At 39.6% G+C, this 50,706-nt stretch overlaps 1 protein-coding gene across 2 annotated transcripts; it reads left to right on the top strand.

Moving 5' to 3' along the window:
• Positions 1-472: 472 nt before the first annotated feature.
• SMAP2 (small ArfGAP2) lies at positions 473-28,712 on the top strand. Of its 2 annotated transcripts, none has more exons than XM_063456394.1 (10): positions 473-632; positions 4,777-4,910; positions 6,646-6,731; positions 7,679-7,757; positions 15,191-15,274; positions 22,477-22,558; positions 24,152-24,261; positions 24,398-24,560; positions 25,016-25,332; positions 26,178-28,712. In XM_063456394.1, the coding sequence occupies exons 1-10, from the start codon at positions 530-532 to the stop codon at positions 26,292-26,294; spliced, it is 1,275 nt and encodes a 424-aa protein (XP_063312464.1). In that variant the 5' UTR covers positions 473-529; the 3' UTR covers positions 26,295-28,712. The 2 variants fall into 2 exon arrangements, with proteins under 2 accessions (XP_063312464.1, XP_063312463.1); XM_063456393.1 differs by having other exon boundaries at positions 15,188-15,274.
• The last annotated feature ends 21,994 nt before the right edge of the window (positions 28,713-50,706 follow it).

The following is a 50,706-nucleotide window of genomic DNA, read 5'->3' as shown; positions in this document are numbered from 1 at the left end:
GATATTTCTCAAAGTGATTCACACATAGGGGAAGCTTTATCAAAGTGTCACAGAAAGATTTTCAGCTAACCTTCAATAAACGTTTGGTGCACTAAATTAAATGGATCCTGTGCTTTTTTTGCACCTTAACATTTTTAATATGCACCCACTGGCGGATGGGGGGTAGGTAACGGGGCAATTGCCCCTCATACACACATACATTATACATGTGTATGTGTCAGCCTCGGCCAATGACGTCAGCCCTCCTGTCCCGTTTCCCGGCTCCCATTGATCCAGTTACTGTCATCGCCCATTCATGTTTTCCTTTTTTTTTCTTGTGGGAAAGAAGGTTGTTTTTTTTTTCCCCTATCCTCAACGCTGATTGGTCGACTGCGTAAAAAAAAAATTAAAAAAAAATGCGAAGTGGGCGTGGCAGCTGAGGTGTTACGTAGTGCTGAGTGGGCGGGCTTACAAAGAGACCCGGAAACAGGAACTGAGAGAGAGAAGCCGCACCTGGGCAGCCATCTTACTCTCTCTATCTCCCGGGAACATGACCGGGAAATCGGTTCGGGATGTGGAGCGCTACCAGGCTGTGCTGTCCGAGCTGCTGCTGCGGGAGGAGAACAAGTTCTGTGCGGATTGCCAGGCCAAAGGTAACGGATATGGGAGAGCTGTCTGCCCCCAGCTAACCTGCAGCCGGTACAGGGCTTCACCTCCTCCATGTCACTCTGACAACAGAGCGATACCCACATACCCACATGGCACAGGATAGCCCCTAACACTGCAGCTACCAGCCTCTCCATGCTGCTCTATGGGGAGTTAATGGGACCCCTCCTCACAGAGCCAGGCACACTGCCACCTACTTACCCTCCCCATGGAGCCAGCACTGTGCCCTGACACTAAGGGCAGAGGGCACTGCTGCCCACACTGCTATCTGATCACTCCTTCTATATAGCAGCATTATTACCTCCCACTGCCCCCATTGCCATGTCCTCCTGCCCAGTGTACTACAGTGAATTATTACTGTATTATACCCTCTTTATCTGACAGTATGTAACCTTACTGTGGGCAAACTCACGTGAGCAGGGCACTCAACATCCTCTGTTCCCTGTGCGCCCAGCTCTTCTTGTTGCAATGACATGTCTGCTAGTCAACCCATTGTGCAGCGCTACAGAATTTGTTGGTGCTTTATAAAAAAAATCCTCAATCCTAGTCATTCCGACAGCACCTTCCATTGCAATCTCTTTCTAACCGTATTACGGTGGCCATATAATCATAAAGTGGTTCATGGGCCGAGGCTGAAGTTTTGATTTTATTTTATTTGGTCAGTTTCTTATTCGTGGAAGGTAGTTTTTGTTTTGTTTTTTGGTGCCGTTATTTAAATGTAAAATTCTACTTTTCGTTGCAGTACAACCCAAATTTAAATAATAAAAAAAAAAAGTAAACACCGGGTAGGGTGACATCTATTAAACACAACCTATTTTTTAGACTGGTCCAATGTTAACTAGGGCATAAAAACAGTGCCAACTCTGCCAAGGGTGATGTTATCTCATTTTGAATCGGTAAATGATGTTTTCATGGGGTTAATTGCCATTGGGCCACTGATTTTCACATGCATTTATACACCGTAGGGTTGCCAATATTAACCACTCTTGTCTTGAGCCTTGTCCAGTTAGATCCCAGACATGAATTTCATGGAAAACCTGTGGAAGGAACTAAAGAGAGCTGTACACCGCCAATCCTCCTCTCACTTTGAGGGAGTGTATGTGTTTGATGTTTTTATTGTGAACGTGTTTGTATATTGAAGTATGAGTCAGGCTGTTGTATGCTTGATTGTGTGTAGTTGTGCATGCATCATGGTATTTAAAGCTGCGCTGTCACCTTCTGCGGACTTTGCAGAATTTGCAAAGACTCCCGATGGTGGCATCAGCATTGGTGGTCAGGGGGATGGCAGGTAAAGGTGAGATTTGCTTACCTGAACCTGTCCCTCGTGAGTGTGTTGATCTTACTTCAGGTGATCCTTTACATCGCCACAAGCTGACGTCATTGCTGTACTCTTGCGCATGCATGAGAATACAGAATTGAGATATTTGGAGGATCCCAAGAGCCAATTTCCTGCAGCCATTACTTGTGACGGGGTGGATTTGCCAGGTGTCTAGTTGTAGGAAAAATACAGAGACCCCCATTTGTCTCCATATATCTCTTGACTGGTTTAGAATTTCAGATTCTATCTTTATGAAATACTTTTTAAGGGGAGGGGGGTGATAGCGCCGGTTTAATTGTGACATTCTGTGTATCTATGTGTGCTTGACCAATCTGTGATTGGGATGCTCCTTGGATCAGGGTGTATATATATAATTCTTGTATCTTACTAGTGTATGACATTGCTATGTCTCCAGCCAGTTAGTCCCTCTTTTTGACTACAGTTTACTGGCCAAAATAAAATGATGATATTGCATAATTGTATGCCTGGCGGTTCCCTCTAAATGTTTCAATTGGAGCTGTATTGCCATATAACATTTAATTTAAATTATTACCGGTGCAACTACGAATAAGAAAACAACTTCCATGTATAAGAAACAAACGTAAGTCGTGTATATTGTGCATCGGATAACTTAAGGGGGAAAAAAATGACATGCATAAAAGCATCCTCAAATATGTCCTTTTTTATTTATGTATAGAAACCTTTAGTTCATTTGACACTTACTTTTACACTGATCACACTGGTTCAAAGTGGAATCTTAACTTTATCTACATATTCAACCATTATTGGAACTTCAAATGCAAGTAATATGGATGCAACCAGCAGAAGACCTTGCAGGGAGCAGACATTGTAGAAATGATGCATTGAGAGTGACTCACTTGGTTTTAACTAGCGGAACACACACATATATATATATATATATATATATATATATATATATATATATATATATATATATATATATATATATATATATATATATATATATATATATATATATATATATATATATATATATATATATATATATATATATATATACATACACACACACACACACACACACACACACACACACACATTGTGTTTATTAAGCTATGACCGTTTACCCTCCTGGGTTATGCAAGTGCGTGACCAGATGGGGAACTGTCAATATTGCAGGGTGATGCAGTGAACAGATAGCTATGCTGGTCAATGAGTCAGGTGCTTTATGTTGACAGTGTTTGCAACCAGAGTTGTTCTGCTGCAGGCTTTATGCTTTCTTGTTTTGTGATTGAGTTAATCCTATGCATAGAGGTATTGTACAGTGTAACATTATGGCAATGACCTTGTCTCTACCTTAACGTTAATTTTATGCCATATGAGAAAGCCGTTATCATTTGCCTTTTTCATGTCCATGTTATTGTTCTGTTACAAAGATTTTCTATGAATTTATTACCCCTTTCTGACCATTGAAAGTAAAAGTATTCTAGAGGGATCTAGCTCTGCTTTAGAAATACAGATCTGCTGTGAATATTCACTTACGGTATTTACAGGAAATAACTGGTCTGTCAATGGGCTGTATAAAAAAATATTGAGAAACGTTATGTATCCAGAGTTTCCTGTCACTTGTATAGCTTCATCAGAGGAAGTGTTGTAATATAATCTCATTTTGCTGTTTGTTGCAGCTGCTTATTTTATATAATCTACACACTATAATTTAGTTGTGACCCACTCCTCAATGCAGACAACGACCTATTTACTGCACACTTTTGTTTTCTTTACAGATGTTTTAGAAAGTATAGCTGATGGAATCTTCAACATTTATGAAGGGGAAAAATAAATAATATATCATTAATGCTGTGTGTGGGTGGTTCGCATTTATGTATCCCGCATTAATGACCTAGTCCTAGATTATGTAATTGTCTGCATTGAGGGGGGTTACAACTAAATTATGGTGTGTGTGTGTGTGTGTGTGTGTGTGTGTGTGTGTGTGTGTATATATATATATATGTATATATGTATATATGTATGTATATATATATGTATATATATATGTGTATATATATGTGTGTATATATATGTGTGTATATATATGTATATATATATGTATATATATGTGTGTATAATATGTATATGAACTAATCCAGTTTAAGGTGACTTTTTAGCAAATTATGTTATTAAAGTCTTCATTTTAAGTTGTGCTTGGTCTAAATATTCCTCTCCACTTAAAGCCTGACGGATCCGCGGTACATTAGCCAGCGGTGAATGACGATGGGTAGTGGGCAAGTGGAAATTTTGTGTTGTAGTGCATGTGACACTGTCGGTTGTACACACTTCTGTGTAGCATCACAAATAAAATGTAGTACTACTTTGATTTCCAGTGTAACAGTAGGAACAAAATCTGTGTATATGTATGTAAACCTGTATATGGATTAAAATCCACTTCACTTATCGAAGACCGCAGTGTGTGTGTGTATGTGTGTATGTATGTATGTATGTATGTATGTGTATATATATATATATATATATATATATATATATATATATATTACATGTATTAGTTTACGCTAAAAGGCTAAGATTCCAGATCATGTTCTGCTATTTAATGCTCAAATAGTTTGTATCTCTTTCACTTGTTGCACTGTCAATAACTGTGGTTACTTGCTTCCTGTAAAAAAAATATGTATGTACTAGAGAGAGTGTGCAATAAGATTACATTATACAATCAAACGAATTTTGAATGCATTAAAATACTTGTTGGAAAAACACAAACTAAATGTTGAGGTTCCAGCTCACTCTATAAGTGTCTGTGATTGTGTCCTTCTGCCTAGGTCCACGATGGGCCTCCTGGAATATCGGAGTATTTGTATGCATCCGCTGTGCAGGAGTTCATCGGAATCTGGGGGTTCACATCTCCAGGGTGAAATCTGTCAATCTGGACCAGTGGACACAGGAACAAATACAGGTCAGTGGAAAATGTCTAAACCACCCCCACATCTTCTGGTTACACCTGTTACACTTTGAGCAAGATAAGCCATCTACTTTTTGCTGCATACTTCCTGAAGGAATCGAATAGTAAACCAGTGAATAACCTAAACCTACATTTTTTTTTTTTTGGTCACACCTCAAGTTCTTGGAACCCTATGGATTCTTCCTGGGAGTTTGTTTTTGGACAAATTTGATAATGCTTTCCATCGCCCCTCCCTTTTGTTGTGTATTATTTTATGTCCTGATTCAGTATGTTATGGTTTTAAACAGATCTCAACAAATTTGCTTGGACTCTATTAGTCAGTTAAAGTTAGGAGCCAGGTTTTTTTTTTTTAACTAAGCTTATTTTCAACAACAAAAATACAATTCTTAAAGGGATGCTAGTCTTCAGAACCACTACAACTTAATGTAGTGGGTCTGGTGTTTATAGACTGTCCCTGTAACCCTGTAAGCTTTTCAATGTAAGCGCTGCCTTTTCAAAGAAAAGGCAGTGTTTACATTGCTGCCTAGTAACACCTCTAGAGACAGTCACTCAGGCAGCCAATAGAGGTGCTTTTTAGTCCAGTGCAGCACAGTGTGTAGTGCCTACGTTCAGAGTTTCCACTTTCTGCATGGAGGTACTGAATGTTTCCCATAGATGTACAGTTTTACTGCGCATGGGCAGTAACCATCGAAATGCTTTCCTATGGGAATGCTTTGGGTTGACTGAGATCGCCAAGAGTGATCTCAGCCATGGAGGTCAACTAGCCACTGAGAGACTGGCAGTGCGTGGGAATAAAGGTGAGTAAAAACACCTTTCCCATGCCCTCTGGTGGGGAGAGGGGGTCATGTCACCTTGGCAGACACTCTCTCTCACAGACATGCTCACTGACACACACACATTTTCTTAACAACTTTTTATTTCAGTCCACCCAGCCCTCTTACCTTTTGGAAGAGATGAAGTGGATCTTTTCCCTGAGATCTAGTGTGTGGCTGCTGAAATCTTTAAGCTCTTGTTCTGCTCCCTCGCTCGCCGTTAAGTGATGCTGAGGCTGGAGTGGCGTCCTATTCTGTCTCCCAGCATCGTAGCAGGGAGCGTGAGGGAGCAGAGCAAAAGATTGCAGGGTGCTAATTCGGCAGCTATTAAACAAGCTGATAAATACCCAGGCGCAAGGACAATTCCTAGTCGCCATGGATTGCAGTAAAGCAACCACTTTCCAGTTGTCAGATTAATTTACTGCAGCTCATTAGTCTTGAACTAGTACTTTTTTTTTTTATTCTAGTCATAGTTGGTGACCTGGCTAATTTTCTATTCTTCCTCCTGTTTTATTTTTTCATAAGCCAAGTGCCAGGGAATATACTGTATGTGGTTATTCTCTTTTTCAGAATACATTTCATGTGGTCATAAATTGTAAATTTTGAGAGAGAAAATTATTTATCTATAACTCCAAATGCTGCATTAATTCATCATCTGGTCTGCTTGAAAGTTCTTTAGTTACAGAATTGCTGACATCTGAGGAAGTGAGGTGTGTACTAAAGTAACAATTCAATTGGAGTAACACTGACCACAATCTCAGGGAAATAAATCAATACCTACTCTTCTATTGTATGAAAACTTACTGAGCAGTCTACCATTTTGGTGATCAAGAACGTGTGTATCTGATTACTCTGTAATGTATTTTTATTTTAATATTCTTTTTTTAATTCATATTTTTTCTCTCCTGTCTCTGCAGTGCATGGAAGAAATGGGAAATGGAAAAGCAAAACGATTATATGAAGCATTCCTTCCTGAAAGCTTTACCAGGCCACAGACCGACCAGTATCTTTTGTATTGTAACCTAAATTATTTCCTATTCATATGTATCTTTAATGCAGGACCCTCAAAATGTTTTGGACTAATTCTCCCATAATGCTCTTCCAGCCATAATGTTAACAAAGCATCAAGGGAGATGTAGTCCACAACATCTGGAGGGCCATAGGTTCCCCACCTCTGCTTTAAGGAACACTCCAGACCCCTAAAGCACATTAGCTTGCTGAAAAGCTTTGTGTGAAGCGTGTGGCCTTTTTTTGTAATATGGAAAAAAGGGTAGATTTCAAAATAAAGTGATGCTTTTCTAAATTAATCTGGTTACAACACTTGGCTTTCAAGCAGACAACGGGTCCCACCTGTTACTTCCTGGTTTGGTTAGCTTAGTGGAGCTAAACTTTAGAGGTAGTAATTGCTCTGAGCACCCGCATTGCAAAGACCTCTCATTGAGCTGTATTGGAGTCTGGCCTCAGGAAGGAGAGAGACTTTCAAAGGATGCATACACGAGATCTGCAGGTTTTGAAAGCTGTTTTTAGATATTCACCCAATGAAAAAATGCATTAGTGAATCCATGCACGTTTTCATTTGGGGTATATCTAAATGTTTTGTATTTAATCAGTGGAGTATCTCTATACTGATATAGCTTCCACTGAAAAGAGAATATCATGTACATCTTTTTACTGTAGTGTTATTGTGGGGGTCAGTGGGGCAAACATGGAAAAGACGAGTCACCAATGTAGTGTGCCTACTGGTTTCCATGGTGATCACTACCCCATTTTAGTGCTATAGTCAATTTTTCACAACATTTGCACATAATCCTCTTGAGGGCAACACCTTTTAAAACTATTGGACTATCACAAGGTAAATCTAAGATTGTCAATTCTCCACAATTCTGAGGTTTTAATGAATTATCCATTTTTTATGTTAGACAACTGTTTTCCTTAATGAAATTGCATCAGAGCTGTAGAAAGTTTTATTAGAGAAAAATATGAAAAAAAGAAATATATCGATCGCAGTGTCGACATCAATGCATTCAGAGTGAGTTTTATGTCTCCTCCATTTATACGGTCTCCATAAATATCTTTATAGTTTAATACAGTTTATGGATTAGTTTTGTCAAGAGTCAAATTACTTCTGAAATTTGAAGGGTAAGTATTTTTATGGATGGTTGAGTAGAAAACATTTTATAGCTTGAGATTTTCCTCTTCTTTTGGCCTACATTTCTAGCAAATAACCACATCTGACTTTAAAATTTCAAAAAACAAGTGAAAAAAGGCGCTGATAACAATAGTCCTCTATAATACCCTTTGAAAGGTGGCACAATAAATATATCTTTAAAAAGCAGCACCTAAACCAGTGTAGTGGCTCTAAAACACACAATAAATACAAACAATTCCATTATGGGATCAAAACTTTTTTTAAAGTGCAGCAAAATGTGAACAAGTGCAAAATACATAAAAATTCATATCCCTTCTAATCGTGCAAAATATAATAATTAACATATGTTGGTCAGAGTACAAAAAAGAACAGAGTTCAAAGAGTGTAAATCTGTGAAACAATAAAACCAATTAAAATGGTTATAATTTACACTCACAAAAGTAGAGCAGATAAGCCTGCTCTAACTGTGGTGGCTTCCAAAGATATTCTCTGCTCAGGCAAAAAGTGATAGAAGCGGTTAATCCACTTCTCAAATTTATTGCACAGGTACCATACAGCAGCTTCGTCCCCAAAAGCCTTTCCATTAAACAGCAGTATAAAAGTTCAGATTACAACGTAGATCCGACTTTTCCTCGGAGTAACCTGGTATACCGCAACATAGACATCTGGGAGGCGGGGTTACGATGCGTACGTGCGTGGTCGAGCTTGTTGACTCGTTTAGCAGTGTTCACAGCTTCTTCAGATCTGCCCACTGTTGCCCGTCAACTTCTTTTTATCCACGCCTAAATGGGCGTGTTTTACTAATCAATTTAGCAGTCTCATCCTTATACTTCTAAGAAGGAAGTCCTTGTGCAATTAATTTGATACTTATCAATAAAAGCGACTCAATAGGTTGCAATATCATTAAACATACATATCATACATCCTATTTAAATATTAAAAATCTTGCACAGCAACTTTATTAATAGCTTTAATACAAACAAACTTTATTTGGAGAAAAAAAAATTATTTGAAAATACAAGACTTAAGAGAGGGGAAAATCTAACCCCACAGTCTTGTGGGACAAAATGGGTAATATGGGCATAACCCAAAAAGAGCAAATTTTAGAAAGAGTACTACTTTTGAGAAAGGAGTGCCGGTAGGATGTTTTAGTTTTTACTTAGGATCTCCTTCATATGCCTGCTAGAAATTTCGGAGGTATCTAGCCTTCACTAGAGCTGACTGAAAGAAATTAGCTAGCTAGATACTAGTTTAATCGGGGGGGGGGGGGGGGAACTCACTCCCTCATACCTTTTATCTGGCTGCAGTATTTGTGATGGCAAGCAGCAGTAGAACGACTTTAAACAGCTAGTGAGACGGATGATACAGTGAATACACTATCAGAGCTGCCTTGAAGCAGCTTGCCAGTTATCAGGACGAATTCAAGGGTATTTGCTGTAACTGGCTGGGGAGCAGTTACTAGGTTGATATTAAGGTATATGAATGGAGGATTGCTTGGGTCTGGATAAATTATACTTTTCTATGACCCACTAGCTACCTATATAGTCCCAAACCCTCTCTCGAACTATCATCCCACTTTATTCCTATACCTGTTGTATATTACTATGCTCCAAGCCGATAAGCAGTATATTGCAAGATAGTGGGGGGAGGAGGGGTGGAATTCTGTTAGGAGTTTCAACCTTCCTATTCCTTTCGTCTACACTACTAGCTTACCCCACTCTTCTATGCAAATGCTACTCTAAGAAATGTCATCTAATTTATTGACAATTAGACCACTATTTGTATCTCTGCTTCTCATGCTTTTTTTATCCTAAAAGTGTCTAGATGTGGCTACTTTGTAGCACAACATGACTACCGTCTAAACAACTGTTTAGATAAATCAAGTTAATTCCCACTCCTCTATTAGAATGCATTTACAGACTTCAATTTATAGGAGTTATACAAGTAGTACTACACTTGGTTCTATCTATCCATTTGAAAGGAAGCTGGCAGGCATCTTGGGAGATTTCCCCCCTTTTTATATTCACTTCACATAGTCACTGAGTGTTTCACTTATTTATGTTGTATATTAGTTTTGTTTCTAATAAATATTTATTTTGTTTTACTTTTAAGCATTTTTTTGATGATGTATATCGTCTGTAGGGAACCAATATGGGGGTAATCTGTTTTGAGGCTTGATTCTAGGTCTTTTGTCCTGGGATCCTTTTTCAAAAGTAGTACTCTTACTTTTTCTTTTATTTGAAAAAAATGTAATGTATGTATTAAAAAATTACCTAGTAAATGAGAGAGCACTGTAAATACACTATATTTTTTTTATAACGTTACACCCATATTAATACTTAAAAGAATATATCTATTACAAAAAGTCTAAAATATATATTTCTAAACATCACAGGAAATAAACTAAATCAAATTCAATATTTAATCCTTTTGGTTCCAGAGTTTTTAACCTGTGAAGCAATTTCATTTTTCTTTACAATATCCATAATATAGTTACCCCCATGCCATGATTTTTTTTTTTTTTACGATTTCAATTCCTAAGAAAGGGTCTTTATTATGGTGTTTTTTTTGTTTAAATGTGGTGAGACACTATGTTGTTTGTATCCTTTAATATTATTTTCATGTTCATATATTCTCTTATGTAGGGGACGAATTGTCCACCCTACATATTGATGTTCACATGGACATATTAAGAGACATTACATTTTTACTAAAACATGTATTAAAATCTTGTATAAAACAAATTCCTTATCATTGTGCTCTTTAAGGTTCTATTTTTACTACATTTGCACCCTGCACATTTATTGCAAGAATAAAAAACCTTTTTTTGTCATCTAATAATGTCCTTTTTTAGGGTGGTTGAAAGTTAAAATGCGCTTAAAATTTGGTGCTACTCTGAAAGTAATAAAAGGGGTTTTGCAGGAATAATTATAGAGAACAATTGTTTGTTTTATAAAAAAAAAGTGTTTATTTACTATTGTTTTAATTTTCTTAAAATCAAAAACTAAAGGTAATGATTTTTCTTTATGTTCATTGCAGTTAAAGATTTTAATTCTTCTAATAATTCTGTTGCATCTAAATTTTAAAACCTCATTGTAAGCTTTTTATAAAAGATGTTGATACTTTTTCTGTTTAATTTTATCCATTAACGCATTGGCTTGTTCCTCAAATTTTTTTGTCGGTGCAATTCCTCCTAATTCTTTTGGAATTGCACTTTTGAGATATTGTCCAGGTGTGTAATGGCCACTATTGTACAGAACATAATTGTTTGCTTCCACTTTTTTTTATCATATTTTCTATATAAATTTCCAAATCTAAAAATGTAATAGACTTACTAAAATCACTACTTAGGGTAATACCCCAGTTGTTTGTATTTAATCTTTCTAAAAAAAAATTCAAGATCCCTAACTTTTCCATATTAAAATATCATCATCCATAAACCTGTGAGATGTGACCAGGTTTGCCCCCCATTCTTTACTGTCCTATACAAAAGTGTTTTCCCAACCTGACAACCTGGTCACATATCAGATTTATTGATATAATTTTTATATGGAAAGGTTCTGAAGATGTAACCGCGGCTGGTTCCCTTATTTAACACTATAACGTCTTAAAGAATAGAACTTAGCAGGGCTAACCATACAGATATCTTAGCCAAATTTTATATAGTTAGTACGAGATCCTCGATTTTAAAATTTTATAAATAATTGACATATAAAATCCATTACAATAATTTATAGCAGAGTTTATAAGAGTAAACTAAATGCTTGCAAATATCATTAATAGGTTAACATGTCATCATGTCGGCCTCTCTGTCATTTTAAGATGGAGCAGCGTCTGTCTCCATCTCTCCCCTGTTCCTTAACATTTAAAAGTACACCTGTTTATACCTTTGGTGTCTCCATTTTAGGGTTATGGTCGTTCAGATATGAAAAAGTAACACTTCTTTTACGTTATTTTAGGACCTCCCTTAACTTCGCAAAAATACAAGGCCATAACTAAAGGGTGTACACGTCATGGAAATTTTCCTGGCTTGGGTCAAGATGGCATCTTAAAGGCTGAACATCTTTATCTACTTAGGGTTACCACAGTATATTATGTACTGAAAGAGTCGTGGCGTAGCCTTGAAGCTTTTTCATGCAATTTTGTTATTGTAATTCTTCTGGGACAAAATGGCGTAAACCTATTATGCACTGACGGTAGGTAAGAGGTTGTTGCTTAACCCCTTAAGGACACATGACATGTGTGACATGTCATGATTCCCTTTTATTCCAGAAGTTTGGTCCTTAAGGGGTTAAAGAAACCGTTAAAAAACAATGTTCCATTTCTAACACCTTGTCAGTTTGCAATATCTCTTAAAGAGAAAGTACACAGTTTGAGAAATACAATATTTGCATTTGCCCATAACAAAGAGGATCTTCAATCTTTCTAAAAAAAAAAAAAAAGTTTAATACAAACAACTGGAGTATTACCCAAACTCGGTGATGTTATTAAGTCTACTATTACATTTTTAGATTTGGAAATTCATGTAGAAAATAATATAATAATTAAAATAAACTTTAAAAAAGTAGGTAGACGCAAACAATTATTTTCTGTACAATAGTGGCTATTACACACCTTGGCTGAACAATATCCCAAAAGTGCAATTCCAAAGATTTAGGAAGAAATGCACCGACAAAGAGAAAATTTGAGGAACAAGCCAAGGTGTTAATGGATAAATTTAAACAGAAAAAGTATCCACAGCAAAAAAAAAACACCATAATAAAGACCCAAGAGGGCTTACTTTCTTAGGAATTGAAATAGTATAAAAGTCATGGCGTGGGGGTAGCCATATTATGGATATTGGAAAGAAAGAACTCAAATGGGTTCACAGGTTAAAAACTATGGAACCAAAATGATTAAATATTTAATTTCCTATGATTTTTAGAAATATATATTTTGTAGAGTTTTTTTCTAATAGATATATTCTTTTAACCACTTAAGGACGCATGACATTTGGTGATTCACTTTTATTCCAGAAGTTTGGTCCTTAAGGGGTTAGAGGAACACTATAGTCATCAGAACAACTACAGCTTATTGAATTTGTTCTGGTGAGTAGAATCCATTACCTTCAGGCTTTTTGCTGTAAACACTGTATTTTCATTGTGTTTACGTTACAGCCTAGTGATCACTTCACTTGCCACTCCTCAGATAGCTGTTGGAGATCCTTCCTAAAATGCATCCAAACATTCTCCCTCTGCAGACACTGAACTTTCCTCATAGAGATTCACTGATTTCAATTCATCTCTATGAGGAGATGCTGATTGGCCAGGGCTGTGTTTGAATTGTGCTGGCTCTGCCTCTGATCTGCCTCCTTGTCAGTCTCAGCCAATCCTATGGGGAAGCATTGTGATTGGATCAGGCCACCACTTCTGATGTCGGCACACTGCCTTTTTTTTTTTTTTTGCAAACTGCATGCAGAACTACAGCTTCTGGCTTGAATACAGTAAGATTTTGCTGTATTTATGAAGGCATGAGGGGGCCAGGGGGGCTATATGGTGTTTTTAACACCATAGGGTCATGGATACATGTTTGTGTTCCTGACCCTAAAGTGATCCTTTAAGTATTAATATTGTTTTTTTTTTTTTACTTTTTCATAAATATTGTGTATTTAGTTCTTTCTCTCCTTTAGTAGGTATTTTTTATATATTTTTTTTCCAATAAAGTTTGTGTTATAAAGTTATTGTGCAAGATTTTTAATATTTAAATAGGTTGTATATGTATGTTTTTATGATATTGTAACCTATTGATTCGCTTTTATTGATAAGTATCAAATTAATTGCACAAGAACTTCCTTCTTAGAAGTATAAGGATGAGACTGCTAAATTGATTAGTAAAACACACCCATATAGGCGTGCATAAAAACAAGTTGACGGGCAACAGTGGGCAGATCTGAAGAAGCTGTGAACACTGCTAAACGAGTCAACAAGCTCGACCACGCACGTACCCTTTGTAACCCCACCTCCCGGGTGTCTATGATGTGGTATACCAGGTTACTCTGAGGAAAAGCCAGATCTACGTTGTAATCTGAACTTTTAGACTGCTGTTTAAGGGAAAGGCCTTTGGGGATGAAGCTGCTGTATGGTACCTGTGCAATAAATTTGAGAAGTGGATTGATCGCTTCTATCACTTTTTGCCTGAGCAGAGAATATCTTTGGAAGCCTCCACAGTTAGAGCAGGCTTATCTGCTCTACTTTTGTGAGTGTAAATTACAACTATTTAAATTTTTGTTTCGTAGATTTACACTCTTTGCACTTTTATTTTTTGTATGGAGACATATGACCAACATATGAAATTTAGCACCTGGTTATATGGTTGCAGAGTTCAACTGCTGATTGGAGGACTACTTACATAACTTTTGACCACACACAGACCTGAACACCTGAAATCTGACAATTCGTAAGGCTTCCACATCAGAAATATATTTTATCCAACCATGCTATAACGTGATCTGCTTTTCACTGCATTATAACTGTACCTATGCAAACTACACGCATGTTCGCTTTAGATTAGAACATTTATTCTAAGACGCATTGACACCTGGTTATATGGTTGCACAGAGTTCAACTGCTGATTAGATGACTACTTACATAATTTTTGACCACACATGCATTATAACTGTACTTATGCAAACTACGCGCATGTTCGCTTTATATTATATAATTTATCATGTATGTGCCTTATATATGCCGTATGCCTGATATTACTCTGCTCTCAAAAAACAATAAAAAAAACATTTAACAAAAACATATGAAATTTAGTGGGTGTACAGGTTTACCACATTTTGCACTTTATGCACGATTAGAAGTTATATGAATTTTAATGCATATTGCACTTAACATTTTGATGCACCTTTAAAAAAGTTTTGGTCTTACAGACACAGCGCACCTATATTGGAATTGTTCACATCTGATTTTAGCTGATCAGTCAGTACCCCTGACTTGTGAAAACTACTCTATAGGTAAACTGAGCACAGTATGAGAAACTCTGACATGGGGAGAAAATGTGACATACAATGTGCTGAAGCCAGATTAGTGTTTTTTTTTTTTTAACTGTAGAAAAGGCAGCTTGTTGGAATCAAGTCTGTTTTGTGGTTTTTAAGTTCTTTTAGAAATGGAGATGTTTCATACTCTCCTCTCCTTTATACTTGTTTTCATTCTTGGGAGTGACAGTACTTTACAATGTTCCAGTCAAATGTTTAGATGTAATGTATTGCTGGAGCTAATATTAAAGGGTTGCATTATGCTCAATTATGTCCATTATTTTTTTTTAAGCAGAAGGAGAGAGAAAGCAAGTGGAAGAAATCTGAATCTGCCCCAGATATAAAGTCTGAACAGGTCATATTTGAGAAGGTCAAGCTGGTATGTTCTAATTTCTCAGGAAAATCTCTAAAGGAGAATGTTATTAAAACTATATCCAGTGTTTTCATTCTAAATGAGTTGACCAATTGCAAATAAGATGACATAAGCAACCACGGAGCTACTTGCTGCAAACAAAATGTTTCCTATTTTGATATTTAACTAGAACCCCACTCACTACACTCTTATCAATACTCAACACAGTGACCATAGATGTGGGCTCTGTGCTGTAGAACAGTATCAGTGGGGGTTGATAGACAAGCATTAATATTTTTCTTAGAAGTAAAAATATTTACTCTGCAATATTGCAATGCTTGCAATACAAATTCCCATACACTTGAGAAAAATGTTTTAAGTCTATATATTGCTTTTATGCACACCTTTTTGTATACACAAGGGTGGCATTATCTAGAGATGGAGATGGAAAATATATAGAAAGGGCAAGTGCTAAGTCAGTGTTTGGGTTAGGTTGACAGAATTCTGCCCAGTATATATTTTGAATATTTTGCCTGGCAACAAAAAGGGAATGGCTGCACACATCAAGAATACTGCACTCTTAATGCTCCATGGATGGGAGCAGCACACTCCCAGTAATCTGATTTATCAAAGAGAAATTTGGGGACACAAATCCCAGAAAGAACAGGTTTCATGGAAACCAGCTACAGGGCAACTCTTCTACTGTATTTTGGATTATTTTCTAAGTCGAAGTAAAAATGTTGCCCACTGGCTTGTCTCCACTAAAGCTGATCTTTCTGCAACTTGTGTTCTAGGATTTCTTTGATACTACTGGCATTCAAAATGAGACCTAAAAGGACACTATCAGGAGAATATTATGTGATACTAAACACCTTGGAATGCTCTTTGATAACACATTTGTGAGTTCTTTTACGGGTGGGAAGGGTTGGTGAAGCTGAAGTTTTCATTCTTATTTCATTTAGGCCTTGATCCCTGGATGTTAATGTCTTTCCTGCTATTGTCCAACTAAGTGGTACTCATTTGATCAACTTTAGATGGATGAAGAGCAGTGGTGACCCTGTCAGGAATCTTTAATCTGATCCTAAAATTTCAAAATGTACTAGAGTTGCTAAAGTGCTTACACTGAGCTGTCTCACTTGGCTGCGTTTACAGAACTGTCTCCCAACCTGTATATTGATATGTGATCTGTACTGGTTGTATTAACTGTTTACAGGTTATTCATAGTTGGTGCTGATATGTATTGGCTAACTTGCATGGTGGTAAACCTAATGCTTTTTTATCAAGCAATGGTTTGTATGTACAGCAATATTATAAAAAAATTGATACCTTGAGAACTTTACCCATAAATTATAGGAAGCATCTCTGTGATATCCTCGTACATATTTAAATGCTAGCCTAGATGTCAGTTATCCTTTGTACATTTGGTTTATTTGGAACATACAATTTTTAAGACCGGCATTCACAGCAAGTCTGTGTTACAGAGAAAATGGCTTATGCCAATATCTTTAACTTACCTGTTTTTTCCCTTCGTATAGTGGCAGTACTTACAAGTGGGATGTTCCTTAGGGTTCTGGACAAGAAGCTCCCAGTTCTTTAGAATTTAAATGCTGTGCTCCGCCTGCTGCCTCCATATAAGCTGTAACCCAGAGACACACACCAGTTCTTCTTGTCCCGGCAACGGGACGGACAGGTTCCCCCACAGTGCAGGTGGAGATTTGGTGCGTTCAGCACAGGTTGCTGACCGGGAGGTGAGTGCCCAATAGTTTCCCGGGCAGGAACTGAGCGGCAATAGTACTTCCGGGTTCGCGTTACGGAACGCGACCGGGTACTGGCTTTTGTGGGTTTTTTTCTGATCATTGCTCGTTACGCATGCGCACAGCGGTGGAACGCACGCCCGGGAGGTTTTGCGTTCCACCGAACACAGAATCGCGCTACTGAGCATGCGCGAAACGGTGTTTGGCACCAAATTAAAAATTTGGACCTATATGGCTGTGCAGGACCTTCCTGACCCCAAGGGTGGGTGTACAGTCCTGGTTCTCCGTGTCACCAGCCTCCTATCTTAGGTGATTTGAGGTGAGATTTATCTATTTAAACTCTCCTTTTTTCACCTTTCTTTATGCATGCTCCTGGAATTAATTTATTCTGGTGTTTTTTTCCCACAGTCCTGTGTTTCCAGATAAGACAAGATGTCAACTTCTGTTCCGAAAAAAGCCACAAGCAAATCTAAGCACTTATGTTGTCTGGAAGTGCAGTACCTCTACCTGACGGATGTCGCAAAAAAACATGCAATCAGTGCACAACGGAACTGCTAGAAAAAGCCAAGCAGACTGATATGGCATCCTTCCTGGGCTGGTTTCAGGAACATTTGTCCCAGACATTTTGAATCTTTTAAAGATGCTGTGAAAAAGAATCCGGCTATTCGGTAGAAACTGCCCACAAAGCGTAGGAGGAATAGATCTCCTTCTGTGTCTGACGTCTCTTCAGGTGAATGCTCTTTTTCTTCACCTTCAGAATATTTCCAGCCTGGCTTCAAGTGTGGAGGAGGGGTTTCCACCAGAAGAGCTGAAGAAAGTTATTAAAGAAGTGACGACGGCAGTACAAGAAACTGAACCTACCAAGGGTAAGGTTAAAGGTTTCCCAATGTCTCCTAAAATATTGGATCTCCTTCATAGAGAATGGAAGATTCCTGAAAGACGTGCGTTTATTTCAAAGCATTTTAAACTGCTGTTCAAGCTACAGTCTGAAGAAAAATGGGAAGAGCTTCCTAAGGTGGATGTTCAGATTGCCCAGCTATCAAAGAAAACCACTATACCCATTGGCGAAGTCTCAGGGCTTAAAGACCCAATGGACAAACGGGCCGAAACTTTGTGTAGAAGAATATTCCAGGCCGCAGGATATCAGTGCAGAGATGAAATTGCAGGTTCAGCGGTTCTCAGAGCTCAGAGCGTTTGGCTACAAGCCCTGGAAGATTCCCTTATGGGAAAATCAGATACAGATCCTTCCCATCTCTTGTTCCTACTGAAACTCTCCAATGAATTTCTTTCGGATGCCTCTAATGAGTTTCTGCGTTTATCAGCGAGAATTATGGGTTTGTCGTCCGTAGCCAGAAGAGCGCTTTGGCTACGAACATGGACAGCTGATTCTGCGTCTAAGGCATCCTTATGTGACTTACCCTTTGAGAGGAACAATCTTTTTGGCACTCCTTTGGAAGACATTATTGGACAGATGTCAAATACAAAGAAAGCGCTACCTCTGGAATCAAGAACCAGGGATATAAAAGATTTCAGTACAAGGGTCAGAGGTTTTTTCGTTACCAAGGGCGGTTTCGCAGGTTTCAAAAACATGGTGGAAACAGCCAGTGGTCTAGACAGGAATCCAACAGGCAAGACAAAAAGCGGAAGTTTTGACGCCATAAGAGTGGGAGGTCGCCTTCGGTTCTTCGCCCATGTATGGGAAAAGAGTACATCAAATGGGTGGATTACAAGAACCATTTCAGAAGGTTACAGAATAAAATTTTCATCAAAACCACGTCCATCCTTCCTACTGTCAAGCTATCCTTTAAGAGTAAAAACCGAGGCTCTCCTAACAGAAGCTCTTCTTCTTTTAAAAAAAGATGTGGTAGAGAAGGTACCCAAACGTTGGGAATTTCAGGGAGTTTACTCACGCCTTTTTCTGGTTCAAAAACCAGATGGATCCTTTCGGCCGATCCTAGACCTGAAACAAGTAAACACCTGCATACCGTACCAGAAGTTCCGTATGGAAAGTATTCTGTCTGTGACACACATTTTCGAAAAGGGAGATGACATGGCAAAGTTAGATTTAAAAGATGCTTATCTCCATGTACCGGTTTTAGAATCTTCCCGGAAGTTTCTCCGGTTTGCGGTTTTAACAAGTAAGCGAAGGATTCTCCATTTACAATTCAGGGCTCTTCCCTTTGGCCTATCCTCAGCTCCTCGAAAATCCTGTCACCCATAGCAGCAGTTTTACATCTGAAAGGTATCTCGATTGTTCCATACCTGGACGATTGGTTCCTGAAAGCCCAATCAAGACAACTGCTAAATCTTCATCTCAAGATTGCAATGAAGGTTTTTTTTAAAGATCACGGTTGGATCCTGAACCTGGAAAAATCCAAGCTGACTGCGTCACGAAGTCTAGAATTCTTGGGTCTTCGAGTAAATTCAGTCCCTCTCTTTTTTTTCTACCAATAGTGAAACAAATGAGGATTTTAAAAGCCGTATCAAAGCTACAAAAAACCTATGCTCTATCAGGGATGCTATGAGGTTACTGGGCCTCCTCACTTCTGCAATCCCGGCGGTAGCCTGGGCAAAGGCAGAATCAAAACCATTGCAAAGGGACATCCTTTCCCAATGGACACGAAAACAGGAAGATCTAGACTCGCCCTTCCACCTATCCGAAGGGGTGAAAAGACAAACTGGTGGAAACACAGAAGCAACATCTCAAAGGGCCTATCGTTTGCACAGAGAGTGGATTACGATAACCACAGATACCTTCCAGACGGGTTGGGGCGCCCATCTAGGTTCTCTGTTCCATCAAGGTCGTTGGAACAGTGTGGAGGCAGGCGCTTCCTCAAAATTTCAGGAAATTAAAAGCGGTTTGGAAGGCACTGGTTTCCTTCAGTTCAGCCATCACCAATCAGTCAGTGAGGATTCAGTCGGACAACGCCACTACAGTGGCTTATTTGAATCACCAGGGAGGCACGAAGGTGAAAGCTCTACAAGATCTCTGCTACCGCATAATGTCTTGGGCTCAAGCGAATCTTCTCGCTATATCAGCTACCCATATCAGAGGGTCTCTTAACATTATTGCAGACGACCTCAGCAGAAGCCATTGGTCTCAGGCAGACTGGGCACTGTCAAGCCAAGTTTTCTGGGAGCTGGTTTCAAGCTTCGGCAGGCCAGAGATTGCCCTGTTGTCCACAAGGTGAAACAGAAAAGTAGAAAGTTTTGCTTCTTTCCATTCAGGAGATTACCCAGATGTCCTAGACGGTCTATCAATCCCTTGGAGCTTCGACATGGCTTATGTTTTCCCTCCTGTCATTCTTATACCACGGATTGTTCGGAAGTAAGATGGAGAAGGCAAGAATTTTGGCAGTCCTGCCCTCCTGGCCGAACAGAAGTTGGTTTTCAGAAGTGGAAAACATGACAATCTCACGTTGGCATCTCCCAGTCTCTTCTATTGGAGAATATGACTCTCCCCGTGGAAACTCTGGAGATTTTTCACCTGACGGCATGGTTGCTGCAATGGTGATCCTTCAAGGCCATGGTCTTTCTGACCTTTTATGTGATGTGCTGCTGTCTTCTGTCCGCTTGTCCATTTCGAAAATCTATTTCAGAGTTTGGATTAAGTTCAGAACCTGGTGTTCACTTCGAGGTTTGGATCCGGCCAAAGCCTCTATCCCGGAAATTCTTTCTTTTCTGCAAGATGGGTTTGAAGCCGGCATGGGAGTATCTACGCTCAAAGGCCAGATTTCAGCTCTAAGTCACTTCCTGGTTCGTGTCTTTGCCTCAAACCTTCTTATTCGAAGATTTCTTAAATCCATAAGGCTTAAGAGGCCTCCTAAGTTAGTACCTTTCCCTACTTGGGATCTGTCTCTGGTGGTTCAAGCCCTTTGTGAACCACCGTTTGAACCTTAATGGAGGTTCCTAACAAGTTACTTACCTTCAAGACGGTTTTCCTGGTGGCTATCACCTCTGCTAGATGAGTAGGTGTGATCCGAGCTCTCTCTTCCTCTCCGGAATTCTACATTTTTTTTTTCATCAAGACAAGGTCCTGCACACCAAGCCTTCTTTTTTGCCTAAGGTTATTTCTAGTGCTGCTATTAACCAACCTATTGTCCTGCCGGCTTTTTGTCATCTCCTACATCGGATCTGGAAAGAAAGTGACATCTCCTAGATGTTAGAAGATCCCTGAAAATCTATCTTCAGAAGACTCAGGGATTTAGATCCTTAGATCATCTATTTGTATACTTTCATGGCACTAACAGGGGTTGTGCTGTCTCAGGACCCTCTTTGGCCAGATGGCTGACGTATACAATCAGGTTGGCTTATCAATCCAAAGGGATTCCCCTTAGTTTCCCTTTAAAGGCTCGTTCCACTAGAGCTATGGCGACCTCCTGGGCTGAAAAAGCAGCCGCCTCACCTGAAGACATCTGCAAAGCTGCTACTTGGTCTTCCTTACATAATTTTATCAAGCATTGTAGGCTGGACGTATTCTCATCATCTGAAGCTGCTTTGGGCGTAAGGTGCTACAAGCTGTGGCCTGCTGAGTTCCCACCCTTTGTTTTATGCAGGGGTCTTGCTATATCCTACTTGTAAGTACTGCCACTATACGAAGGGAAAAACAGTAATTTTACTTACCGTAAATTCCTTTTTTCTTAGTATAGTGGCAGTACTGGCTTTCCCTCCGCTTTCAAATAGATTAAATTCTATGCATCATTCGGTCTCCGTTTGGTTCTTTTGTATTACTGGTGTGTGTCTCTGGGTTACAGCTTATATGGAGGCAGCAGGCGGAGCACAGCATTTAAATTCTAAAGAAGGGGGAGCTTCTTGTCCAGAACCCTAAGGAACATCCCACTTGTAAGTACTGCCACTATAATAAGAAAAAAGGAATTTACGGTAAGTAAAATTACTGTTTTTAATATTTTTAGTACTTTTGGATGCAGTTTTAAAATATTTAAATATATTTTTGATATATTGATGTATTTGATATATATTTATATATGAAATTACATAAATGCCATTGTCTGATCTAGTATATACCATACATATGCGCACTGAGTATAACCTATACATATAGAAACACTGTTCTTGGTGGTCATCTTTCCCCATGTTTCTTGTCCTCTTCCCTTATCAGGAATTTCATTCCTTTTGTATTCTTACATATGTGTGAAAATGCAAAATGGGCTTCTATGGAATTTCCCACAAGATGGCTAAAAATAGACTCTTCCTTCACGTGTTCATTTACATTGCACAGTGTGCTAAACAAAACCAATCGAGGTACATATGATGACCTGCAGCCCACAAAGAATTCTAGGGCTTTCCAGAGGATTGAAAAAAAGTACGCTTCTAATTAGTCGTAGTCCAGACGTATGTATTTAGACAAATGAAAGGCAGTGATTTTAATTAAAAATGTATTGATAAATATCTTGCAGATTTCAATCTCTACATATGTATCTTAGAGTTTAAATGTCTTCAACTTTCTTTCTCTAGCCACATAAAAAGGAGGATCCTCTGCCTACTAAGACACCTCTGCCAAAGACTTCAGAACCAGTTATGGACCTTTTAGGCCTGGGTAAGATTGGGTATAAATGCTGCATGCCTGCAAAATCAATACTTTAAAATTATGAATATTTATTGAAAAGGAAAAAAATACTTGTTTACCCACATTTAACTGAAGACTACTTCAGATTTTTATAAAACCGATTTTATTCTTGATTTCATTTTTTTTCTAAAAAATATGTAGGCAGCCATGATTGGTTGATATTTCAGTTATTTTAAATACAAGACTGGTGTAATGATTGCAATATGTCATCTGATGCTTTGCTTTTTTTTTTTTGTAGTTCTGTCTTTTGTAACTTGTGGTGTCTTCATGCTCAGGAAGGTGCACATTCATATCTAGCACTTTGAGCAATTTTTCATATCTAGGCTCAGATGAGATTTAAATTAAAGGGACACTGTAGTCACCCAAACTATTTTAGCGTAATGAAGCAGTTTTTGTGTGTAGATCATGCCTATGAAATCTCACTTCTCAATTTCCTGCCATTTAGGAGTTTAATCACTTTTGTTTCTGTTTATGCAGCCCAAGTCTCACCCCCTATTGCTGTAACTAACACAGCCTGCATGAAAAAACTGTTTAATTTTCATATACCGTATTTATTCGAGTATAACGCGCACCCCTAATTTTAGATTAAAAATCGGTACAAAATTTTGCGCGTTATACTCTAATAAATACGGTAGATGTTGCTTAGTTAAAATGTGTTTTTTTTTTTTGTGTTTTTTTATAATTTTTTTTTGTCTCCTGCTCTGTAAATTGAATTTAATCACATACAGGAGGCTGCATCAAGGTCTAGCAAGCTAACAGTGCAGGAGATAAGAAATTCTAATTTAAACAGAATTTGCAATAAAGGAAGGATAAACATTAGGTGACTCTTTACAGGAAGTGTTTAGGAAGGCTGTGTAAATCACATGCGATGAGGTGTGGCTAAGGCTGAGTAAATATTGTGACTTGACCCCTAAATGGCAGAGAATTGAGCAGTGAGACTGCAGGGGCATAATCTATACACCAAAACTGCTTCATTAAGCTAAATTTGTTATGGTGACTATAGTGTTCCTTTTTAACTTTTTCTTTATTTTATTTTTTATTTAGTGTAAAAATCTTCTGTAGATTCTACCTTAGAAGAATTAGAGACTGAATTAGAGACTGACTTGATTATAGCATCTGTTGCATTTAGTAAATCTGAGCTATGGACTTTTTCACCACCAGGCAGTTGGTTCTGTGCCCGTACCTGGAAGTTCTGGATCGTAGATTTGGGGACTCTAGTGCTCCTTTAAAGTATAAAGTATTAGAAAAACAAACCTGCAATATTTCATATTGCAGGGTTAAAATGACAAGACCACTGCCACCATACTACTTCATTGAGATGAAGGGGCTTGGATGACTTTAGTGGTTCCGTGTGTGTGTGTGTGTGTGGGGTGGTGGTGTTTTTTGGGGGGCTTTTTTTTTATCACACATCTGAGAAAGTAAACTTCCTATAAAGACAGAATGCATCTTGTTTCTGGCTGTTTTTTGGATGTATTGGACCTTCCATGACTACAGCCTAATCAAGTTTTCAGTGTCTCCTTATTTTGAGAGATTACCCATTAATATGTGTTTCCTTTGATTTAGATGCTCCTGTTGCAGCTGCTGTTCCTAATGGAAAGTCCAGCACCAGTTTGGAAAAAGAACTGGACCTGTTTGGACCTGTCCAGACTATGTCTGGGTCAAAGTCTAGCCAGGTAACGAGACAAAGACAAACGTTAACAAATTAAGGAACATTTCACACACACAAAAGGTCTCAAATTTCACTATATGACTTGATTATAGCATCTGTTGCATTTAGTAAATATGAGATGTGAACTTTTTCACCCTCAGGCAGTTGGTTCTGTGCCTGTACCTGGTTCTGGATCTGTTCCTGAAAATCTCAACCTGTTCCCAGAAAGTGGAGGAAGATCTGAGGAGAGTGGGAAGAAGCAGCTATCCAAGGACACCATTTTGTCTCTTTATGGGACTCAACCTCCTCAGATTCCAGCACAAGGTATAAACTGAGCATATTTCTACTGGAGCAATTGCATTATCTAGACTTCAAAGCAACGGTCACTTTTGAGCTTTCCAAAAAGATAGAATCTGTAAAGAGAATGAAAAGCTATTTCTGGTGTTTTTTGGAATCTAGTTGAAATTCCAAGTAATCAAAATGTACGTGAGAAAAGGTAATAGTCTGTTTAACCCCTTAAGGACCAAACTTCTGGAATAAAAGGGAATCATGACATGTCACACATGTCATGTGTCCTTAAGGGGTTCATATAATTGCCAAGAGAGAGTTTCCACTGCCATTTCCCAAATGTGCAAAGAACCCACAAATAACAATGCTGCTTTATTGATCTGGAATTCTGATGAATTTGACAAACCATAGCTTAATTTTTTTGCAAATGTTTTTCCCTAACACTTGTAAACTTTGTTCTTGTGTTTTTTTCCTTCTTTACTCTTCTGCAGGAGCCCTCTTCATGGCACCTGCACAGATGGCATATCCAACTGCTTACCCTGGTTTTCCAGCAGTTCCTCCTCCAGGCAGTGTCATGAGTGGTATGATGGCATCGCCAGTGGGCATCATGGCACAGCCGACTCACCCAAATATGGTTGCTCCCATGACTATGCCTCCTGGTTATGTTGGAGGTGTACAGGCTGCTGTCATGGGGGTTCCCAATGGAATGATGACACAACATTCGGGTTATGTAACCAACATGGGTGCTATGGCACAGCCAGTATATGGCGTGCAACCAGGACAACAACTGCAGTGGAATGTTGCTCAGGTAAGGGCCTGTTGTTTTCATACTTTCATTGCATATTGGTCATTAAAACAGCTCTGTCAACCCCCCCCCCCTCCCCCCCCCCAATAAAAAGTAAGCATTTCATAAAGCTAACCTACTGAAATTCCAATCCAGTCAAAAGATCCCTAAAGACAAGGTAGGGTCTGCTTTGTCTTACATAATTTTCGTGCACTTGTCAAAAGGGCGGAGCTACCGCTGTCAAGCCCCACAGCTAAGGTGGGGGGAGGGATACTGTTAATGGAGGCTCCCACTGTCTTGTGAGATCCTCCATTGGCATTAGTGTCGTACTCTCATGCACCGACGTCTGCTCCATGCATGTGGAGCAGTCACAATGTGGGAGTCTTTGAATATACAAATACCACATAAGGTGACAGAACCACTTTAAAGAACAATTGTTACTTCTCTGCAAATTACAACATTTGAAGCCTTTTACTTTTTTTTATCAATGTGATGGTCTGTTTTTTGTTTTTTTCCACATGTGTGACAAGTCATGATTCCCTTTTATTTCAGAAGTTTGGTCCTTAAGGGGTTAAGGGTTCTTTACAACTGCTGACTTTTAAATTCTAATAGAAGTCAAATTTTATGCTAGTCATTTTGTTTCACTTTGGGTTGTGGCCAACCTGTGACTTATGGCAAACTTGAGTTCCCTGACGTTTTAACCAATGAACCACTTCTGTGTGTGTACATTTCCTACATCAGTGCCATACATGTATGTGAATATGTGCATATTGTACTGAAACATGTAATTAATGTATATGCTTGTACTGGCTTTATAGTAGTGTTGTCTTGTTTTCCTCCTCTTATTGTTTGTTTTTGTATCATTTCAGGTGTCACAACAGATGGCAGGAATGACCTTTTTTGGTGTGGGAGGTATGGCTGGATATGGACAACCAACATGCAACCCAGGACCCAACCAAACTATCAGCTCTCCCATGTGGAAATAAATAGAGGCATCCTGCTCACATGACTAACTCCCCACTCTTCCTGTCCAGCTTGTCCACCCTGTTCTTAAAGATTGCTATTTTCTGGATACTGATAAAGCTTTCTTCCACTTTTAATCTTTTTGAGCCATTATTTTCCAAGAATACATAAAAACACACACCTCGGTCAAACAGTTCAGTTTTGCCTTTGTTCTTCTCAGTGTACTATAGAACAAGGTGATACTGAGTATTGCTGTTAGAATCCACCAGCATTCCTATTGTGTTGATACATCCTGCAGTGACCCAAACCCTTTGCAACATAAACGCAATGCATCCTTTGCTCTGCTACTCACTGCATCTCACAAGTGTCTTTCACTTTTAAGGTGACATTTCCAGACAGACAGCAAGAGGTGGTTGTTGCTACCAGCTGAGTACATACTCATGTAATGTGGAAAAGATCTACATTGCTTAGAAAATAATACACCAGCAACCTTGTGCATTTGCAGGCATGTCTGTGTATTCCCCTGTCTGTTACAAGCCTGGAATCTGTCAGCAGCGTCTATTTTTCGTTCTGCTGTGATGGCAAATCTGCACTCAGGAGGTGGCTGCATGCATTTTATCATAATAAGGCATCCTTTTAATGCAAAAAATATATATACATTTTCTTTTTAAGATTGTATTTGTAATTTTTACATCTCTAGTGATGGATTTTGTTTTTAACCCTTCTGCCCCACCACAGTGAGTTTAACATGTAATACAGTGTACATTTCTAGGACGGGTTGATTTTAAGGGAATGTAGGCATTTTGTGTGAGGTTCTCCACCCGTTCCCTGTTGTATGAGCCCCCACGGAGGACTCATATTGTCGTGTAGAATGAATCCGAAAAATGAAGATGCAAAGATTTTTGTTTTACTTTTTTCATCTCTCCCAGGCATCTCTAGCAGTTGACAGCATGTGTTGTTTTTGTTTTGTCAAAGCCATATATAATTTCTATGAAAAGTACCTCATTTTTCTAATCTACTTTAGAAAAAAGATTTGTGTGGCTAATCTGTATATCTTTCTGATCTTTGTTTGAAAGGATTTTTATTTAGCTTAAAGGGGACTTTTTTCCTCTTTGTTAGCTAGTAAATTTTAACGAGAAGAATGCAAGTTTGCTAGCACTTCATTCTGCTAAGGTTTCTGAAAATTCATATCAAAGGATTTTCAGGAAGGATGTTGCACTGAGAAGTTGTCTTTAGTTGCATTTTTTTTTGTTTGTTTTGTTGACAGTGTGTTTTTAAGTCTTATCTTTCCTGTCTGGAAACTGACACTGTACGGCTTTTTGTTCGATGGTGCATCATCTAGTATTTTTCTTCCTGTAGTAATTTCCGATATGCCAGATCTAATTGATTTGGAGTCTTTCTGCTTATTCCAAGCAAACCATTTCAGACAGGGCTGGGATTACAATGTCTGTGACATGCTGTTTTTGTGAACCCCTGCTGATTTTAAAGGCCTTATTAAAGATCCAAATAATGTTTTAGCCAACGGTCAACCCCATCAACCTTCCATTTTCAGACAGTTATTGATTTGATTTAATTTACTATTTTGCAGTCCCAAAATGTATGCATTACCCATTAGGACATTCCCTTTGAGAGCTAGTAAATATTTTTTTTTAATTTTAGGCCTGGTGACCTAAATGCAGTTTCGTTACTTTTTTTTTTAATTTAATTGTATTTTTTATTTCCACCTTGCTATCAGAATATAATCTGCTTGTATTATCTTACATTTTTTTTGTATCCATTGAAATATTATACCTGCAAATGTAGAGGAGAGCAGAGGGGGCTGGACTCGCATGCCAACATAAGTTGAGATGGTCTTAATACTAGATTGTATCTCTGTACGTTTAACGTAGAGTACTCTAATAATCCTAAAGTCTTTGTGTTGTTGGCTTAACAGCTGAACCAAATTTCCTTTAAACAAAAGTTCTCCATTTACCGTATGTGCTGGGAAATATTATGAATGTGAAATATTTGCACTTTTTATTTTTTAAAAAATATATACAATTTTTTTTTTATTTATTTTTTTTTTTAAACTTTCTTTGCTACAGGGACTGCAAAGCCTTTTAGTCTCTACAGCAATAAGAGTTGAAGGAATTTTAATTTAACCATAAATCTTATATGGAACTTTAAGTTATAAAACATTTGTAATGCAGATAACCTTAGATGTGTACAAAATATATTGTGTTCATTTTAATGTGTGTAAATTTACATTACTTACTTTGTTTCATTGTATCCGCGCTTTTTAAAATATATATATATTTTTTTTGTCTTTACTTGATTGTATAGTAATGGTTTCTGAAAAATTCAACTCTGGTTTTAATTTAAGGTAGAGTAAATCTGATCCAGAGGCAGCTACACATCTGTGTATATGTACATTCCAAATTAAAGATTGTCATTGAACATTATATTGCTTCTCTTTTGTTAACTCTGCAAAATGATATTAAGTCCTGAAAAAACTGGTAGTGTCAGTCACACCAAATAAAATCTGAAATAATTCTACTGATGAGGATTCAAAATATTTTTGTTCTGCAATATGCTCTTTAGTTTTAACCACTTGAGGGACCGCATGATAGTCCATGCAGTCATGTAGTGTAGGGCATTAACATCCATTGACGGCATGCATTAAAATTACCAGCAGTATTTAATTCTTGCTGGTACCAGGGAGCCCCATGTATCATATACCGAAGGGTCCACTCTGTTAGCTGTGGCCATTGTTAGTGACCCCAGAATGAAAGATGAACTATGGGCAGTGCTCAAAGTGAGAGCTGCATTTATATATTTTTTCTGAGTCTGCCTTCAGGGTCCTGAACGGAAAGTCAGCCTGCTAACCATCAGTTATCAAATGATGAATAGATACGGTATCAGAAAGAATTGAATATATGAGCATTTAAATAGCCACCAGGGTAGAATGTACAAAGGTAAATCTACACAAATGTAAAACGAGACTAAATAGTATAATACGTTCATAAAACTCCAAATAAAAATAGATTCAAGGTTAAACTCACAAATCTAAATATGGAAAAAGGCTCCTCAAACCATGATGTCCTCCTCCAGTATGTGTTGTTGAACTGTATTTTCATGCATACATATAGGAAATAGAAAAAAGCCACAGTGCAACACTGTAATTAAAATAAATTCACTGCTTTATTATAAGACTTACAAGATGTAATTGGTTAAAAAGCCCATCATATCACTTGTAGATCTTGGAAACAGTGCACACTGCAGCTAAAAACAAACTTGTCCAAGTACGATATGCTTTTGGAGATGAAATAAACAATTATAAAAAGTGAAGCTCTATATTAAACACAAGGGTAGAATAGCAGAATTTCTATTAATGGTTATATTGGGTAGGCAAGAGCATTTTCTCTCTGTGTGTGTGTGTGTGTGTGTATATGTATATATATATGTGTGTGTGTGTATATATATATATATATATATATATATATATTACAAAGAGATGCAAAAGGATATAGCAATTCTGTAAATCAATAGCAATCAAACACTTTTAGAAACCTACCCCTTTAGACTTTGCTGCAATGTTTGTATAAAATAATGTTATGTGTTATGCCAATAAAATGTCATGTAGCAATATAGTCCCTCTCTATGATTTTACCTCAAAGTGAAGATACCAAGGTATGTTACAATCACTGATGTGCTAAAAAATAAATAAAAGCTCCCTTATGTAGTGGAGAGCTATTAAAAGAACACTATAGTCCCCAAAACAACACTACCTTAATGAAACCGTTTTAGAGTGTGGATTATGCTGAATTTTCACTGCCATTTATGGATTAAAACTCTGTTTCTGTTCAGCCCTTGCCACACATCCCCTGGCTCTGATTGACACACCCTGCATGGAAAACTGGTTTCACTTTCAATCAGATGTAACTTTCCTTAAAAGATTTTATCTCCTGCTCTGTAAATTGAACTTTAATTACATACAGGAGGCTCCTGCTCAGTCTATCAAGCAATTAACAGAACAGGAGATAAGAAAATCTAAATTAAACAGAATTTGCAATAAAGGAAGGATAAATATTAGATGACCCTTACCAGGAAGTGTTTAGGAAGGCTGTGCAAGTCACATGCAAGGAGGTGTGACTAGAGTGCAGAAACAGTTTGCTTTAACTCCTAAATGGCAGAGAATTGAGCAGTTAGATTGCAGAGGCATGCTCTATACACCAAAACTGCTTCATTGAGCCAACTTTGTTTTTGTGACTCTAGTGTCTCTTTAAGACGAGCTCTTTGTCCTATAAGTAGTATCTGTTTAAACCCCCTCTTTGTATTCAGTTATGTATGAATTGCATAAGACAATTAAATTGTATTTAAGACCAGTCTTAAAGCTTGAAGTCCTGCTGTGCAAGGTACTGCAATTTGAAATACTACTTTTGCAACTTTGTTTTGCAACTTGAGGTCCTGCTTTGCAATGACTTTGGATTTTCTGGAGAAGGTAATCCCTGCTCGGGAAACAAGAGCATTAGGTGGTAATTTGGTTCCCTTCAACCAGACTCATGGTTGAACTGTGAATCTTTTCTTAGAAGAAGAAAGCTTATTTTATTCCAAAGTGATAAAATTATAAATGGATTTTTGAATAATAAAAACTGAATATATCACACAGTACAATTTAACACTAATGCATTTTACCACCAAAGTGCTTAAAGGAACACTATAGTCACCTAAATTACTTTAGCTAAATAAAGCAGTTTTAGTGTATAGATCATTCCCCTGCAATTTCACTGCTAAATTCACTGTCATTTAGGAGTTAAATCACTTTGTTTCTGTTTATGCAGCCCTAGCCACACCTCCCCTGGCTATGATTGACAGAGCCCGCATGAAAAAAAACAAACTGGTTTCACTTTCAAACAGATGTAATTTACCTTAAATAATTGTTTCTCAATCTCTAAATTGAACTTTAATCACATACAGGAGGCTCTTGCAGGGTCTAGCAAGCTATTAACATAGCAAGGGGTACGAAAATCTTAATTAAACAGAACTTGCAATAAAAGCCTCTAGGGCTCTCTTTACAGGAAGTGTTTTATGGAAGGCTGTGCAAGTCATATGCAGGGAGGTGTGACTAGGGTTCATAAACAAAGGGATTTAACTCCTAAATGGCAGAGGATTGAGCAGTGAGCCTGCAGGGGCATGTTCTATACACCAAAACTGCTTCATTAAGCTAAAGTTGTTCTGGTGACTATAGTGTCCCTTTAAACTGAATGGTTTTTTTTTTTTTTTCTATTTATTTATTTAGTGCCAGCTTATTCCACGGTGCTTTACAATAAAATAGGATATTTTTACCTTTATGCTAGTGCAGTTTAAACTTTTTTTAAAACATATTTATAAACAAATTGTTAAGAAGCATTGTTATAAAATAAATCAATAGAAGTACAAAAGTACTTGTATTACATAAGTAATGGTGAAAAATGTTTTAATGTAAATTAATTGTAATAAAAATATCTACATTCCAAAGAGTGTCAAATGTCCACATTAACTTGCTTAAATAAAATTATTATATTAGAACAGAATAGAAGAATCGCCCCTAATAAATTTTTTATAAATATACATAACATACAGTGGTGAAAAATTCCCACTATTGATATGTATGGATGAGGGTACCATTTGTAGAATATATTTTGACTATAAAAAATAGCCCAATACAGAAAGTTAAAGTTACAAAAAATACACAGAGATAAATGTTGGATAAAATTTAAATCAAAATCTAAATTCAATCCTTGACTGTTTTGAGTTCATAAATCCAACCCATTTATTTTGTACCTAGATAATTACTGACTTTTTCTCCCCTTTAATGACTTATGACCTGGTCAATCCCTATAAAAGAATGTAGATTACAATTTTGACTATGAGTTTAAAAATGGAATGAATATTAAAACTTCCTAATATCACGAGATTTTTTTTATTTTATTTTTAAAACTGTTTTTGTTTTTTGTTTGTTTTTTTTGTCTTACAATTGTCAGGCAGTGTACCTTTAGTGGAGCAATTCCTACTGAAAACTTAGAACAATATCGGATCTCTGAAAAGTATAAGCATGCATATAGACTCAGTACTTTGGGCCCCTTTTGCAGCAATTACTGCCTCAATGCGGCGTGGCATGGAAGCTTTCAGCCTGTGGCACTGCTGAGGTGTTATGGAAGACCAGGATGCTTCAATAGCGGCCTTCAGCTCTTCTGCATTGTTTGGTCTCATGTCTCTCCTCTTTCTCTTGTCAATTCCCCACAAATTCTCTAAGGGGTTCAACACCAGCAGATGACATGGCTCCCCAAATTAACACAGACTGTGGAAACTTCACACTGGACTTCAAGCATATTGCAGTGTGTGCCTCTCCATTCTTCCTCTAGACTCTGGGTCCTTGGTTTCCAAATGAGATGCAAAAGTTTCTCTCATCAGAAAAGAGGACTTTGGACCACTGAGCAACAGACCAGGTCTGTTTTTCTTTAGCTCAGGTAAGTCGCTTCTGACGTTGTTTGTTGTTCAGGAGCGGCTTTACAAGAGGAATACGACATCTGAAGCCCATGTCCAGGATCCGTCTGTGTGTGGTGGCTCTTGATGCACTGACTCCAGCCTCAGTCCACTCCTTGTGAAAGTCCCCAACACTTTTAAATGGCCTTTTCCTGTCAATCCTCTCCAGGCTGCGGCCATCCCTGCTGCTTGTGAACCTTGTTCTGCCACACTTTTCCCTTCCACATAACTTTCTATTAATGTGCTTTGATACAGCACTTTGGGAGCATCCAACTTCCTTTGCAATTACCTTTTGAGGCTTTCCCTCCTTATGGAGGGTGTCAAAGATGGTTTTCTGCACAAATGTCAAGTCAGCAGTTTTCACCATGATTGTGGTTCCTACTGAACCAGACTGATAGACCATTTAAAGGCTCAGAAACCCTTTGCAGGTGTTATGGCTTACTTAGCTGATTAGAGTGGGACACTGAGCCTAGAATATTGCACCTTTTCACAATATTCTAATTTACTGAGATTGTGGATTTGGGTTTTTTCATGAGCTGTAAGCCATAATCATCGCACTTATGACAAATCACGGCTTGAACAATTTTGCTTTGTATGTAATGTGTCTATCTCATATATTAGTTTCCCCTTTTACGTTGCATTACTGATATTAATTAACTTTTGCACGATATTGAGTATCACCTGTAGACCCTGGAGTACGTTTATTAATTAGAAATTATATCCCTGTATGCTATGTTTTTGCAAGTATTTATCCAATTGCAGTTTAAACATCTGTAATGACTCTGACAAAACTACCTCTTCAGGCAGAGAATTCCATATCCTTATTGCTCTTACTGTAAAAAAACCCTTTTCTTTGCCTTGGATGAAATCTCCTTTCTTCCAGCCTAAATGTGTGACCTCGTGTCCTTTGTATAGCCCTGATTATGAATAGATTTCCAGATAAAGCTTTGTACTGACCCCGAATATATTTGTATAAAGTTATCATATCCCCTCTCAGGCGCCGTTTTTCCAAACTAAACAGATTTGATTTTTTTTAATCTTTTTTCATAACTAAAATGCTTCATTCCTTTTATCAATTTTGTATCTCGTCTCTGGACTTTTTCTAGTGCCATGATATCTTTCTTTAGAACAGGCGCCCAAAATTGCACAACATATTCAAGGTGTGGTCTTACCAGCGATTTATAAAGCGGCAAAATTATATTTTCATCCCGAGAATTTATGCCCCTATTTATACATCACAAAACCTTACTGGCCTTAGCAACTGCAGATTGACATTGCATATTGCTGCCTAATTTGTTGTTCATTCCCAAATCCTTCTCGTGTGTGCATTTCTCTACGTTAAATTTCATCTGCCATTTTAGTGCCCAGTCCCCCAATCTATCCAAATCCCTCTGCAGCAAAGCAATATCCTGCTCACATTTTATTACTTTACAAAGTTTAGTGTCATCTGCAAACACTGATACATGGCTTTCAATGCCTATTTCAAGATCATTTATAAATAATGATACTTTCTTCTATTGATTGTCTTATAGACTTTGATCAATAGTTGGCATTGTAGCATCACAAGACTTTCTCATTACGAAATCCAATTGCCACTTTGTATAAGGGGTTAAATGAATTTTGTGATGGATTTAATATCACAAATCCTATCTTTATGGATACCCATCATCAAATATCTGTCAGTGTTCAAAGAGATTTTGTCCTTTTTTAGCAGACTGAACTAACCTTTGTCTGTTTTTTAGCTACATTCTGATTTGTGTGAAACTATGTGTTCTATTATTATGACAGCATGTGGTATATACATGTCATTTTACACACATTCAGCTAATATTAGTTTAATAATAATGAATTTTCTTCATTGGGATACTATCCATGAATATTCAATATTATTAACATAGGTACTATTTATATATGATTAAACATAATTATAGTTAGTATATATGGATATATATGTGTTGGGCTCTTTCTGTGCAAACACAAGTTCTTGTAGGAAGAAACCTTTACTTTAGCCGCATTCCTTTGGTCAGTGAATAGAGTGAAACAAAATGTGCCTGTCTTTGCATTTTGTTACAAAATGGAGTCACATCTGTTAAGTGGTGACTTACTATTGTCAGATATTTTTATTGGCAGACATTTTGTTGGTAAGATAGAAATGAAAAATGTAAACTGTAACAAGTCTGATATGATGTGTCGACCTTAAATTCCGTTATTGTGATTCTTCGGACAGAGATTTTCCCTCATAGGCATCAAGGGAACCCTTCCAGAGTGAACAGGTTTCCACCATGAAAAGGTGAAAGGCAGCCAAGCTCACCGGGACAAAAATAAATAGATAAGTACATTCAACAGAAGTAAGAGCTGGACTCGGATATATGTGTCTGTGAGTGTATCTTTGGGAATGTTTGTGTAAATGTAAACACGCCGATACATTCAAACACATCCCTGTACACAAAATGTCTCTTTATTCAAACAACAACACTGCAAAAAAAAAAAAAAAAACATTGCAGTCAAACACTGATGCTACAGAAACCCACCCCTCCATTCAAATGCCAAAATTAAGGGTGTGCTATGTCAACCTACAAAAGAAGGACTTTAGTGCCGTTAGAGATGCATGGCCCACCCTAATGATTGACCCCTCCCAGCAGCCAGGATACGTATCCTCCAATACAATCGAGGCAGTTCCCTCTGAAGGCATTTCTGCCCATCTAAGTCATGTGATCATGATGACTCTGCATGATTGACAGATTACTTTGGTTGTCAGGCAGATCTGTCAACTTACAATTAATATTATATACACTCATGAGAAAAACGTACACCCGCTTTTTTTTTTTTTTAATTTTATGGTTTTACACAGGACGTAACAATCATCTGTTCCTTAGCAGGTCCTAAAATTAGGTAAATGTGACCAGCTGAAAAATATCTCCGGGCACCCTCCTGTGAGCTTATGTGTCCAGGAGGGTGGCTTGGAGCCCTGGTCCTGCTGCTGCTGGTGGGAGTGATGGGTCTGGAGCACCTCTTGTGCTCTTCTCCCTTGATGCTACGGCTGCCTCCTCTCCCTCCCGCTCTGTCTCCCTGCATGATGCTGGGAGGAAGTGACAGCCTGCATTACAGTACAGGGAAACATTCCGCGGCACCCCTGTGTGCCTGTCGTGGTGCCCCAGGGTGCCGCGGCACACAGTTTGGAAACCAATGGGCTAGCTATTAAAAAAAGTGGTTAACAAAGCCATCTTAGTTATTAATGTTTTCAATGACAACTAGAAAGTTATATAATAAAAGCTGATGACATGACACTGAAATAGCCAAATGCAGAGTCATTGTGATGTTTAAAGCATTTACATCGGCCTATGGCTGAGGTCCCAATTGTTTTTACCTTTTATGAGTGTTTTGTAAGATTTACAGCACAGAAAATGTCTCCTGTTCACAAAATATAAGAGGAAGCGATAAACAAACTCCAGTGACATTGTGAAACAACCACACACAAACATTAACTCTTATTTCACAATGCATTGCCCATTAATACGTATTCTCAGATTGTTGTTAACGATCCATATGGTTATTTTGGGAGAAAAAAAAACATTATAAAGCTGGCAAAAAAACGTGGACATATTTTTACCAATATGTCACAATGTTGCAAGTAACAAAAATCCTTCCTGACCCCATGCTAAATAGTTGGCTATATTTCTGTCCCTAGAGTTTGTATTCACAATGGAAAAAAAAATGTGGATAAACAAATAAAAGGCAGTCTGGGTCATAGGTACATTCAGGGCCGGTGCTTGGATTTTTAGGTACATAGGCAAAGATGCATTTTTCCGCCCCCCTGACAGACACAGACTCATTCATTGACACTGACAGACCCACACTGATTGACACTCATTGACAGACACACTGATAGTCACACACAGACTCAATGACAAACATACTCTCACTGATTTGACACACACACACATCATACACTGACAGACACACTCATGCACTCACATGCACTCACAGACATACGCTGTCACTCACAGACATACGCTGTCACTCACAGACACACGCTGTCACTCACAGACACACACGCTGTCACTCACAGACACACACGCTTTCACTCACAGACACACACGCTTTCACTCACAGACACACGGTGTCACTCACAGACACACACTGTCACTCACGGACACACACACTGTCACTCACAGACACACACACTGTCACTCACGGACACACACGCTGTCACTCACAGTCACACTCGCTGTCAGTCACACACAGACACATCACATACACTCACTAATTATTTAAATAAATACATATTTTCCACCCAGCCTCCCTACCTGGAGAGCTGGTGTGGATGATAAGCTCAGGGGTAGGCTACCATTATAGTCTGCTGCATTAACATCGACATTAGTGACAAGAAGCAGATCTACCAGCTGGTGCTCAGCCCCTCGACAAGCATGGTGTAGAGGTCTCCTCTCTTGCTGGTCTTGTGTCTCTGGGTCAGCTCCATAATCATTCCCTGGGGTCTAGTGGGGCTGCTGGGCGGCGCGGCTGTGCTGTGCTGAGATCAGGCGCGGCGAGGGAGCTCTAACCTCTCTGCTCTGCTCCCTCGCGCGCTGCCTGTCTGCTGATACCGCGGGAGCCGGAATATGACATATTCCGGCTCCCGCGGTATCAGCAGACAGGCAGCGCGCGAGGGAGCAGAGCAGAGAGGTTAGAGCTCCCTCGCCGCGCCTAATCTCAGCACAGCACAGCACAGCCGCGCCGGGGGTCGAGATGGTGGCCGGCAGGAGGGAGAGCTTCCCTCCTGCCGGCCACTGAAATATTGCGCCCCCAGAGCCCGTGCGCCCTAAGGCGGCCGCCTGTGCCGCCTTATGGACGCGCCGGCCCTGGGTACATTATTACTCTGTTTCCAGATCATCAAGTTGTTACTTGTTCATTATCGCTGAACATGTATGTCCTGCTTGCCACTAAACATTTAGAACTCTGACCTTAAACTGTGTTTCTACTTCTCTGATTAGTATGATGTCACTATGACACCATTATTGACATCATAAATAAATAACTGGGTTTGGCATTTGCCTTGTATGGATATCCATTGATAAACATTCTTAAAGGGACACTCCAGGCACTCAGACCACTTCTGCTCATTGGAGTTGTCTGGGTGCCAACTCCCACTACCCTTAACCCTGCAAGTGTACTTATTGCAGTTTTTTATAAACTGCAATAATTACCTTGCAGGGTTAACTCCACCTCTAGTGGCTGTCTACTAGACAGCCACTAGAGGTCACTCCCTGGTTTATAGCAAAGACTTTCTTTGCTAGAGCGTCGCTGGACGTCCTCACGCTGTGTGAGGACCTCCAGCGTCACTCATTTCCTCATAGGAAAGCATCGAAAATCTTTTTCAATGCTTTCCTATGGGGAGCGCTAATGCGCATGCGCGGCATTAGGTCTCCTCGGCCGGTGGGCGGGATCAGTCTCACCCACCGGCCGACGGAGGCAGTAGGAGGACCGGCACGGAGGAGGAGACAGCGACGAGGGACATCGTCGCTGCCTCAGGTAAGTGACTGAAGGGGTTTTCACCCCTTCAGTAACCGGGGATTAGGGGGTGGGAGGGAGAGGGTACCTCCAGTGCCAGGAAAACGGATTGTTTTCCTGGCACTGGAGTTTTCCTTTAAAAGGGAAAGTATGGCCTTACTGGAATTTTTTATTAGTAATTATTATTATTCCAGGCCATATCCATGGCAGCACAACGATGGGTAGCTCCTCCCAATCCCTAATTAGACAGGAACTAATTAAAATAAATGTATAAGTACCTCATCCTATTCCCTCCTCCCTCAGTATTTTTGTTCCTGTCCTATCCCTGTAGGACATGTGTTTTTTTTCCTTGGAACTATTATTTTTCTTTTATGGGTTACCTGGGGATTTGTTCCCCTGGCCCCTTGGGAGTTCAGCCTCTCTCCCTTGGGAAGTCTCCAGTTACACTGCCCTGCGCAAAGGTGACCCCTGGAGAATACTCCTTAAGTGACCGGGGGTCTGGTACTTGCTGTAATCCAAGGGGTAGCAAGCTGTTATGCCTGGTTCCCTAATGCTGCAGTGACCCCAGGGGTAGAAGTGGGCAGGTGAATATGGACCTGGACGTGTACCTTGCTGGTCTTGACTTCTCCCTGTTTCCAGCTTCCCTCTGCCTTTTTCGCCATCCTTTTGAAGGGGTAAGTCCCTGTGGTTTCTTTCATTTTCAGTTGGTCTTCGTATGGTTTGCTGATTGGTTTTGTGTCCGTTCGTGCTTTTAGCCGTTCGCATGAAATTTTGATGTTCGCATTAATTCTGGCGAACGTTCGTTTGTTCACACGAATGGCTCGTTCGTCTGCTCGTTCGTCTGCCTCACACAGGTGCTCTGTGTGTGACGTCCGGCGCCTATTTAACAGCCCCCTGGTTCACACACTCGTGGGAATCATTTTGGTGAATAGCTGCATTGCTTCCTCCTATCTCCTGCTTGATTTTCGTTTCATCTGCTTTTCATTAAGGTAAATGTCTTTTTATTTTTTAAGTGGTATCCTTCAATTTGTTCTGAATTTCAATTTGAGATTCTTTATTGCATTTGGTTCTGCAGATGCATATGGAAGTCTCAAATTCCTCTAATTCTGATTCTTCCCCACCAAACAAAAGGTCACAACGTAAGTCTTATAGGTAAGCCATGTTTGTTTTATCTAGCATTTAAAAGAGTGCGGATCACTGATACACTGTTCTGTCCTTGTTTCTGGGGGACTAGAGCTTCAGTGTCGTCCAAAGGGAAGTCGCTCAAAAGGACACAGTGTGAATCCTGTGATAACAGAGCCCTGGAAGGGAAACGTCTCTGTTTTTCTTGCCTATCTGTGGCTGCAGGCCCATCTCAAAGGCAGTCTTCCATCCAACCTGCGCCTGACATAATGCAGTATATTTCACAAGTCGCTCTGGGCATTCAGGAAGCTGGTGGGTCCTGCAAGCAACCAAGGTGTTTGGAACCTTCAGAGTGTTCTCCAGACGTCTCTGATGTGGAGTGTATGACTATGGAATCCCTGAGAGACCTGGGTTCTTCTTCTGAGGATGAGGTGCTTCCAGCTCCAGATTTCCTGGAACCTACTGAAATTAACCATTTGATATCCAGTGTCATGCCTTAAGCCTCCCGATGTCTCCTCATGCTTCCGGGTTTGACGGAGCTTAGCCACACCCCCTTTGACGCGGTCTGCTATTTAATGCGACCGCACCAGCTGATAGACGCTGGATTATTGAACCGCGTACCGCGCCTAACTAAACGGCTCACATACCTCGCTGAGACGACCACATGCTACCGGACCGGACTGGAGGATTATTCAAGTCCCCAACATCTCTCCTCAGCATCGACTAGTGCCTGCTCTCTCTTCAACCATTCACTGAAGCAACCGCCTCTGAGGAGAACTGGGGAAACAATCTCTCTACTTCTGGAAGCTAAGTATCTTAAAGTCTCTGAGATAAGAGCTAACAATGCTAAAGTCTTTATTTCAACTTATTAAAGTCTGCTATCAAGTTGTCCAGCAATCCTGCTACAGCTTTCCTCAAATCAAGTATTGTTCAAGTTCAGCTGTACCTGTCTTGCTACAGAAAGTCTTTATTGCAACTTACTAAAGTCTGCTATCAAGTTGTTCAGCAATCCTGCTACAGCTTTCCTCAAATCAAGTATTATTCAAGTTCAGCTGTACTTGTCTTGCTACAGAAAGTCTTTATTGCAACTTACTAAAGTCTGCTATCAAGTTGTTCAGCAATCCTGCTACAGCTTTCCTCAAATCAAGTATTATTCAAGTTCAGCTGTACCTGTCTTGCTACAGAAAGTCTTTATTGTAACTTACTAAAGTCTGCTATCAAGTTGTCCAGCAATCCTGCTACAGCTTTCCTCAAATCAAGTATTGTTCAAGTTCAGCTGTACCTGTCTTGCTACAGAAAGTCTTTATTGCAACTTACTAAAGTCTGCTATCAAGTTGTTCAGCAATCCTGCTACAGCTTTCCTCAAATCAAGTATTATTCAAGTTCAGCTGTACCTGTCTTGCTACAGAAAGTCTTTATTGCAACTTACTAAAGTCTGCTATCAAGTTGTCCGGCAAGCCTGCTACAGCGTTCCTCAAACCAAGTGTTATTCAAGTTCAGCTGTACCTGTCTTGCTACAGATAATCTTATTTTTCCTTACTAAAGTTTGCTATTAAGTTGTCCAGCAAGCCTGCTACAGCATCCCTCGAATCAAGTACTATTTAAGTTCTGCTGCACCTGTCTTGCGACTAATAATTCCAATATATACAATCTCTTATAATTTGAACTGTTAACAAGAATAACGGACTCTGATTAATTCTGAACCTTGTCATTACAAACTAAAGCAAACCGTTTATTATTTAAAGAAACAGTACCTGTTATTCTGGAACTGAAGTCTCAGTTCCATCTAAGTGTCTTAATAAAATATCAAAGTCTTAAGAAATCTGCAGTTGTGTTCCACATCATTTACTGTGAACGTGACATCCAGGTTCCGCAAGACCCTCAGTTTGAAGGAATCTTCTAAGGAGGAGCCTTCCACATCTAGTTGCTACTTCTCTGACCTCAAGAGGAAGGAGGGCTACCTTTCCAGTCCATGAGACTATAAAATACCTCATTAAGGAGGAGTGGTCCAGAGCGGACAGAAAATCCTCTGCTAAAGGAAATTTTTCCAGACTCTATCCTTTTTAGGACGCTGACGCTGAAGCGTGGGATTCCGCTCCCAAGGTAGACGCGCCGTGGTTAGATTGGCAAAACGTACCACTTAACCTGTTGATGATGCGGGTTCCTTCAAAGACCCTATGGACAGAAAGATGCATTTCAGTCTTTCCAAAGTGTAAGTGGCTTCAGGTACTGGCCTGCACCCAGCGGTGGCCCTTATGTCAGTATCCAGGGCGCTTAAGGTTTGGATGCAGAATTTGGAGGATGATATTAAGAACGGCAGGAGCTGTCCCTTACTGGACAGCCTAAAAGATTTGAAATTGACTGTTGACTTCTCATCTGAGGCTGTGGTGGATCTGGTGAGGTCCTTAGCCAGAAATATGGCTCTTTCAGTTTCGGCCAGGAGGGCGTTATGGCTCAGATCATGGTCTGCTGATGCTTCCTCCAAAGACTGCTTGTGCTCCCTTACTTTTCATGGTGACATGTTATTCGGCAAGAATATGGATGATTGTATTAAACAAGCAGCCGAAGGTAAAAATACCTTTCTGCCTGAAGACAACAGGCCCAAAGGTCCCTTTTGTGCAAGAAGGGACTGTTACCCGTTTCGTGGTAGCAGATCCTACATCCGGGTAAGGAATATGGGAGAAATCAATCCTGGAGGAGCGGTCAACATGGTGTTAGAGGCGGCAAGTCCCAAGGTTCCGCATTCTCCAAGAACCCCAGGAATCTGTGACGGGCTCATCTCCCTGTCAGGCGATGCTGGAGCTCGCTTGCTCCAATTCCGTGTGGCATGGGAGGAATCCGTAAGCGACAAATGGGTTCTGGATATCATCAGAAGGGGATATCTTCTTGAATTTTGCAAACACCCTCCTTCCAGTTCCTTCCAAATCACGAAGTGGCCGGTAGACAAAGTAAAGAGGCTTGCTTTCCAGGTCTTCACTTCTCCTCTACAAAAAGAAGGAGTGATTGTACCAGTCCCGGAGTCAGAAAGGACTCACGGCTTCTATTCACATCTATTTCTGACTGAAAAGTCCTCAGATGGGTGGAGACCCATCCTAAATTTACACAGACTGAATCGATACTTGCATATCTGCAGATTCAAGATGGAGTCCCTTCAATTTATAGCGAAGGTTGTCTTTCCCAATCAGTGGATGTTATCAATAGACTTGTTGGATGCCTATTTCCACATCCCTATAGCCCTGGTGCATCAGAAATACCTGAGGTTCGCAGTAGGGGAGGCTCATTTCCAAATCAGGATCTTGCCCTTTGGTCTCAGCACGGCTCCAAGGACCTTCACAAAAGTGCTTCTTGTTCTCATCACAGAACTGAGAAAACAGGGCATATCCATCTTCCATTACCTGGATGACAGCCTGATTGTGGCAGATGACAAGCATACTTTGTCCTCCCATGTGACTGCCTTCAGTTCCTACAACATCACGGTTGGAGGATCAATGTAAAAAAGAGCCATCTCTGCCCGAGTCAGTCCATGACATACCTGGGTTCTCTGTTCGACACTTCCGCGGGGACGGTTCAACTCTCCCCAGAGAGGATCCTGAGAATATAGAAACAGGTTGTGGAGATGTTGGCATGCAAGGTGACTTCAGCAAAGAAGGCGATGAGTCTCCTGGGTTCCATGTCCTCCATGATAGGCCTGAGAAGGTGGACACAATGGAGAATGAGGAGCTTTCAAGTGAACTTCCTCCTCCAATTCTCCTCAAAGAGCCCATCTAGATTCCATTGTCTGTTCACAAATCCCTGTTTTGGTGGCTGAACAGTGTCTCCTTAGCCAAGGGCTTCCCTCTGGGAGATGTTCCGTGGATAGTAATAACGACTGATGCCAGCCATTGGGGTTGGGAAGCCCATTGTCAACGCGACTTCGCGCAGGAGGAGTGGAAGTTCCCTGCGGACAACTTCCCTTCAAATCTCCTGCAACTGTTTGCTGTTCTCGAAGCCCTGAAACATTTCTCTCCGCTAATTTGTCACCGTTGGGTGAAGTTCCGAAGTGCCGAAATTCCGAAGTACAGTATTGCCTAAGTACTAATATACTTACCCAGTGGAAGAAGAAGAATGTTACACTGTATACAATTTTAAATAAAAAGTATACAAACATAGCTAGGATTCAGCTGTAAGCATTTGCAACACTTACAACAATCAAGTAACACACATTCATATAAAATGTAAGTTACTTAGCCTGTCAATGGAATGACAGGAATGAATAAGTAGATAACTCCCTAATTACCATGGTATTAGGGAGCTATCTACTAAAAGGCTGAAAGACCTAAATTGGTCTTTCAGCCACATTTACTAATACTAAGTAAATGAAAAAAAGGAAAGAACCCAAAAGGATATCTTACAAGAAGACAGCCAAAAAGGTAAGAACCCAGTCCAATCTCAGTAGTAATATAGTAGCCAAAATAACAAAGCTTTATTGAAATCTATTAAAATACTGGGACAAGACAGTGATAGACAGAGTCACATTAAGAGGGATATGTATGGTAGAGAAACGGCTCATAATAAGCCCAATAGCAAAAAAAAGCCCTCACAAGAAAAAGAGAGGGGGGAGACAGTGTGCTCCACCATACATAACTCAGGGTACAAAAGCAGTAGGAGAGATAAAGGAAAAGGAGAACATACTCCCAACAAATACCTTACTCACTGTGCTAGCCCACTATCTCCTATGTAACACCTTTGTGGGTGTTCTAATCTAGAGTCTGTCTAAACATCTGAAGCCCCAGATACAAAAAACGCTAAGAAAACATAAGTGCAAAGTGCTCAAAGCAAAGTGCTTTAAAACTAAGCTAAACCCGCACGCCGTCCTCAGGGGTATCAACAAAGAGAAAGGCTGTCCCGGCGGTTAATTTTATATCCAAGGCTTATTGCAATCACCTGTGTACCTGCCAATCCGTGTGTTCAGACCATCCCGGTCGTCCCGCGAATGGGGTTGTGGGGGCGTGGTATAACGCACCACAATACCAACCCACATTACCACGTCATAAGTGGCCAGAAAAAAACACACACGGATCAAGTATGAGGGGATTAACCCTTGGAGTGCCCAAATGATTATATCACACAGATCAAGTATGAGGGGATTAACTCTTAAGGTGCCCAAATGACTATATTCATTACTTAACAATGCACTATGGTACAATGGTATATAAAGGGAGAAACAACTCATATAAGTTGTAACCAATGAGTAAAGCAATAAGTAAAATAGTCAGATGGGCAAATATTTGTGAGGACGAGCATAGAGAGCATCTGATACTGTGTTTCCACTATAAATGTATCAGAGTGTTCCATGCACAGAATAACCAATATGCCTGTTTCAAGGCATTTACATCTACACCCCCCATTATTTTACTTTAGGGCCCCCATCTGCCGCTCAGGGTTGGGTGCCGGGGGGACAATAGGCCCCCCTTTAGTTTAAAAGCCCCCACTTGCGCGTCGTGGGTGGGGGCTCGGGAGGGGGGACCCATTTTTTAAAATACAATTTTTAACAGTGAGCAGCCACTGGCTGCTCACTGTTTAATAGACATGCTCCTACTCGCGGTATAGTGAGTAGGGGCACAATTTACTAATACTAAGCCATTTTTACTTAGTATTAGTAAATTTGGCTGAAAGACCAATTTAGGTCTTTCAGCCTTTTGGTAGATAACTCCCTAATACCATGGAAATTAGGGAGTTATCTGCCAAGCGGCTGCAAGAGAAGTTCCGAAATTCCGAAGTTCCGAATTGCCGAGGTCCTGAAGTTCAGAAATTACCGAATTGCCGAAGTTCCGAATTTCGGAATGCCGAACCGAACCGAAATTTTTTCCAATGCACATGCCTAGTCAAGGTCCTGTACTGCACCCGGACCCGTCCTCCCTCAACCTGATGGCATGGAGGTTGAAAGGGAAAGGCTGTTGAATAAGGGCTTCTCTCATTCGGTGGTAGACACCCTGCTCAGGGCTAGGAAGCGTTCCACTTCTAATGCATTCTATAGAATCTGGGGCGTTTTCTCTCCTGGGCTTCCTCAAGGGATGTCTCGATCCAGAGTTTTTCCACAGGGAATATCTGTGAAGGGTCTGAGCTACAACACCTTGAAGGTTCACGTATCTGCCTTGCCAGCTTTAACTAACCACAAATGGGCCTTTGATTCGGATGTGGACAGGTTTCTTAAACCTGTACTAAAAATCAGACCTCCGATTAAGCCGTTCGCTCCATCCTGGGACTTGCCTCTGGGTCTCCAAGCTCTAAAGTCTCACCCCTTTGAACCTTTGGATTCAGTGCCTTTCCATTTCCTCTCCATTAAAACTGCCTTACTGGTGGCTTTGTCCTCAGGCAGAAGGGTCTCGGAACTTCATGCTCTGTCGGTCAAGGAGCCTTTCACAGTCTTCCATAAGGATAGGGTCGTCCTTCGTACTATCCCAGAACTTCAGCCTAAGGCCACCTCTGCCTTTCATATTAACGAGGAAATTGTTCTCCCAGTTCTGCATCTGGTTCCACAAGTAGATGGTGATGACAGAGATCTTTCCTCCTTGGATTTGGTGAGATGCCTCAGAATCTATATTGACAGAACCGCCCCTTGGCATTCATCTCCAGGCCTCTTTGTCCTTTATAACAGATGTAGAAAGGGTAGTCAGGCTCCTAAATCTACCATTAGCAGATGGATTGTATCAGGCCTCGAAAGCTCCAGTCCTGCATGGACTCAAAGCTCATGCCACGAGATCCCTTTCCTGCTCTTGGACCTCCTCTGCCAATGTCCATTCTGAGCTGATTTGTAGAGCTGCCACTTGGTCCTCTGCCAATACTTTCATCAGACATTACCAAGTAGATGTCAGAGCTGGTTATACGGACCAATTTGCTAAAAGTGTCCTTTCTGTATGAAACCCTTGATTCCTGAAGTTTTGGTGTTTGTCACTTGGTTTGTGGTACCAATACACTTTGCATATGATATTTCAGTCTGTGGTTTCTTTATTTCTTCTTCCCTACCTTGGTTATTGCTTGGGTATTACCCATCATTGGGCTGCCATGGATATGGCCAGGAAAAGGGAAAATGTATCCATACTTACTGTAATTTCCTTTTCCTGGTCATAGGCCATGGCAGCACAAAGGTCCCACCCTGGGATATTGCTAGTAACAAGACTGAGGGAGGAGGGGATAGAAGGAGGTACTTATACATTTATTTTAATTAGTTCCTGTCTAATTAGAGATAGAGAGGAGCTACCCATCGTTGTGCTGCCATGGCATATGACCAGGAAAAGAAAATTACGGTAAGTATGGATATATTTTCCCTTATATATATTTCTAAAAAAAAAAAGCTTTGTTTTATGTAATAACCATTTTTATTTTAATTTCAAACTACGGTATATGTATTTTTTAATATTACATCAAAAAATCTTAATTAATTCAAACTGAAATGCAATTTTAAGGCCAGAGCATTGATGACAGAGAATGTTTCCAATACGTCTATTTTCACCTTAAATTTGAAATTCACTGTTTAGTGAATATCCGGCATGTCTATCTTTCTTCTTTGGTTGGTTTGGATGTATAAAATTCTACTGGATAGTGCATGTATCAGATTTATGATCTAAAAATTCTTGTTTGTATGTAAGACTTGTCATTTGCTTAAATAATCCCCCAGTACAACTGCTGCTGCTACCCCTTATTTACCGATAGATAAATTATCTTCACAGAGGCTGTTGCTGTAAGTAGTTCTTAAAAAGTACTTGCGGTTTCTACTATCCTTCAAACATACTTGACCTGGCCTCCGCATAGACTGTAATAGCATCAGCCAGGCCTACAGGTTAGGTCGTTATGCATGTCCACACCGTATTAGTAGTAAACACAGCCTATTCATGTATTGGGTACACTGAATTGGAGAGATCACAGAAGGAAAATGATTACTGCAGAAGATACCAACTGCTCACTGGCCACACTGAATCACCCAAGTAGAAGGTGGACATAGGAGAAAGAACTATCATTAGCTTTAAATAAACTGTATGGGTAGCATTAAGTATTTTCTTATTTATTCACTCCATTTTCCCTTATGTTGTTCTTTATCATTTGCATCCTAAATCATCACCGTCCAAGTGGTTCAAATACCTTATTTTATTTGTTCTCTCTCCTATTTTGTGGTATCTCCTCTGCTACCTTGTCAATTACCCTTTTTCTCTTGGCTGGCTTCCTCGAGAAGCCATCAAATCACAGTAATGATTCTCCACAGGAATCATTGGTACGTTGATTAAGTAGGTCTGTGTTCAGGGGTCATGGGTTTTCACTGTACTTTTTTCAATCACTCCTTTACTCATGCATGCATTGGCACTTTGGCAGGATGTAGACACCTGGGGTGATGGGAGGATGCAGGGAATGGTGGAAAACAGGGGTTGGTTTTGGTAAGGCGGGGACTTGGTGGACAATGATGGAAGACATGGGGAAAGGCAGAAAATGGTGGTAAAGGGGATTGGTTATGCATTGGTGGGCATTTTTGATGGCACGTGAGCGGGTGGCTGGTAAGGGTGCTAAAAGGATTGGTATGGTGAAGGGACCTCAGTGGTGGGCATTTTGAAACGCCAAGGAGAGGCGGTCTGACAAGGATGCAGAATCGTTGAAATTGGAATTTACAATATTGATGTAATCAGAATCAAAGAAGTCATCAGCTACATGAGACCCAAAAGTGTTCTGTACTGCCAAAATATATACATGAACTCTGTTACCTGGTTTGCCCATGCTGGTCTCAGAGAGACTCATCTTCTATTTTAAGTTTTCCTTTACTTCAGTGTGTATCAGGTGTATGACTTGGGGGTTTTGCGGATGTTTATAAAGAAATATTCATCCCTCTATGACCCTAGTTTTCAACCCATGGAATGTGTACCCTAGGGACATGGGCAAGAAGTAGATAGAGGGGGCACTCTGCAACCCCACAACTGTTAGAGAGATCACACAATTTTCCTGATTATTTAAAGGCGTGCTTCCCCATATCAAGAGCACATGTGGTGTGTACCTCTGGTGGGTGCAGATCACTGGCAGCTTCCTTTGCAGTTCCGGTGTTCAGTGAATGACTCAGAGCACTAATGCTGGGTTACCATGGCAATAGTGTCATTTACGGAGGGTTGGTACATAACAAATGCTCTGTCTGACAGCAGTCCTCCACTGGATCACTAGAGATTATAACTGTGGCAAGGTGTAAAAGCCAGCACCCCAATGGACCCCAATAAACGAACCCTTTCCCTGAAAGGTAGACAGGAGGGGGACAAACAAAAATGTTTTTTTTTTTGTCTTTATAAACACACAGCAACCTCTTCTCATACATGCCATACAAACACACACATTTATGGGGTGTGTTTCCTGAATGTGAAGGGCTTTTGTGTTGGAGTCTGTGTGGGCTGATGTGTATATCATGTTTAAATGTGTGTGTGCAGTATGGGTAACACAGTGCACACACACTCACATACGATACACACAGTAGCCTACACAGACCACAACACAAAAGACCCTCACAATCAGGACACACGCCATACACACAACACTAAAACCAGCAGCCTCCATCATCAACTTTCAACACACACAGTCTGGTTGAGAGGTAATGGGAAACTGGCAGAGAAACAACAAAAAAGAGACAGAATTTGTTTAACAGAGACACATGCAGCATCAGTTGGATACAAAGTCATAATGAAAATAAAAAAAACTTTGGAAAGAAGGGAGACTGGCAGAGCGAGAAACTAGAAATGCAAATAATGTGGGGAAAGAGTTTGAAGGGAGATGTAGGATAGAGAGGGGGCAGCAAACGGGATTTTTGCCAAGGTCAGTAAAAATAGTTGTACCAGCCCTCGATAGTGATTCTTAAGAAAATTTTATTATGACATACAGGGTTACTTCCTTTAAAATGTTGTGAAACAGTCGTGAAACATTCTATGAAACTGATCCAAGAGCAATATTGTTCCTAGCGGCTACTGAATAGAAATACTGGTCCTTTTGTTTGACGCGTTCTGTTTAATTTGTACTTAAATACTCCTACTGCTTAATCATACAACCACTGGTTTTGTGATTTTTATTGTATGTGTTTATTTGAGGCAGTTGCTATTATGTTGTTATGTACAATCAGTTAAGCACAGGAGCAAGTAATATATTGATTTATCCTAGATACATGCTGGGCTAATTTCTAGGACACCACTGTGTAGTGTATACCTCATAACTTGTTTAGAATTTTTCTTACCATCAGGAATAAGCCTAAATAACAGCCTTGCTGACACATATACCACAGCCTCATTCCAGGATTTAGAGATGTTTTGGAAACAGAGGGAAGATAAATATCTCCATTATCATACAGACATGCACATTGTTACGAATTTATTTATTACAATTCATTTGAACTCCCCAAATCTCACAGGAAACAAGTTATTTCTTTTAAGTGTGTTTATTTATATCCGGTTGTCAGAATACATGCGTTACAAGCTGAAGTATGTCCAAATGTGCTCATATTTCAATTTCCTCTTTCAAAAATTGCAAAGAATATTTTACAAAAAGAAGAATCGTGCATTTTTTTTTAAATTTTAATAGTCATCAGTCCTGCTGCATGAAAACCACAAAAATACTTGAATTTTACATGAAAGACCACATCTATAAAACATTACAGAGCACAGGTAGAAAATGCAGGTTTCCATTTTAATCTTTTCATCTCTTACATATCTGCTGCAATACAAACATTATCTGTTACATACTTGGCCTTATTTTATATGAATATATTTATATAGATTTTATATCTTTTTTTTATAATTTTATTTATTTTTAAATTTTTGCCATACACAAAAGCTTTACAAATAGAAGTGGGTATCAAACCCTCTGATACCATACTAAAGCAATTAAAGCGGTACAAACATTCAACAGTGAGCCAGAAAAGGGGAGGGCACTTCTGTAGGTACAAGAGGCAGCCTGTAACTTAGAATCTTAACAAATAATCTCTTCTCTGTGTGTTCTGGGATTGTCCTTGTTTTGTTCCAGTGGCCTGCTCAACCGCACCAATGCTGTTTATAAATCCCTATATAATTTTGTTGCTGCTAAGGCGTAGGTCTGTGTTGTGTTTGAGACCATTTGAGGTCAGTTTGGCAGATGTAACACTACCTGACTGTGCTCGTGAACTTTAAATGTGTCTGATAATTCTTAGCTGGATCCTAACTGCTGGTGCTCACCTCCATTGGAAAATAAAAAAAAAACACATTGTACCACAAAACCAGGTTACTGGATCTGACCACTGCTGGGAATCTGGTAGCAAAGAACAAATTAAAGCTG

The sequence above is a fragment of the Pelobates fuscus genome, chromosome 1 (assembly GCF_036172605.1).
Source record: "Pelobates fuscus isolate aPelFus1 chromosome 1, aPelFus1.pri, whole genome shotgun sequence".
Lineage (NCBI taxonomy): Eukaryota > Metazoa > Chordata > Amphibia > Anura > Pelobatidae > Pelobates > Pelobates fuscus.
The sequence above is the reverse complement of the archived record's forward strand: the minus strand, read 5'-3'. Positions and strand labels throughout refer to the sequence as shown.

What these genes read in the sequence shown, in the direction of transcription:
- SMAP2 (XM_063456393.1), top strand. Translation starts at nt 530, where the DNA reads ATGACCGGGAAATCGGTTCGGGATGTGGAGCGCTACCAGGCTGTGCTG. An exon ending in ACCAGGCCACAGACCGACCA is followed by an intron (nt 6,732 to 7,678) that starts GTATCTTTTGTA and finishes AAATTGCATCAG; the next exon opens with AGCTGTAGAAAGTTTTATTA. An exon ending in TCGACATCAATGCATTCAGA is followed by an intron (nt 7,758 to 15,187) that starts GTGAGTTTTATG and finishes TTTTTTTTTAAG; the next exon opens with CAGAAGGAGAGAGAAAGCAA.